This window comes from Arachis hypogaea, chromosome 3, assembly GCF_003086295.3.
Source record: "Arachis hypogaea cultivar Tifrunner chromosome 3, arahy.Tifrunner.gnm2.J5K5, whole genome shotgun sequence".
NCBI classification, from domain to species: Eukaryota; Viridiplantae; Streptophyta; class Magnoliopsida; order Fabales; family Fabaceae; genus Arachis; species Arachis hypogaea.
Genome location: NC_092038.1, coordinates 11,062,940 through 11,135,028, shown reverse-complemented (window position 1 = coordinate 11,135,028; position 72,089 = coordinate 11,062,940). Strand labels below are relative to the sequence as shown.

General features: G+C 36.8%; 2 protein-coding genes across 5 annotated transcripts; one reads left to right on the top strand and one right to left on the bottom strand.

The window, feature by feature from the left end:
- Window positions 1-25,073: 25,073 nt before the first annotated feature.
- LOC112789473 (protein LPA2) lies at window positions 25,074-26,199 on the bottom strand. Its single transcript, XM_025831388.3, has 2 exons — window positions 25,699-26,199; window positions 25,074-25,546 (listed from the first exon to the last, which is right to left on the bottom strand). The coding sequence occupies exons 1-2, from the start codon at window positions 26,108-26,110 to the stop codon at window positions 25,401-25,403; spliced, it is 558 nt and encodes a 185-aa protein (XP_025687173.1). The 5' UTR covers window positions 26,111-26,199; the 3' UTR covers window positions 25,074-25,400.
- On the top strand, window positions 25,718-69,271 carry LOC112789474 (signal recognition particle 14 kDa protein). Of its 4 annotated transcripts, XR_011879534.1 has the most exons (6): window positions 25,718-26,374; window positions 26,640-26,733; window positions 26,855-26,964; window positions 28,607-28,763; window positions 29,211-29,275; window positions 68,844-69,271. XR_011879534.1 is itself a non-coding variant. In XM_072232365.1 (5 exons), the coding sequence occupies exons 1-4, from the start codon at window positions 26,372-26,374 to the stop codon at window positions 28,760-28,762; spliced, it is 363 nt and encodes a 120-aa protein (XP_072088466.1). In that variant the 5' UTR covers window positions 25,718-26,371; the 3' UTR covers window position 28,763; window positions 29,211-29,649. The 4 variants fall into 4 exon arrangements, 3 of the variants coding, with proteins under 3 accessions (XP_072088466.1, XP_025687175.1, XP_025687174.1); XM_072232365.1 differs by lacking the exon at window positions 68,844-69,271 and having other exon boundaries at window positions 29,211-29,649; XM_025831390.3 differs by lacking the exons at window positions 29,211-29,275; window positions 68,844-69,271 and adding an exon at window positions 28,877-29,116.
- Window positions 69,272-72,089: the final 2,818 nt, after the last annotated feature.

Sequence of the window (72,089 nt, the reverse complement as noted above, 5' to 3'; positions counted from 1 at the left end):
AAAGGATGCAAAAAATTTTTGCAGGTTCTTGAGGTGTATTGATCAGTGACTCCAAATACGAAAACGCCACCTGTCATCACCCTAATAATACGCAAGATGCGTGTTGACTAGCCTAACCACGTGTCTTTACCGCAGTAGCACACAGAATGCATGTTAACTAATGTCTCTATATAGGAGACAAGCTTTGCTCCGAAAAAATGCATCACTAATATTAACGGTTTGCTTCATAATTTTCTACCGAGTGTATACAAAAAGAGGGGTGAGGCTTCAAGGTTTTCATTTCAGTTCATGCGTAGTTCGTGGGTGAGAAACAATTCATTTTCATTGCATTTCATTCATTGTGTGGAGAATGGATATGTAAGTTTTGTGATGTAGTTAAGAGTGAGTAAGAGAGTTTTAGTTGAGAGTAAGATTAAAACATCTAAAAAATAGTATGTGATTATACGCCTGTAGAAGATCATATTATCAATGGAACATCCTAACTATATAAATTTATTATTTTCAGTTAATTTATTAGTCTTTGTTTGGTTATTAGTTTAATAGTTTATTATTGTTTATTTGGTTAATATTAATCTAATTATACTGTTATTTCTGTTAATATACTTTGGGTGTTACACTTGAGTTTGTTGGTAAATATGAAACATCCGTTGAATACTTGTTTCGTCAACGATCGGCATAACCTCAAACTGTATGAGACCGCTAAATACGACAATCGAACTTCTTAGAGAATGTTGCTCACTCTCTTTAAAATATCACTCTTTATGCTCTCACAGAGCCCGTGCTGTAGTTTCGTGAACGTTATAGTACACGGAACTACAAACAAAAATGTATTCTCACACGCAAAACTCACCTCTAAAATGTATTTCATATAACCTTACTGTTGTGGTAAACCACTATATTTGCAGTGTCTTCTATCACACCAACCATGCAGGAAAACACCTCTTTCGCAATGAAATAAAATGGTAACGAGTTTCGATTTTTATAAACAGAGGACTCACCTCACAGGATACGTGTTGCAAAGATATCCAACTTGCACTTGACATGTGTACAACACGCAGGGTGCGTGTTGTATGGATATCTGACACGTGTGCAACACGAATGGTGGTGTTGTTTTTGCTTTGGACACGCGTCAATCACATTGCATCCGTGCTGAGTCAGCACGTGATCTGCGTGTTGCACCTGTCATATCTGCAACGTCCATCCACCTATATATACACAAAAAAAACTACATTTTTAGCGAAAACTCACATGTTTTTTCTATATTAAAATTTTTTAGCCTCAATTTTAAATACTACAATATTAAAAATTCACACACATTTTATATTAGGAGAATACTCATCCCGACTTCTAATAATTTTTTTAAAAGTTTGTGAGACTAAAAAAAATTTATTTTAGCCTCTGATAATTAATTTCGTGAGACTAATTAGCCCCTCTGTCAATTATCTCTCTCTAGAATATGTTTATGTGACTCGTTGGTCACCAATATATTCTCTATTTAATATCTATAAGTAAAAATAATTTGAAATCACTAATTTTTCGTAATTTTGTATAATAAATTTAGTCAATGTATTTAAAAAAAGTCACCAAAAAATAAAAAAAACTAACAATTACATGCTAAAAACAACGAAACTCCTAATAAAAAAGAATTTGTCAATCCTAATAAGCTCTTAACGAATAATTCAATAGTTTAACATGCTATATAGACTTATTCTATTAATACAAAGAGAAAATATTGACAAAAGAGCTAACCAGTCTCACATAAATAAAGTTTAAAAATAAAAAAGAATATTTTTTTATTGAAAATCTCGTTGCCTTTTGAAATAATTGTAAAGTGCCGTTTAAAATTTTTTTATATTTAATCATTTATACACAATATTATTAAAAATTTTATTTATTACTTAATTTCAACTAAATTTTAAATTCAAATATAATAATTTCTCACGAAATAAATAAATTATCACTACTAAGAACTTCGACCACATAATAATCGTCTTGAAAAATGATATATTTTTTCTTCTTAAAAGTGGGGCAGGTTTTGTTGACTGTACTAGACAAAAAAAAAAAAAAAAAAAACACCGTTTGCTCCTTAGCAACCCAACCACAAAGGTGCTAACCGAAAAGAGCACCCATTGCTCCACGTTTGTGTACACTCTTAATTGCATTCAGAAATTCATGAGTCATATTTCCTTTTCTTTCTTTAACATAAAGATTAGAGAGGAAAACCTAGCTACATCGGTGAGACTTCATGTGAATTGTGATCATTCATAAAAGCGATATAATCCCTTATTCCCTCTCCAAATGAGTTTTATAAAGTAGTCTAGATCGAAATCGGTAGTCACAAATATTAATTACCACATAAAGTTTTTTAATCTTGTTACTTTTTTATTAGAAATTAACAAATTTAACCAAATTAGTCTCATCGTTATTAAAAACAATCTCTAACATTTTTTACAATCCTATGTTTGTGCCCCTCCGGAATTTAACGTGAAAATTATTTGTCTAAAAGGATAAAATTTGAAAATCAGTTTAACCAAAAATGTTAGGAGATCTAACATGTTTTCCTTGCATATATAAGATTCAACAATAAACAACTCTATCTATTTTTTTTTTTTTTACTAAAAAGATTAATCTAACATTTTTAAAAAACTTATTAAAAGCTAAAATAAGAGACTTAATTTTTTTTAAAGAAAGACTTCAAATGTTGCTCTATTTTCTTACAAATAATTCTTAACTTTAGTTTGCCATACCTTCATGTTGAGAGCATAAGGTTTAAAACATTTAAATATGACCTAGCTAGGTCTTAGGCTCTTATAGCTTGGTTTACTTTTGATGGCACATTTATATATAACCGTTAAGAAGTATTTGTGTCATATTGCTATGCACCTTCATATCTTGATGAAATTAGCTAATATAGTCTAACACTGGCATTGTAAACCAAGATAATTAATTAATATAATATAAAAAATTAATAGAATTGTTTTACATTAATTAACTATATATGATCATCACCTAGGACATAATTAAAGTAAGTGCTGAAGAAGCTTTTAGGCTAATTTATCAGTTGATTGATTGACTCCAACAAGTAATATGTAGTACTGAATAGGTGATGAGTGCATTAAATATGAAGATTGACCCAAAAGCAAGGAAAGTTTTATGAAACCATTGGTCATGATTTCACGCATTTTCCGGAAACCCAGCTGGATTTCACTTTGCATAATTTGACCTCAAATTCTTTGTTGTGAAGAGAGTACAATAGAGTAGGAAGATTGGTGCTCTAATATGACAATCCTAAACCCTAATAACAAATAACAAGAATACAAGACTAAAGTCTTATGTGGGACACTTCACATTTCTACACAATGCAAAATAGCACAAATATATTTTATTGTGGAAAAAACTCACATACGGATTATCTTAAGATAGAATTGATATTTAAAAATTATTAGATAATTTAATAAATTTAATTAAATAATTATTTAACGATTCTTAACTATTAATTTAGTACCAAACAATCATAACAATTATGTAAGCCATACCGATTATTCATCTTTAATTTATGAAAGATTATATTGTCCGCTTTTCATTTTCTTTAATTAAAAATCAATATGTTTTTGAAATATTTTAACAAATAATCATCATTGACCTTTAATTGAAGGCAGCAGTAGCAATTGGAAAAGTGGTGGTAGCGGCGCCTGATTCTTCATCTTTTGACATTCAAGTCATTTCATTTAATATAATAATCAGCAACTAGCTCCATACTCTTGTCTTGTGATTGATATTAAAATTAATAATTACTAATATAGTATTCATTGTTGCATTACACCCCTAGCTAGGCATTGATTTAATTTGAACCTTTGGGACCCTCACACACTAGCCACTAGCCAGCCATATATGGATAACTCAACCAATGCATCTTCAGAATTCTAATCCTCTAGACTAGACATAGCTATAGGTGCTACATATGTAACTTCTTTTAATTCGTATACAGTAAATATACCGGTATTTTAGTAAATTTTAATTATTGGTATTAATTATATATATTTTATATAGTTTTTATAATTAAAATTATTAAAATACTAATATATCACTATACTTAAAAAAATTTTCAATTTAATAAATATCATACAAACAATTATCATATTGCATTGGATATCATTTTACATAAAAAATAATTATTAAATTAATTATTATATATTTATAAATATAATTATATGATATATTCATAAAAAATAATGATTTATTATACAAAATATATACTATAATAAAAAACATATAATTAATATGTATAAATATATGTGATTAATTTAATACTTTTTATATACATATAATATATTTGTTAGACATATAAATATATAATCAAATTTAATTATTATACTATTAGAATAATCAAACATTTTTACCAATACATTATTTTCGATTTGTTTTGGATTAAAATTTCTAATAAAAAATATAGTTTTACGAGAAAAAGTTTTTGTCATAATAAATCCTGCGATATATTGATAATGTAGTATTGAGAAGTAATTTATATAGAACTCAAGATACGTCTATTTGTATCAAGGGTTTTGGATATGTAACTGCTCAAGATATTATTTTACTATTTTTTGTGAAAATTGTTGATAATACGCAATATATAACTAACTTAATAGAACCTATTAATTTGTGCATTAGATTACAAATCGAGAGGAATCGCAGATATAGTATAAAAAGACTAAAACTTTTAAGATGGAAATTTTCCTATAAATGCAATATTCATGCTTGTCCGAAACACAAATTTAATATTAGATGTATATTAGAATCAGTTATTAAAATTAATTATCATATACATTAAAATATAAAATAAATAAGATGAAAATACATATATATTTAGTGTGCATATAGTATTTTAAAAAAAAACAATTAGGTAATCAATCTAATGCAATTTCAAAAATTAATTTAAAAGGTAAAAATGGTCTCATTTCGATTATTTGTAAAGATTTCACATACAATATATTTGATGATATGAAATCTTTTCTTCTTTGTAAAATGATAAATTGATAATACAAGACTTGTAATATTCTCTTTTTCACGTTTAAAAACGTTCTCACATTAAATAACAAGCATTTAGTGCATAAAATTTGTAAGATTATATAATTACACTGACTCGGCATAAGTCAGTGTAAAAAAATAAATCTTCACCTCTTAATAGGCAATGTTTATGGAACTATTAAAATTTTGTTTTGCAATGATTAGAAACCGCCGCTATTTAGCGTGTCTTTTGTAGTATTAAGTATTATAAAAATTAAAATTACCTTACATTATAAAATTCATAAAAATTGTTTGATATCCTTAATCGAGGTGAAACTTATAAAACAAGGAGTAACAACTAATGGTGAAAAAAGTTGACTTTCTAGTTGAATTTTCTAAAATAATATTAGAAATAACTTAGATGTACCAAAATTTGATTCAATTATGATTTACCAAAATAATTTTCATGATATAAATTTTTGTAAAAATAATTTAAACTATAAAATATTATCTTGTGTTTTAAGAATATATTTTATCAGTATAATAATAGAAATATTTTAAATTTTTTATATGTTTGATGTATTAAAAATATAAAAAAATTCAATAATGTTTAGTAAAATATTTTTTGTAATATTTTTAAAATATACCCTTAAAGTATATGTCACTAAGAACCTAAAACATATTATATTATGCCTTATATATGACTAATTATGCCAAATTGCAATTAACACTACCTCATTTTGGTTGTTAGTTCTGGTTCCTCTCTCCTTATTAGGGCTTGTAATAACATTAAATTATTGAGTTGCATGGGTTCAAACCATTTTTGTGCAAACCAATATATTCATAATTCATGCATGCTTTTTGGACGTATAACATAATGTTAAAAAAATATTAAATGTAAGAAAAAAAAGGTATTAATCACATGCATGTGTATGTTGTGTCTTATTATGCTCCCATTTTGCTTCTCTTGAACCTTAGCAAATACAATTTGGTCTTTCAAGGTTCCTTGAATTAGGAGTAGCCAATCAACACCAACGTTGTCGAAGCCAGCAAAAGAACATCCATACCATCCAACTTCACCACAAAGTTGTTTAATGTTTATGGGTCACATTTAATTTAATTGATGTGGACACCACCCCACTAGCTACTACTTATTGCATTGCCTCATATATATACAATATACCACTACAACTACCAAATGTTAGAAATCCAAGAGATTTTTATCTTTTCAAAAATTATTTAACACTAGTATTATTATATAGCGCTAGTAGTAGTGGCAAAAGTGTAACATGCCCCAAAAAAGTTTTTTTTTTTAAAAAAAGTTTTAAGTTTTTACATTTTTTTATAAGTAATTTGAAAGTATTTTAGCAAATGCTTAGGTAAATTTGAAAATATCTTTGTATTTAATATACTAATGATTAGTATCAAATTCATCTAAATTTCTAATGAATTAGTGTGAAAATTAATAAATATATTAAATACGTACGAAAATTCAATCATCAAATAATTTATTTCTATAGAATATACGATGAAATATAAAATATATATAAAAATGAGTTAAATAATATATATTTATACATAAATATATGATGATTAATTTGGTGATTAATTTTTTATTTGTATATAATATTTTTAGAAAAATAAAAAAACTCAATTTAAATTTAGAAATTCTGTAATTCGTGAGCATAAAGCTAACCAAAAATAGGTAAATATGTAACTAAAATAAATAAAATGATTTGGCAAATTGTGATAGACAATGCCATTCAACATGTGCAATAGGTTTTGATGGGGAATATAAGATAGGGGTCAGAATCAACATGATCATATATATGTGATTCATAAAAGAACATGTGATGAGGAGTATACCAAGTTATATATACATATACGCAAACTATGGAATTAGATAAATTAAATTCGTAGGATTATTGAATACTAACAGCATAAAGAGAAAGGCAAGATATATTCATTCTATTCAGTTAATTGATTTGGTTTGCTATGTATTAATTATGAAGTTGCACATATATACAGATTACCCGTGAGGTTAAAAATTAAAGAATGTGGGACATGGAAAAACCGTGTGACTGTAATTAACGTCACCAAACCTAATAAGTACTACTAACTTAATAGCCTAAAAAGGATAATGCCTTGGAGATCGAAACTTTATTTAAGAGTTTATTATTATTTAATAAATTGTTATATGTATAAGACAAAAATCAAACTTTTAACATTTTATTTAATAAGCAAACGAATGAATTAACTACTTCGTCAATTAGAGATATGGGATCTAAGAGAAAGAGAGTTAGTTATTGCCAATTTCTTGGCGTGAGAAGGGGGTTAGAGTAAGGAGAGAAGGAATTGAAGATATGGCAATAATGAGAAGATGGAAGATGGAAGATGGGTTGAATTCATATCTAAAACTTATTCACAGCTATGTATTGTGTTCACATTTATTGAATTTTGGCAATTTCAGACATCTTAGCCAGCTGCTATTAAAACTAACTTAAGATTGAGTGGTCCTAAGTTCAATAACAAAGTCATATGGTCCTTACTCCTTTCACTGCTCTTTTGTCTTTTAATAGTACTATATTATTGTTGAGTTGGTGAACACTACAAACCACCGAAAATTATTAATTAGTCTGATGGAAAGAGGAATATTGTTCTAAATGTCTTCAATCATCATTATATAATGAGGTTTATCCTAAAATACTCTACTAAATAAATAATATTGTATTTTTTGTTAATTATATAAATTTTAAATTTTTATTTATTATATTTGATATCGATAGTTTACATTTTAAATTTAAGATATATAACTTATAATTTAAATTTTAAAATTTAATATGCAAAAGTTACTATATTTTTTACTTTCTCACTAATTCAATATCGTTTGTCATAAAAAAAATGGTGCTGAATGATGATAACACTTTCATGCATTTATTTATTTATGAATAATATTATATATTCAAATCTTTTTATTAGTTAAATTTAATTAAATTATTTTAATATAAACAAAATTAATTATAATTAATTTTATTCTAAATCTTACTATTTAACTTGATTGAATTTAATTCATAAAAAAATTTAATAGATAAATAACATTACTCTTTATTTATTGAAATAGAATAATGTGTATTTTCTTAAAGAGACAATCTTATTATTTAATTTGAACATATGAGATTCTAAAAAAGAAAAAATGTATGTGTTCAAAAAATGAACAACCTCAAGTTATAAGAATTATCAACTACACCGATTTCTAAAGATTTTTTTAACAGTATTATCTAACTAACGGTCTTATTTACGGATTTTTTTATTATAAATTAAAAAATATTATTTCTCTAAAAAATTTAATAAGGCTTTAACTTCTGAATGTTTTTTCTTTTCTTTGGCGCTAAGGATGATTTTGTTGGACTCTCGACAAATCTTGTTATTTTGATAAAGTTCGCTGCATTTTCGATAAACTTCTATAATTTTATAAAATTTGTCGTAGGGATGTCAATGGGGTAGAGCATGGGCAGGAAATGCCTCCCTACTTCCCATTCTCGTCCCCAGATTTACTCCCCGTCCCCATCTTTGTTTTTCACTGTGAAAGAATATTGCTTCCCATCCTCATTCTCCTCAAGGTCCTATTCTTTGCAGGGACCTCATTCCCTATCTATCTGATAATTCTAATTAATTATTAATTTCCATATAAATAGAGATGTAACTATCCATTCTGTACAAAAACAATAAAATTTTATACAAAAAATCTAAACGACAAGATGGTAACTTCTTTCGACATGACGCAGTGGAGAGACGTAACAGCGAGTCAGAGGACAGAGCAGTGGACGAGGTGGGAGACGCGGCAACAGAGGGGAGAATGAACACGACGGCAGAGTTACGAAAAGGAATATCGCAAATAGAGAGCACGACGCGGTAAGGGTAATGGCACGGTGAGGTGTGACGATGCGATGAGAAGGGGGAGTGGCGAGAAGGTGGCTGCAGAGAGGTTTGATGGAGTATGAAGTATGAATAGCGTTAGGGATATCTGAATTGAAGAAGGGTTATGCAAATGAGGATTAGGAGTTTTAGGTTTCTATATATATATATATATATATATATATATATATATATATATATATGTTTTGGGTTTTGGGGATTAGCAGGGACGGGGTGGGGATCCCTACTCGAGTCCCCACGCCTGCCTCAGGAGAATTTTGTCTCCCATCCCCATCCCCACGGAAAAAATTCTCTGCAGTTGGATCCTCATTCGGAATAGTCCCCACAGGAATTTTCGCGTTTCGGGGAGTTTTGCATCACTAGCTCGTCGTACCATATCCCTACAATCCATCTGATGCCACTCGAAGATGGCAAAACACAGGAGCAGACGTATTACTACAATAGAGGCTTCAGCATACGACGTCCAATCAACCTGGTTGCACACACCAACAACCATCATAAACAAATTTGAGAGTTATTTACTTTATAAATATCATACCATCAATGTTTATCACTTGCGTTAAGAATGCTGATTCGATTGAGGAGACGCTTGTAATGTTGAAGCATGTTGTCACCTCTAGTATTATCTGAATGCAACTTCACCCACCTATAAAATTACGAATATTTTAGACGCCACAATTATTTTAGTAAATAAGAAAAAACAAGCAAAAAATAACTATGATACCTCTTAACCAGGGGAAATCGACGCGTGATAAATTCTTCCAGATGCAACAGTGATATATGATGATATGCCCACGAGAGAAGCAAATTGCTACATCCACTCATGTTCCGCTAACAATAGTCCGTTGCCCGACATATCTGGCGGTAAGGCCATGCCAACACGGTTGAATTCCAAGATAACCTCCCACATCCGTCAAGGTCCTCTAATAGAGACAATCACCAAAAATAAACCCGAGAGTCAAAGGCCTTCGAAAACAGAATGTTCCTAATGATCTGCATAATATATTTCCTGGTGTAACGGAGCAGGCGCTCCTCCGTCGGGTGCTCTTCCAACTCCCTGCAAACCATATTCTTAAACCAACTAAATTTGACAGTCTACTTAGTCTGTGACTATCAATCATCACACCTGATAGCTGTTGACACAAGTCCTCAATGGACCTCCTTGATAGAACTGCTCCCACCCACCTATGTAGCCATTTACTGGATCCCCATCAATGTTAAGTCCTAACTGGTACGCCACGTCATATATGGTGGTAGTCATTTCTCCACATAGCAAATGAAACGTATGAGACTCAGGTCGCCATCTCTCAATTAGAGCCGAGATCAATGGCCAGTCATACTCCCACTCGATTATGTAAGCAACATGTTAAAATTCTGCTCATTTAAGATGTGACCTAATCTGCTCGGACGGACGTCCCAATAAATTTCTCCTAATACGCAAGATCCGAGGTAGCTAAGAAACAAAATAAATCATGAAAAAAAGACCTTAAACAAGTAATAACACAAGTTTATATTTTAAACATATAAAAGATAAGAGTTATAAAATGTACCACTAGGCCAAGTCTATCTGCTATATGGTCAACCTAATTCAGTCTATAAAAAATATTCTCGTATCCCAACAACTCTTGCTCCATGAAACTCTAATCTAATTGAATAAATTATAATAAAATATTTTCAAATTAACTAAATAGTTATCAGGTATATTTAAACTAAATCTAAATAACATAATCAGTTAGACTTAAATAATAATCTAAATAAAGCGACTTAAATTAAAATTAACTAAATTATCACCAACAACATTTAGCAATAATAAAATAAAAAAGAAAAATAAAAAACGAAATTACCAAAATTAACCATAATTAATTAGTGAACAATGATCATAGTAGAGTTTTTTCTCAACTAATATCTATTTTTAGCCACATAATCGTTTCACGTATTCTAAACTAACAATACCTAAATGGTCATATAAACTAAATGTATCATCTAATTATTAAACTAATTAAAATTTACCTAATAACTTAATCAAACTAACTAAAAAACATGTTATGTTAACATAATAAACAATAACAAACCAAACAATAAAAAAAATAGAAAAATAAAATTACTTGAAACTGATGAATTGAAAAGATTAAATGTTTTAACAATGCCCCACAAAATAAGAGAGAATGAGAGTGAAAGTGAATTAGAAAAGTGACAAATGAAGTGGTCCTCTTCTGTTTTTATTTTGTGCAAACTTGAAGAAAAATTTGTTAAGAGTGCGCCGAACTCTATAAAATTATTGAAGTTTGTTGACAACAAACCATAAAAAATTAATAAGATTTGCTAGGGATAGACAAACTCACCCTAAATGTAAAAGAAAAAATATATTCTAAAAATTAAAATCTAATTAATTTTTTTAGAGAAGTAATAATTTTTTTAATTTATAATAAAAAAATCCTTTTATTCATCAACACCAAATTAAAAAAAAAAAGTAATAATATAAACATGTTCCTTTTTACAATAGTCTCTTTAAAATTTGTGTTAGGTGAGAGAGCCACAAATTTTCAACTTAGATGAGTCACATGCCTTTTTTGGTAATAAACACTGAATAATAATCAAACATAGAAAAAGGTCTTTAGCACATCATGAGAAAGAAAAAAAAGGTCTCTAGCGCATTATGAGAAAGACAATTACAACCTATACAATTCCTTAACTAAATTATTCAAATTTTCGGTAATATGGTCGAAATAATTATCATCAAAGACTTAAAATAAAAGTCTTATTCATAAAATGTCAAAATTTAGAAAGACCCATTCTTTCAATAAAGATTTGAATTATATAATGCACCACATTTTACTAAACTAATCCTTTTATCCTTGGTTCAAACCTCAAAATTTTATGTTTATATTTTTTGTCTTTTAACGTTTACCATTTTTTTTAAAAAAATATTCTTAACGTTTAATTTCATTTAATTTTATTTTTAACGTTTTTGATTCATTCAAATTTATTCTTAGCATTTTCGATTTATAATAAAATTATTTTTAAAAATTTTTAGTTTTGTCCATAACATTTTACATAAATTTAAAGTCTAATGATAATTTTGACACAAGTTAAAAATGATAGAAATAAAATTAAATACAACTAAATATTAAAAATATTTCTAAAACAAAATCACAAATTTTATAGATAAAAAAATATATTTTACCGTTTTTTTTTCGTAACCTATATTGTTTAATATAACTCTTTGCATGCTGACTATTATGGGGCTTCATAAGCTTGTGTGATACTTTAATCATGAAGATTTTCTTTCCTTTATCGGCCTTCAGCCCCACTCTGTTTACAAAATGGGAAATAGAAAAATGAAAGGTGAACTAAATGATTAAATCAACCAATATAATGATATCATACACCATTTTTAAAACACAAATCCAGAACAACCTTAGTACACTATGCATTGTCAATTGTCATAGCAGTGATTAAAGCGAAGGAAAAGGAAGAACGGGGACAAAACTCAGAAGATGAGCACTTTATCATTTCCTATGTTAAAAGGAGGCAAAATAATCATAGCATGTTTTGCCTATTCTTTTTAACTTCTACTAGTAACAAAATTAAATAACACCTTCACACATGGTCTGAAAATTCATTGTAAGCATGGTTATCTCAATACTTAAATAAGAACTAATTCCTATATATGAATATCATTAACTAGTCATTGTATCTTGGGTATAATATGAATATTAACTAGTTAATGAAAACGTTTTGAATAAAAAATTGATTATATATTTCTAACATTTCGATCAATCTTAAACGGTCTAAGATATCAATGAAGGTGAAGATTAAGGAGTATCAATCATTTAAATTATTTACGTACGTCATCGATAATCAAACATAAAAAAAATTTATTGCGACAATTTTTGAGGCTGTATTAAAAAATGATAAATGTACCAATGTTTGATAATAAGATAAAATAAAACTAGATACCCACATTGGAAGTTATACAAATTGCATATTGTTTTTTATTTTTTATTTTTTCCCTCAAATTTCGTGTGAATCTATGTGTATATATTCATATAATATATAAGAACATATAATGATGTAATTAAGGAATGAGAGATATGCAGGCAGCATTATCCATATAACCTTAACAAGGACAAATATATTGGATGTGGACCACATGAATCTTCCATAATCCATAACCTAGTGGCTATAAGAGATTAAAGGGCTTCCATAGGACTATAGAAGTGTTATGGTAAAGCAACAATATCTCCTATGTCCTACCTCGTGCTAGATGCATTTTACAAAACCGATTTGTTTTTTTCTTCTTGTTTGTTCTTCCTATTCTGTTGGCCACACCAAGACTCTAGCCTCAGGTACCTTTAATCATCTTTAAAAAAGGGGAGAAACTGTGCATTGCATGTGAAGAACTGTAAACATTTGTAGACATATTCTGAGGTTTCTAACGAACCTTCAGCTGTGTTACTAACATGCGCAACAGATTAGTCACTCATTAACTACGTCTTGGTTCACTTTCTTTCATAGGTTTAATTGGGTTAGTCAATTCCTGTTGACCATTTATTGTTCTTATTAACGAATCAATTGAATCTTGAAATGCGAATGTAGAAAGGCATGAGATCATGCAAAGTATAATGTAAATGTAGTAAACGGAGCGAAGTTTAGAACAAATTACACTACTTTATCTGCAATAGTAAGAATTGAAATATTTCACAATTCAAAATATTTTTGGTCTTCAATTCAATTTTACTTTCATATCAATATTTTATGAATTCTTAATACCGTACTTTTTTTGGTAGTTTTTTTGGCTGGGGGGGGGGGGGGTTATAATTTTTTTTTGGTGTTGGGGGTTATATTTTTTTTTGGTATTGGGGGGTTATAACTTCTTAAACATAAGAAGTGCACTTTGACTTTTTGTGTTTGGTTAAACCCGTGTTTGTTTGGGCTTCTAGAGGAAAAGCCCAATAAGCATAAACAAGCCCATCAATGTAGATAAATATGCACGTCTACTATCAAATATTCAAATGGCAATAGATTTTACCTGATGGCTAATCTCTAGTTCTTTAGGCTCTGTTTTGAAATATTGTTCTAAGACATAAATATGGAGACAGAGAGAAATATTAGAGACAGAAACATAAAAAAATTGTCTTGTATCTTTTTTGATAAAAATTAAATATCAAAGGGAAAAAAAATAAAAAAGTCATTTTTGTTTCCATCTTTTTATCATCTACATCAAACCATCATTTACATTCTTCCAACACCATTCTTGACTAATAAAACTTTTCATCTCTTTATTTATGTTGTATTCTCGATCTCTCTCCAAACATTTTTTTTGTCTTTGTGTTTCTATTTATGTTTCAACATTTCTGTATTGGAATAGAAATTAAACGAAGCCTTTAAGGTTGGAAGTTCAAATCCCATCTTGGGCATCAGAAACACTCCATGGCTTAGTCGATCTGCCGTGGATATTTTGATTAACCCGAAAAAAGGGCTAAGAGATTTTGAAGAGAGTGGAGAAAAACCGAAAAGCATGGCTACTCTAGCAGTTAGCACAATTTCAAATATTGAAGTTTAGGAACCATGGTGAACCCATGTGATTCAACGTATTAGGGAACCATAAATCAGAACTGAAAGATCATTTAAGCAAAAATGGATGCCAAAAGTTCATATTTAAGTGAGGAAAAGCTATGCCAACTACGCCAACTACACCGTGTGTGTTTGGATTACAGTTTGCAAACCAGTTTGCATAAAATTGATTTTGTAAAATTGATTTTGATGATAAGTTAGTTTGGATTAACGTGATTTATGTTTGGTAATCTTTATATCAAAATTGATTATAGTAAAATAAATATTATTTGGATTAAACTACTCAAAATCACTTTTAGATGAAAAATTACTAAAATAGACATCAATTTTATATACCTGCAAAATCAGAATACTATAAAAAATAATATAAAAAATATTTATCATATAAATAAAATAAATACAATAAAAAATAAAAATATAAAAGAGAGTACTATAAATTTTATAACGTCACACAAAAAAAATATTCTATAATTTTTTTTAGTATCGTCAGTACTCTTTAATTTAGTATTATTTTAAACTATAAATTTTTATTATTTATGACTCTTGTTACTTATAATTAATTTTTTATTTATTTTGTCCTTTTTTTATAGGATCATAATTTATATTATTCAAAATTTTGATAATAAACGTAGTATATAATAATTACAATTACAATTACAAATTTTACAAATTCAGAATAAAAAATAAAAAAAATTAATACAAAACAAAAATAAAGTACATCAAAGAATAGAAAAAGAATTATACAGATAAAAAATAATAAAAATTTCATAAAACCAACAACATATATCATATGAACAAAAAAATACCATAAAACGTAAATAAAATTTAGATGAATTGTACGATTGTCGGTTACCGGACAATTCGGGTGGATGTTTGAGGGGGTGAGAACGCTTCAATCGTGATCGTGCTGGGTTCGGATCTGCCGGGTAGTCGAGCTCTCATTGTGGGAGGAAAGAGGGGGTGCCACCTGCAAAGACACTCCGACGCTCTAGTCAGCTAGTGTGCAGGCGGGAAAATGGTTAGGTGGAAAAGTGTGACATACCTCAAGGGAAGGGCAAGTCCTTCCCTATTTATACCGTGTCAGAGGTGGGCCCTGAGGGGACAGGCCCATTTTCCCCGAAGCTTCCTCGACTGTGTTGATGGAATGGCGAGGACGCGTGTCCTGGCATCGTGGCGAGTGCTGAGGACTCGGCCGCTCGGGTCGGGTTCTCGACGGGTCGGGCCGACCCGTTCGTGGTCTGGGCCGGACCGTAACAGTGCCCCCACGCGCCGACAATCAGCCGTATAGGCTGTTGGCGGCGAGTTCCTTCCGTCTTTGTTGTCGCTAGGTCGGTCGTTTGTGTGGGAGACGCGCTACCCGCATGCGTGCCCGTTCGCGATTCGGGGCGTTCATTCGTCGCCTCATTTCTCGCGCGGGACATTAAATGCTCATAAAGGATTGAAAAACCCCGTGTGTAAAGACTATTTTGCCCCCAGGCCTTTCGCGCTTCCTCTAAAGCAGTTTTAAACAGTTTCACATTTTTCTCTTCCCTACTTGCTTCTTCTGATCATTTTGCTCTTCCTTCTTCTTGCATTCCCCATCGTTCAGAAGTTCTTTCCGTCGCTCCAGCGTGTTTCGTTCCTGCCCGAATTTTCCTGATAATCATAATCCAGGTAACCACCATTTTCCTTCTGCCTCAATGGTTCTTTACATGTTCATTATAGGCATTTTTTGTGCTTGTTTTTACTTTTGTGCATAGACGCACTTTCTTTTCATCGACTATGGTGTGCCATGGGGGGTTATTGTTATTGTTCTGGCCTTGGTTTTGTTTGGTCTCCCTTTTAGCTATGGCGTTTGGGTTTTTTGGGTTTTTCCTGGCTTCCGATCTCATGGACTAACCGAGCGGTGCCCCTACTGTAGGTATGCCTCGTGTCGTTAGCCGGGCTTCTAGTTCCACCATGGGTTACGACCCATATGCCTGGGTTGTTTCCGACCTCAGGCACTCCCCCAATCAGATGGGTGATGAGGAGCTCACGGAATTTCGTCAGGCTGAGTACCTTTGTGGGGGTACCGACGAGGAGGCTAATTACGACGTTTATGTCCCTGCCCCTCACGAGCGGCTGTATGAGATTAATTTCAACGCCCTCCGGGTTGCCGATTGGATCTGGTTTTACAAATCCATGTTCACCCAGGTTGGGGTTCGCATCCCTTTTTCTCCCTTTCAGATGAGCCTCCTTAATCAGATCTCGGTGGCGCCATCTCAGTTGCATCCGAACAGTTGGGCTTCCATCCGCTGCTTCGAGATGGTATGCGAGTACTTAGAGCTGCCGGTCTCCGTCGACGTCTTCCTCTATTTCTTTAATCTAACGAACCCTTCGAAGGAGGGGAAACATAAAAAAGGGTTCATGTCCTTCCGGTCTACCCAAGGCCGGAGGATTTTCGGCTTGTTCGAGGACTCCTACCACGGGTTCAAGGACAAGTATTTTAAGGTCCGTCCAGTTAAGGGTCGTCACCCTTTTTGGTTGTCCTTAGAAAAAGAGCGCCTTATCCCGACATACTGGAGCTTCGGGGCGGGGTCTAATCCTTTTATCAAGGTTTCTTATAAAGGGATGTCGGCTATGGATCGGCGGATAGCCGACATACTGTGGGCAGTTCTTGGGAGAAATAATGTGAATCCTCATCTCCTAATGGGTAACCGGGAGGCCGCCCGAGATTATATTCGTGAGTTTTTCTTGTCATGTAGTCGTTCGCCTGACTGTTTACTCTCGCTTTCACTAACTTGTTCATTTTTCATTTTTTGTTTGTAGTGGGACTTTCTGCCGAAGTAACCGGCATGGAGAACTTGTTCCAAACCTTCCTTCAGGAGGATGATGGTGGGGAGACTGGAGGACAATCAGCGGCGGTCCTTGCTGGCGGAGCGGTCCAGACGGCACCCCCTCCTCCCGACGTTGTCATGACCACGAATGTTGCCACTCCGACGTCTGCGTCCCCAATCCCTCCAGAAGTACCTATTCCTGGGCATTCGTCTTCTTCACGTCGGGAGGAGGATGAAGAGCTGTCTGTCATCCCTACTCCCAACAGACAGAGGTCGCAGTCTAGTCCCGAGGGGGTCCTGACTGTCATGGAAAGGAACTTTGATGCCGGGGCGTTCATAGATGCCCAGCTGCTTCCGGGCACAGAGGAACATTTCCATGGCACTGACCTCTCGGGGCAGGCTCGGTGGATGTACCGCACCCTCCTTCGCGGCGCAGCCATAGCCCGGAAGGCTGAGTTTGAGCTTTCGGGTATGGCCTCGCTTCGTCGGAAGCTTGAGTCTGCAGTCGCTGCCAACAATAAGTACAAGACTCAAGTTGAAACGCTTCAAGGGCGGTTGGTTGAGGTGGAGAATAAACTCGAGGCCGCCAAGAAAAAGACTGCTTCGGCAGAGGAGAAGTTAAAAACTGCCGACGCATCTGTATCTCGTCTGATGGAGCAAGAGATGACCTTGAAGAGCCAGCTGAGTGCCGCGCAAGGTCGGGTGTCCGCTTTGGAGAAAGAACGGGATGAGGCGGTTGCAACTGCTAAGGCTGCTCGGGACGAGGCTGAGATGTTCAAGCAGAGGCATAAGGAGGTTAAGGAGCAGCGCAAGAATGCGATTTTCATGACTGAAGATGCCCTCAAAGCTCAAGTGAAGATTGTTGCTCCTGACTTTGATGTGTTGGCAATTGGCGTTTTCAAGACCATCAAGGATGGGAAGATTGTCGACATGCCGAAGAAATGATATTTGTAATACCGAATTCTTTTTTTTGTTGAACCGTTGTATCGAAACTTTTTGTGCCCGTTAGTGGGTTTGTTGGATCGTTTGCACGCATGTTTGATTGCTTGTTTTATTTGTCTGTTGGTTTACTCGCATTTGCCGTTATGGCGTTTTTTCTTGTTATGGCCGTTTATTATGCTTTTGGCTTGAAGGGCTCTCGGGGTGATCAGTCCCGGGGCCGCGTATCCTTGTTTGCATAGTGGTCGCTCAAAAAAGTTAAACACAATAAGAAAACATAGGCAAACATAGCATGTGGCAATTGAACAGATCTAATCACTGTAACAAGGACATCGATGTGCTATTACAAAGTAAGTGGCTTAGGAATAAAACCTTCTTAAGTTATCTGCGTTCCATGTCCTCGGGATCTCCTTGCCGTTGAGTCTTTCTAGCTTGTATGCGCCCTTACCGATCACCTCTTTGACTCTGTATGGTCCTTCCCAGTTTGATGTTAGTTTGCCTTCTCCCGGGGTCGTCGGGCCGACGTCATTACGCCTTAGGACGAGGTCGTTTTCTTCGAATTTTCTTTTGAGTGCTTTGGCGTTGTAGCGCAAGGCCATTCTTTGCTTTAGCGCTGTTTCAGCCAGGTGGGCCATTTTCCTGGCTTCATCTATCAGGTCCTTCTCAACAGCTTCCTCTACTCCCTTCAAGAGTAGTCGTGGGCTCGGCTCCCCGATTTCTACGGGTATCACCGCATCTAGCCCATACGTTAGTCGAAAGGGGGTCTCTTTAGTGGAGGATTGCTCGGTTGTACGGTAGGACCAGAGGACCGAGTCGAGCTCGTCGACCCAAGCGCCCTTCTTGTTGTCCAGCCGCTTCTTGAGTCCTAGCAGGATGATCTTGTTTGCGGACTCGACCTGCCCGTTTGTTTGTGGATGTTCCACCGAGGAGAACCTCTGCTTTATGCCCAGGCCGGTGAGGAATTCTATGAATTTCTTGTCGGTGAACTGTGTCCCGTTGTCCGAGATGACGGTTTTCGGGATACCGAATCGCGTTATGACCTGCCTCCACATGAATTTCCTGCAATTGGACGAGGATATGCTGGCCAGTGGCTCGGCCTCTATCCATTTTGTGTAGTAGTCAATAGCGACTATAAGGTACTTGACTTGCCCGGAGCCAACGGGGAGAGGTCCTAAGAGGTCGACTCCCCATTGTGAGAATGGCCGGGAGGACGTTAGCAAGCTGAGCTCAGAGGCTGGTGCTCTGTGGAAGTTGGCATTTTCTTGGCACTTGACACACTTCCTGACAAATTCTTTGGAGTCAGCCATCATCGATGGCCAATAGTATCCGGCTCGGATTAATTTTCTTGCTAGGGCTTTGCCTCCTATGTGGTGGCCGCAGCACCCTTCATGGATTTCCCTGAGGACGTAATCCGTCTGGTCGGGGTGCAAACATTTCAGCAGGGGATGGTTGAATCCTTTCCTGAACAACTGACCTTGGATGATCGCGTATCTGGCTGCTTCCCTTCTCAGTTTCTTAGCATCCTTTCCGTTGCCGGGAAGTTTGCCGTTTTCTAAGAAGTCGGTGATGGGGTCCAACCACGAGGGGTTTAGCTTGGAGAGGTGTAGGGTGATTGCCGGTTCCTTCATCATTCCTTGGATTAGAGATCGGTTGCCTTCTCCCGGTTTTGTGCTAGCTAATTTCGACAAGAGGTCTGCTAGTGTATTCCTTTCTCTCGGAACATGGTGGATCGTGACTTCCTCAAACTTTCGGCTCAAATCCTTGACTTTTTCCAAGTATTTTTGTAACAGCGAGTCCCTGGCTTGGTAGCTCCCGTTCACTTGGGAGGTGACGACTTGTGAATCGCTGCATATCTCCAACCTTGTTGCCCCGACTTCTGCCGCTAGGGTTAGGCCTCCTATAAGGGCTTCATATTCCGCTTGGTTGTTTGAAACGGGGAATTCGAACTTAATCGACTGTTCGTACACGACCCCGACCGGGCTCTCTAGGATGATCCCGGCGCCCCCGAACGTCTGGTTAGAGGCCCCGTCCACATGGAGCCTCCACCGTGTGCCCGTTTCTTCGGTTGGTTCTCCCGTCACCTCTACTAGGAAGTCCGCCATCGCTTGCGCCTTGATTGCTTGTCGAGGCTCGTACCGTATGTCGTATTGGGAGAGTTCAATGGACCACGTCATCATCCTTCCGGCCAAATCCGGTTTCTGGAGTACTTGCCGGATTCCTTGGTCCGTCCTTACGACGATCTGGTGACTTTGGAAGTACTGTTTTAGCCTCCTCGAAGTGGTCAAGAGTGCCAGAGCTAGCTTTTCTAGCTTGCTGTACCTTAGTTCTGCCCCTTGTAGCGCCCTGCTCACGAAATAGATCGGCTGTTGAGCCCTTCCTTCCTCTCGTACTAGAATCGCGGCCAGGGCTTCCCCTGTTATGGCGAGGTATAAGTATAGTGGCTCCCCGTCCTTTGACTTTCCGAGCACAGGGGGTGCGGCCAGAATTTCTTTGAAGTGTTTAAAGGCTTCCTCACATGCGAGCGTCCATTCGAACGCTATTCCTTTCTTCATGAGGTTAAAGAAGGGCAGGGCCTTTGTTGCCGATGCTCCGAGAAATCGGGATAACAAGGTCAGCCGTCCTGCCAACCTCTGGACGTCCTTGATACAACCTGGGCTTTTCATCTGGAGTATCGCTTGGCATTTCTCCGGGTTGGTTTTTACCCCCCCTCTGGGTTATCATGAATCCAAGGAATTTTCCAGCTTCCATGGCGAAGGCACACTTCATGGGATTGAGCCTCATGCCGTATTGTCGGAGAGATCCGAACACACTTCTTAAGTCATTCAGAAGGTCCTCGGGTTGCGCAGTTTTCGCGAGTATGTCATCTACATAAACCTCCACTGTCTTGCCTATGAGGTCGCCAAATATTTTGCTCATCAGCCTTTGGTATGTTGTTCCTGCATTTTTTAGGCCGAATGGCATTACCCTGTAGCAGAAGGTTCCTCCTGGTGTTATAAACGCTGTTTTAGCCTCGTCGGGCCGGTGCATCGGTATCTGGTTGTAGCCGGAGTAGGCATCCATGAAGCTCAGATACCGGTAGCCCGCTGCCGCGTCAACGAGCGCATCTATGTTTGGAAGGGGAAGCAGTCTTTAGGGCATGCCTTGTTGAGGTCGGAGTAGTCTACGCACATTCTCCATTTACCGTTGTGCTTCTTTACTAGCACCACGTTCGAGAGCCAGGTCGAATAGTCTAGTTCCCGTATGAAGCCGGCTTCAAGGAGGCTGGCCGTCTGCCTGGCCACCTCCTCCGCCCTTTCGCACGACATCTTTCTCCTCCTCTGAGCCACCGGATGGGCTTTTGCTTTGACGGCCAGGTGATGTGACATGACTTCGGGGTCTATGCCCGGCATGTCGGCCGGTGTCCAGGCGAACAAGTCGGCATTGGCCTTGATCATTTCTACCAAGGGTTCCTTCAGTTCTTGCGGAAGATTTCTATTGACAAAGGTGAACTTGTCCTCCGTGTCACCGATCCTAAACTTCTCCAAGTCCCCCTCCGGTTCTGGTCTGGGTTTGTCATCCACCCTGGCGTCCAAGTCAGCCAGGAACACCCCTGATGCTTCTTTGGATTTCTTCCTTAGGGAGAGGCTGGCGTTGTCGCAAGCGACCGCCGTCTCCAGGTCTCCCCTCATGGACCCTACAGATCCGTCGTCGTTAACAAACTTCATGATTAGTAGCTTTGTGTTGATTATTGCCTCAATATCGTTAATCGTCTTTCTCCCCAAAATGATGTTGTAGGCCGTAGAATCTCGGAGAACCACGAATTCAGCCATTGCCGATCTTCGACCTTGGACCTGTCCCACGGAGATCGGCATGGATATTATTCCATCTAGCTTGATGAAGTGGTCGCCCAATCCGATGACCCCGTGCTGATGAGTCGATAGGTCGGCATCCTTTAACCCCAGGGCGTCGAACACGTTGCGGAACATGATGTTGGAGTCTGCCCCCGTGTCAACAAGGATCCGCTTTACGAGCCCTGTCCCTACCCCGGCCGTAATGACCATTGGTGGGTTTTCGGGGGCTTCATCGAACCACTGATCTTCCGGGCCGAATGAGATAGACGGGGGCTTCTTGGAGCTTCGCATTGGCACGAGGGAGACCGCCAGGATCTTGGCGTCTTTCTTGTGTGCCGATCTTGACCTTGGTGCCGCGTTTTTTGCGGTCACTACGTTTATCATGGTGAGACCGTGGTCTTTGTCTTCTGGCTCTTGTCGTCGCTTTGTCGACCGGGTCTTCCCTTCTTCGTCCTGGTCCCGATGCCGCCTCCTCGGCTCCTTTATAAGATGGGAGAATTCTGAAAGTTTACCGTCCCTGATGGCTTGCTCTAATGCATCCCTCAGGTCAAAACAATCCTGTGTTTGGTGTCCATAGCCCTTGTGGGAGTCACAGTAGAGGCTCTTGTTTCCACCCGTACGGTCCTTGAGTGGTCGAGGCTTCAACAAGATCCCTCTCTCAGCTATTTGTTGGTAAACTTCCACGATGGGGAGGGTGAGCGGGGTGTAGTTTGTGAACTTCCCGATTCGGGGAAATGATCTGGGTGCTTTGCCCGGCCCTCCCTCTTTGGCCTGTTCTTTCTGCCTCTCCCCGCTACCCTGTTGCCTTGGTTGATTGTAGCCGTAGTGCCGTTTGTTGGCGGCTACGACCTGACTGACTTCCTCGTCATTTATATATTCCTTAGCCACCGTTTGGATTTCGTGCATCGTCCAAACCGGTTTCGTGGTTAGGTGTTTTCGGAAATCTTCGTTGAGGAGGCCGTTCGTCAGACAGAGGCTGGCCACAGAGTTGGTTAGGCCGTCAATTTCCAAGCATTCGTCGTTGAACCGGTCCAAGTATTTTCTGGTCGGCTCTCCTTGTCTCTGGGTTATCCCCAGAAGGTTGATTGGGTGCTTTGCCTTTGCTATTCGTGTTGTAAATTGGGCTAGGAAGGCACGCTGATGTCCGAAAACCCATGGATGGACTCCTGCGGGAGGCCGTTAAACCATCTGATCGCGGGTCCTGCCAGAGTCACCGGGAAGGCTCGGCATCTCACCTCGTCCCCTACTCCCTCCAGATTCATCCTAGCTTCGAAGGCCGTGAGATGTTCCAGAGGGTCTTGAGTTCCATCGTACCTCATGTCCGTTGGTTTGTCGAAGTGCTTCGGTAACTGGACTTCGAGGATGGATCGGTGGAACCGGGTGGCGCCCATTATCACGGGTTGCCGTGTCCTCTCGGACCTCTCTTCCCCGTCTTCGCGACCTCGTCCCGTGCGGCGCGTTTCCTTGCCTCGGGAGTAGATGATTGTGTCATTTCGTCTTCTCGGAATGGGTGACTCTTCACGAGTACTCTCCGCTTCCGTTCGGGATGCGGAGGCACGTCGTAGACGGCTTCGATGAGAATCTCTCTCTTGGCTTTCAGGGGATGGGGAGTAACTGGGATCGGTGGTCCGTCGGTCGTGCTCCTGGTCGGCCAGTTGCCGTTCCAGGTTCTGGACCCTGTGGCGTAGCTCCTGCATTATGATGACGCTGTCGGCGCCCGTTCCCCCGAAAGGTCGTGTCCTTGCGTGTGGTTCAGTGCGTTGTCGGGGGGACCTTCGCCGTCCCCTTAGTGAGGCGACGGAGGCTGCCCCCTCTACTCCGGCTCCTCGGTCTTGGTCTCTGGGACCCGGCACGACGTCCATTTAAGCAGTCCCCACAGACGGCGCCAATGTACGGTTGTCGGTTACCGGACAACTCGGGTGGATGTTTGAGGAGGTGAGAACGCTTCAATCGTGATCGTGCTGGGTTCGGATCTGCCGGGTAGTCGAGCTCTCGTTGTGGGAGGAAAGAGGGGGTGCCACCTGCAAAGACACTCTGACGCTCTAGTCAGCTAGTGTGCAGGCGGGGAAATGGTTAGGTGGAAAAGTGTGACATACCTCGAGGGAAAGGCAAGTCCTTCCCTATTTATACCGTGTCAGAGGTGGGCCCTGAGGGGACAGGCCATTTTTCCCGAAGCTTCCTCGACTGTGTTGATGGAATGGCGAGGACGCATGTCTTGGCATCGTGGCGAGTGCTGAGGACTCGGCCGCTCGGGTCGGGTTCTCGACGGGTCGGGCCGACCCGTTCGTGGTCTGGGCCGGACCGTAACATGAATAAAATCAAATAAAAATAAAAAAATTTCAATTTGTTAGTGATTGAAATAAATCTGAACGATTTTGATAAAAAAAAATGGAACTAAAAAATTATGAAGAAGTAGGAAGAACTACAAAGAATGACTGTGAAAATAATAGTTACTAGTATTTATAGAAGAAAATGAAGGGTAGGGTTGGTAAAAAAGAAATATTTTAGCTTCTCCTAAACATGAAACGTGAAACGTAAAACGCAGAAGCTACAAATTTGAGCTTCTCCTAAACGTGGGTTCAGAGGCAGAATCAATTCTGCGTTCACAAAGATAAAAATTGCCAAACATCAAAGTGTAACTTTCAAGAAGCTCAAACGGGCTTCTCTCCTCCCCAACGTGTTTGTCAAACACACCCACCATCGTCTAGTTAACTTGCAGCACACTCTTAACTCCTTACATCACCAACCAAGCACCTAACAGATTAACTAACTAACTGTAACCGCTTTAATTAATTCCTAACAGCCGACTGAGTCAGTTATAGATTGCAGCTCTCAGCTCAATTAACATTAAATCCCACGAATAATTTATTATCATCACTAATAGACTAGCTCATTACCCTAAGAACCAAATATATTATTATCATGACATAGACTAGCTCATTATAAGCAGGGAAAAAAGAGAGAAGGAAATTTACTGCAGAGAATAAAACGATGGCTCAAAATTCAACACTGCAGCAAAGATGAATTTAATCTAGGCCATGGTGGAAGTCATGGTCTAGTTGTTGCTTTATACAGAATAAGGAGCAAAACAAACCAGAATTCTAATAAATGAAGAGATCTAAGTTAAGAATATTCAACATCCATACAGCACCAAGTTAAAAAAGGGAACCAATTGCGGCTAAAAAGGGTGATGAAATTAATTACAACATAGTATGAGTGGCTTTCAAAAACCTCATTAAAACTTGGTGAGGATGGAAGCTTGGATTGTTGCATAGGGATCAAAGATGAGTGGCTCTTACTGTAATTTCCTTCTTGTCATTTATTTCTGTTGTGTGATATTCTCATTCTGCAGATATTTAAACACTCCATATGCAACTGCTCCCGCAACAAACAAGAAAACCGTAGGCGTGAAGGACGGATAAAGATACTTCACAAACAACTTGTCCCACTCTTCTGGCAGGAACCCTGTACATCAAAATTGAGAGCAGGATATTATATTACATAATTATTAGACATACTAAGTTTCAATTTTCTAACAATATTGAGTCGATTATAGATTCTGATTCCATATTAGAGTTAGAATTGACAAAGAAAAAAAAAAGAAAAAAGAAAGGTACCGGAAGCTGCAAGAGAGATGCCCTCAACAAGAATGACAAGACCAAAACCAAGCCAGGCTAGAATGAAAGCGCTTTCGTTCTTGCTCTGCTCCTTCGCTTCAGCTTTATCCTCTTGAGACACAAACGCGGGCTTTTCCAGTGGAGTCCTTCGAATTATGGAGGCTCTTTCTCTTCGACCCTTCTTCTGCTTCTTCTTACTGCTGCTTGTTGATACTGCTGCAGCACTCTCATTGGAATTCGATGACCCGAATCCTTTCTTGCTGGACGGAGCCGGATCCTCATCAGAATCAGAAGCTTTCTGCGATCTGATTCTGAAAGTGTACTGGCTGGGACCGGGAAACAATGGAACACTGTGTGCGTCTCCAACTTTGCCGCTGAAGAAGGAACATAAAAACTGGGATTGTAGCGCCATTTTCCCCTTTTTTGTTCGTTGGACGCTGTTTGAGTGTGATGCTCAGATCAAGTAACCATATCCACATGCTTTCTCTTCAACCTTCCTTTACGCTTTTTTTTTTGTTTGCTTGAACTAGTGGGCCTTAGGCCCAATAGAAATCCTAACGTAAATAAAAAAAATAAAAAAGGACGACTTGCTTTGATTCTGAAGGCAGCGACCGCGTTTTCATCTCCCACATCAGAAGCTCTCAGCTGCACTGCAACTTTGCAACCATCTGCCATGGTAATTCAATTCGATTCTTCGGATTTTAACGCATTCCTTGTGATCCGTTAACCATTCCCATTTCTGTTCCTATTCCACAATTGTGCACTTTTACTACTACCGTAATTGAAATTGTTACTATTATGATTATTATTATTTATTTAATTTTTAACCTTCTCTTCCAAAGTATGAAGTAGGATTCTGATTGCAAAATCGGCATGGTATTATTGTGTTGTGTTGTTGTTTCATTCTAAGCCCTGCTATTTTGCATATTTTTTTTTTCTAGGTTCTTCTACAGCTAGATCCGTTTCTCAATGAACTCACCAGCATGTTCGAGCGAAGCACTGAGACGGGCTCTGTTTGGGTTACACTTAAACGATGTGTGTATGTGTGTATTAGTGTTGACTTTATGGCCTGATCAAATGCTTTAGGTTTTATTTTTTGGCAAAGTGAGTTCTAACTCCTAATTCTTCTTGTTCATGTTCTTGGTGCGCCTTTTAGCATCCTTGAAGTCTAAAGCCGTTAGGAATAAAATGGCAACTGCTGGTGAAGCAATTGAGTATAGATGCCTTATCCGTGCCACCAATGGGAAAAAGACAATCTCTACTTCGGTACGTGTGTATCTTATATATTATGAGCTTATCATTCTCATTTCTCAGTGTGCTTTTAGGAGATTCATGTTAATTGGCAATTTTTGGGTAGTGCAAACTTATATCATAGATAATCTTGTGAGTAGTTGTGGCATGATATTCGTCTCCCCCACTTGTAATGATTAAGGGCTCTCAGTTAGATCATACTGATTCTGAAATGGGGAAAGTGAAAGGAAGATAGTTGAAGCATCACTACTAGTGTTTTTTCATGATCTCTTGATGGGCATGGTTTACAGTCTCGTGTGTTTAGGAATTACTCAAATTTTAAAACCCAATTCTTGTTTGATCATATTTACAGTCACAGAGATCTCAAATTTCATCTACCGTAATTGATTTTAAACCTGAAAATTTATAGAAATAACAAGTCTCTCAAGAGATACTAAACAATATTTGATACCAAACTAACTCCCAAGAACAAAATAGTATTCAGCATGAATTGATCTAAACCAACTCAGTTGTATATGGACTTATGAAAATTATCCGATACATTTGTTATAAATATGCCAATGTTTCCTGCATCAGTTCTTTTAACTAAATAACTTTTTTTTTAATTGGAAAAATGAGTCGGAGGTGCTGTTGTGCCGGAAATTTCTTAGTTCTGAAACTTGTTTTATTCATTGCATTACTGCTTGCTTGTTTTTTTTAACTAGAAATAAGTTGCTCTGCAAAATTCCAGGGACCAAGTTTAATGCATTCAGGTCAGGAATATCATATAGTAGTTGAAATATTGAGATCAAAGCATGGACAATAAATACACCTTGAAAATGAGTTAAACAATACATGTATTTATATATAAATACATAGTGACTGATTTTTGGCATACATATGACATTTTTGTAGCATTATAAGTTATATTCCTTTATGTTGAAATGGCTGTAGAATCAAGTTAGGAACATATTTATAAGTGATGCTGTGTTATAGTTAGTAGGCTAATCACACTAGGCCTCCTCACTTACACACTAACATTATAGGATTTAATGACGTCGTTTGATCCATGTAACTGACTCAACTTAGTGGGATAAGACTTTGTTGTTGTTGTTAACCAACCAATTCAACAATGCTAAACACAAGATACTTCATTCAAGTTACAGGACAAGCACACACACTCTTCACATTGCCTAGAACCCAATCCCATGTAATTAGTTAAAATTAAACACTGATGGAGCATCTATAGGGTGTCCAGGAACAGTTGCCTGTGGGGGCATTACGAGTGACTCTGCTGGAAAGTGGGTAATGAGATTGCAAAGGTGAGGATTTGTGAGGCTATTACAGAAGAATTTTGGCAAATTTTCTACGGTATTCAACTGGCCTGGAACAGAGGAACTGAGCATCTAATACTAGACAGAGGATTTTGGGGGGATTTTATATGGTATTCATCTTGGTGTTTTGTCTTCCTTTGGACTTTTAAGCCCTATTCTCTAACCCCGAAAAGGGCTAAATTTTTGGAGAACTTTTAGTTGGATATCACTTAAACAGCATGTGCCACCCAAACACCCAGAGAAAAAGAACGGTTTTTGCTAATTATTATGTCAACTTATTTTCATGTGCACAGATGTTGTTTCCTTTACTCAATATTCAAAATTTCCCACCATTCATTAAATAGGTTGGAGCAAAGGATCACCAGCGCTTTCAAGCTTCTTATGCAACTATATTGAAGGCTCACATGACTTCCCTGAAGAAGAGAGAAAGGAAGGAAAAGAAGAAATCCGCAGAGGCTGATAAGAGAGAAGGCACTTCAAAGAGGCCTAAGAAATCTTAAAGTAATCAACTTTGGATGCCTGAGCTTCTGCACAGACTTCATTTTTTGCTGACTTTATTTTCATCTGCAGGATGCTAGGCCCCCAGTTTTATTTTACTTCTTTTTTGTTCGTAGGCAAAGTGAGAAGTGAAGAGAAATAGGAAGAGGAACAGGGAAAATGGGGTTGGGGATGACTTTTTACATTCTAGAGCAAATTCGGGTTTTAAGGCATGTGATTGATCACATATATGCTTTCCTTAAATAGATGTTCATTGGTTAGCAATATCTCAGAATTTTGCATCAATCCCCTTGGAGTCTATAAATTGAATCTGTAGATTATATTTATTTTCCCCAATATATTGCATGTTTTGATCTTGTTCTGAGTTAATATTTGTTGACACGGACTCATTGATCATTATTGGATTGGAAAATTGGAATTGAAGGTTGAGGTAAGGTTGCTTGATTACAGGTATAATAGGTACTGTTTACCCGCTACATGGCGTGGAGGGGCAATCCAAATAAGATAACTAAATGGTATGTGTCTTATTCATCATATATTCAATTTTGATCTAATATCTGCGTGGATTAGCTTTATCTCCCATAAAAGAATGCAAGTTCTATGAATGAAATCTTTTATAGACATCAAGATAACAAAAGAGAAGGAAAAGAGAAACTAGATGTTTAGTCACCTAAATCCTATTGCATAATCTTAAGCAGCATTTCATTAGGCAAAGCTAGCTGTTTTGGTTTCCCATGGGTATTCTCGAGTTCGGCAGGTTAAAAATTAATCTGTCGTGGATCAAAAGTCTATTTAAGGATTTGCCGCTGGCCAATGAGTTGTTGCATGAACAAGATGGAATTCAAATTGTAATACCCTACTATACAAAGCCTTACGCTATAATCGTAAATCAGATGTGGTGGGACATTATGACACATAAAAGCAAGAATACATACATAATATTTAAAAGATAATAATATAACTAGAAGCATGTGAAAAAAAATAAACAAAATGACGACTGTTATCACATTCGAAGCGTTAAAGGTAAGAAAACGTCGTCATATGTATGTATGTATGTATGTATATATATATGGTGGTGTTTCTGGTAGCCACATGGTTTCGGTGGCTAAGGTGGCCAAATTTCATAAACGAATCAAATTGGGACACGTGATCACATGTGGAGTTATAAAATCATACTTTGACCATGGTAAAGATTGTAATTGCACAAATAAAGCATGGTGAAATTTTTCAATCAATAAACAAGAATAGTCAACAATTTATTTGAAGTTATTAATCATCGAGACAAATTTATAAATTTTCAACATCCAAACTGAGAAAAATTGGACATCATCAATATAGTAATGGATCGAAAAAATAAAAATTTTTTGACACGTAAAGAGTCGTATTATATGAAGACATAGACCATGGTGGTTGCATGATTGGAAAGGCTTAAGGAGAGAAGATTAATCCTCTTCCATTGTTGATGCTACCACCGACATAGATATTAGTGCCATATGGATTGTGATGCTGCTGTTGGAGGAATAATTGTTCTTGGTAGCTTTGGATGGTGTTATGGATTGCTTGCGGAGAACACTGCCCTTGAGGCCTTGATGTTCTTCCTTTTTTTTATCATCCCAATTGGAACTTCAAGCCTTGGTGATAAATATGTATATGAAATTTGAGATGCTGAGAGAGAGGAAGTGATGGGGTTGAAATTTCAGAGGTTTAAAGATGGTTTTCTTTTCTTTTTTTTTTTATAATGTCTTTTTTCTTATACGAAGAAGAGGGGAAAAAAAGCATCTGCAACCAGCTTGTCAAGTGTCGTTTATTTACTGGTTAGTCAACCTTTAGCCACACTTAGGCACAGTAAGCTTGGCCACCAGAGTAACAAATACATTCTGTTTCTCTAAAATGAAATTTCTAAGAGGAATATATAATACAGCATTCAAACGTAGAGAAATGTACTACATAAAACAAAATAAATTCCAAAAGCTTAGTCTTCTTCGCTTTGCTGAAAAGGAATCTTGCACATTCAACAAGATGCGTCACGTCGTGTATTTGTAAAACAGAAATTTTTACAACAGGTGAGAATTCGAAGGTTTCCAATAGAGTAATAGTTTCAAATAGAGACTATATAAAATTATATAAACTCACTAGACAATCCTAGTCTCCAAACTCACAAAGTTCAAACCTAGGGTTGTTTCTAATCCAAATAGGGTGTATTCACTAAGTCTCAGCTTTTTCCAACACTTCTCAGCATCTTTAATATCCAATATCACAATTGATCAACTCAATAATTTAGTATCCAATTCAGTAGTATCAAAGACATTTAGTAATCAATGCAAGTTAAACACATTTAGAAAGCAAGTAATACAGATAATAGTTAATCAGGATAAGCAAATAGGAAAATCAAAGACAATTGAGCACACTCAAACAACGGCAATTAAATGCAGTATGATGCATGCCTATTCTATTGGCCGTGAGCTCACATGTCGGTTAAATTGTCAGAATTCGACACATCTATTAGCTAATCTGGATATCATCTTCTTGTGTTATCTGATATAGTGCCTGATACACTCTTGGGATATAGTGTCCGGTACACTCTTGGGATATAGTGTCATTCACACTTTAGGGATATAGTACCCGACACACTCTTGACAATGCAAGTTAAACACATTTAGAAAGCAAGTAATACAGATAATAGTTAATCAGGATAAGCAAATAGGAAAATCAAAGACAATTGAGCACACTCAAACAACGGCAATTAAATGCAGTATGATGCATGCCTATTCTATTGGCCGTGAGCTCACATGTCGGTTAAATTGTCAGAATTCGACACATCTATTAGCTAATCTGGATATCATCTTCTTGTGTTATCTGATATAGTGCCTGATACACTCTTGGGATATAGTGTCCGGTACACTCTTGGGATATAGTGTCATTCACACTTTAGGGATATAGTACCCGACACACTCTTGAGATATAGTGCCCGCCACACTTCACACACCAAGAAAATGTGGGCGGGATGAAACCACCGTCCCCACGTAACACCGTAACCATGAAACAAGCGAGATGAAACCACTGTCCTTACCCGGTGCAAATGCCAGATCAATACGCAAGCGGGATAAGACCAACATCTTTGCCAAATCAGTCATTCAAACCACAATTAGTTATAATAATTGACTTTAATAAATTTCATAAGTTATTAAATTTATTAATCCTAATTACTTATCAAGTACTCAAATTCGTCTTCTTGTGAGTGGGATAACACCGAGGGCGGTATAAGACCTCCATCACCACAACAATTTTCTTCGGTTAACTAAGTGCTTATCCGGTAATAAATTAATTTAATTCGTCATATCATTCCCTAGTGTATTCAAAGCATAATTATCAGTTATTTAATTCCGTACGGAGATTAAAGAGGATTACAGCCACGCCGGAAAGGCGGAACAATCACAAAAACAGGGTTATTTAACAAAACAGAGTGTGTGCGCACGACACTCCTGTGCACACGCACAGATCAGACTGCAATTCTCGTCAGGTGCGTACGCACCACCCTATGCGTACGCACAATGTAAAATTTTCTCTTCTTGGTGTGCGTACGCACGAGCTGAACACTCATTCTGTGTAGTACGCACGCACGCCTCTGCGCGCGCGTGCACAGGCCAAATTTTTTGAGTTTTTTGCAAACTGCCATTTTAGTTTTTTACACCAGTTTTTAAATGCGCATGACTTGCTAAAAAATTTGGTTTCCTTCATTCTTAGACGGTTTTAAAGCTCTTATTGTCATCTTTAATTTAAGATAATTTTTACTTGACTTCAAACTCCGAACACCAAGTTATAGCCCGTTGAAGTTTGTCAAAAATATATTTTTACACAATTTTTCACTTAAGTGTAATTTTACCAATTCCCAATTTATTTCATCCCAAAACTCAACATAAACCAATCTTTGACACTCTCTATAGTCAATTTTCAACTCTCAATCGTATCCTAGCAATCTAAGACCCAATTCACCAATTCCAAATCAATTAACCATCTCAACAACAACATTAATTCATAAAATCAACACACATCACCCAACATCAAGCATGCCAATGCATAATTCATCTAATTATGGCTTTCGGCTACAATCTCACTCAATAAATTATCAATCAATTTACCGAAATGCCTCCAATCACGACCTTTGGCCAATTTTCATATCAATCACCATAATAAGCAATCAAACTACAAATTTGCATCCAAACTCATATATATATATATATATATATATATATATATATATATATATATATATATATATATATATATATATATATATATATATATATCAGATGGCCCGAAGCGGATCAAGGAGGGAAAAGGGGAAGAAGAATCAAAAGTAAACGTTAATATGAATGCAGTATGATAAATGCAAGAGCAAGAAAGTAAATATGAAGTTAGATGCGGCGGTAGTCCGCACGCATATGCAGGTTAGTTATGTAGTTAGATGTGGCGGTAATCCGCACGCATATGCAGTTGCAGAAATGTAAATATGGAAACACGAAAATGAAGAACTGAATAAGAGATTTTTATTAAATGATCTGAAAAGGGAGAAGAGGGAAGAAGAGCTGGAGAGCTTACAAGGGGAACTCTCAGAGCGTCTCTCACTAACTTCTCTCTATGTTTTTGTAAAATGAAAATGGTGCCTTACAATGAGAATGTGGCCTCCTTTTATAGTTGAGAAAATCACTGTTTCTATAGTGTATGTTATATTAACCGGTACTATTGGTACAGTACAAGTTGATACAAATTTGATTTTTGCAAATTTGGCTTAAGATCTATTCTTCTCCTAGATTGATTCCAAAGCAATCGTCTTTATTTTGATTGTAATCACTTGATGATTCTTCTGAGGGAGTAGGATCATTTTTGTGTTTTTTGTCTTCTTCGATCATCTGCATGATTTGTTGAAGGTGTCTTGCTAAGGTTTCTTTTGATTGGGCTCCTGCAAGGGCTGCTGCAATTTGGGCTTTCTGGTTGAGGAATACTGATTCTTCATGGTCGAATGGTTTGGTGAACTTGGGGTGCTCTTTAAACCAATTTCGAACTTTATCTGGATGGGCCATCGCGGCATCAAACTGAGACCACCATTTTACATAGGCATTCCTTTGAAGCATAGGTGGTGCCTTTGGATGTTCTTGTTTACCATACCTGTACTGCCATGAGAATACCCAGGTCAGGGAGAAAACAGAGAAAAATTGAAGATCTGCAGGAATGCTTGTTTCCTGTTGGTCAAATTTTTTGGTGAAAATTTTGAACCCCTCGTCGGCAGGTGGGGGCAAGATTTCTGGTAGAGGACCAAAGTAATCCCACCATTGGGAGAACCAATTTGGAAATTGATAATTGGTATTTTTCTTGAAATAAATGAGCCAAGAATGTCTGTTCTGATTATTTTGTAACCAAAATACTCTTGTCCAGGCATCCACATAATCCCAATAAGAATATCCTATCGGGTCATAAGGATTAGAGAATTTTTTAGTATTGTTTGGATTTTTACCAAATTGATTAGGGGTGAGTACATTTAGAATTTGAATGGTTGAATAAGTTATGTTGGTGGCATCTTTAGGATCTTTGTAATGTTTTATTGAGACTGAATCTGAATCCACTAATATGAATTCATAAAACTGTCTGGTTTTGTTCAAGGCTGTTGGTCTAAAATGGAATCCTGGTGGAAAAACTTTAGGAATAACTTTAAAATGTGATTTTTCCCAAAACTCGGGTTCCATTAGAAGGACAGATGAGAACTTGTTTTTTGAAATGTATGTGGATGGTTGTTTTAGTTGAGTGTTGACAGGCTGGGTTTGGTTTGATTGAGGTGGCATTGTTTGGGCAATTATTTTTCCTTTTGGGTCATTGCAAATGGTATTTTGAGTTGCCATTTGTGAGATAAGTTTGGTAAGGTCTATTTCATCTTCATCTGAGCTGTCACATATGTCAGCCCAGGATTTTTTATGGAGCTTCGTAAGGCCTGCATCTTGTAAGGCCAACAAGGTTTGGATTGGGAAGGCATAATCTGCCTTTGTTTGTTTGGCTGTTTGACTACTTGGGGGTTGAGTAGATGACTCAACTACATTTTTTGTGATCTGAGTAGATGACCCAGTCGGCTCTTGGGTTATAGGGGAAGGTTGTTGGGTAGATGACCTAGTTGGGATAGTTGACCCAGATTTCTTAGTCGGCCCAGGAAGGGCTAGGCGAATGCCTCTGCCTCTTACCGAGGCTAATGTTACATTTTTAGGCATCTTTTCCTTGATTATCTCCCTGCAAATATTCACGTGTGAGAAAGTCAGGGAGAGAGTTTGAGTTACCCTTGATATGCTCAATGTCGAAATCAAAGACACTTAAAATTGTTTGCCATCTAGCAAAATTTTGTTTTGATGCAAGATTTTTTACATCATTTTGTAACACATCTTTAGCTGATTTGCAATCAACTCGGACTAAAAATTTTTGATTGAGTAAGTCGGATTGAAACTTTGTGATGCATAAAACAATGGGTAAAATTTCTTTTTTGATTGTGGAATATTTTTGTTGAGTAATATTCCAGTGTTTGGATGTAAATGCAATGATACATTCTTTATCATGCAGTTTTTGTTTTAGAATACCACCATATCCTAAATCTGATGCATCAGTTTCTACTATTTTGAATGCATGAGGAATGGGCAGGTAAAGACATGGAAGATTGTGGACTTTGGTTTTAAGAAATCTGATAATATCCGAATGTTTATCTGTCCAAGGTGGAGGATTTTTCTTAAGCCTATCATGGAGGGGTTTAAGGAGATTGTTAAGATTCGGGATGAAATCTGAAACATAGTTGAGACATCCTAGGAACCTCTGGAGCTGAGGTTTATCGAGGATATAATCTGGAAATTTTTCTGCAAACAAAATTGATCTTTCAATAGGAGTTATTGTTCCCTGGAAAATTATGTGACCTAGAAATCGGATTTTTGTTTGAAAAAGAACAATTTTTGGTTTAGAAACAGCAAGTCCATTTTTTTGGATGATGTACATAAAAGTTTTAACATGTTTGAAATGTTCATCCAGAGTCTGGGAAAAAATTAAGACATCATCAATATAAACGATTGCAAAGTTTGAGTATGGGTTGAAAATATCATTCATGATTTTCTGAAATTCGGAAGGGGCATTTTTCAGACCAAAAGGCATTACATTCCATTCATATTGCCCGAATGGAACTGTAAAAACTGTTTTATATCGGTCTGATTCAGTGATTTGAATTTGCCAAAAACCCGACTTCATATCAAATTTTGAAAAAATATTTGCTGAGTTTAACCTATTAAGCAAATCCTTTTTGTTTGGGATGGGGTAACGAATCCACTGTAAAGCTTGATTCAAAGGTTTGTAATTGATGACAAGCCTGGGAGTTCCTCTTTCTATCTCAACTTGTTTATTAACATAAAAAGCAGAGCAAGACCAAGGACTTTTGCTAAGACGGATTAACTTTTTATCCAAAATATCTTTAATTTCTTGTTGACAATGCTGCAAAAGCTGCTCATTCATTTGAATGGGGCAGGCTTTTGTAGGGATTTTTGATTCTTTGAAATCCTTTTCATATGGAAGATCAACAATGTGTTCTTTCCTATCTCAGAAGGCATGAGGCAAATCAGAACAAATAGATTTTTCAATTTGATTTAAAAGATTTTTTATTTTTTCTTGAATCTTTGGTTGAGAAAGCTGTGATTCAAGGGTTTTGAAAGAGATTTCTTCTTTTAGAAAACAAATCTGTTTGGTTTTGGATTCAATTAGGTTTAGAGATCTTTGCTTTGGTGAGTCTAGGAACTCAAAGAAAGTTACTTGTCCTCCTACAAAAGAGGTAAGTCCAGGAAAATCTGCCAGATATGGAAACAATAGATTTATGAAAGGTGTCCCCAAAACTACATCATTTTTTATATCTTTTGCTATGATGAAATCGGTGGGAATTCTGATATTTCCCTTTTCAATAAAGACATTGGTTATTTTAAAATTGATACTTAGCCTTTCACCCGTTATTGAGCTAAGGCGTTCAGTAGTTTTTTCGAAATATTTTGTGGGGACCAGACCTTCCTTAATACAGTTTGAATCTGCACCTGAATCAAAGAGTGCAATGGTGTCAAAAATAAAATCTTTAACGACAATTTGGACATTAACACGATGTTTCATGAAGGAGAATACATTTATTATTCTCAAAATTTCTTTTACCTCGTTGTCGTTAGAAATTTTATTTTCTTGTTCCTTAGAGCACTCAGTTTGGTTTAAAAGAGAACCAAGATCTTCATCACCAGATTCTTCTTCTTGTACTAATTGCGAGAGAATGAGGTGATGATCGTTTTGGTTTCTTTTGATTTCCTGGATTTCTCTCTTAAGATTGTTAACCTCAGTTTGGAGGTCCTGAATGGTTATGGGACGAATAACTTGTTTTTCTAATCTTTTGAAAATAGATTTGACATCATATTTATTGTTAAGGACCAAATTTTTGGGTTTTTTCTCCTTTTGTAAAGATCTTTTTAGTTTCAAAAGAAAGTCTTTCTTTTGTTCTGGATTGTCAATAGCCTCGATAGCATCAAATAAGAGATCTTGATCTTTGGATAAAACATTAATTTGCTTGATATCTGAATCTGAGGATGACTCAACATCATCAACTTGGATATTGTTGATATTATCATCAGAAGATTCTGAACTCTCAATCATAAGATTATTAATCTGTTCCTCAATCTGAGGATCAAGGTTCAGATTATTAATCTTTCCTTTTAACCGACAATATTTGCTAACATGTCCTGGTTTTTTACATGTGTAACAAATAATGGGGTTTTTTTGGGGATACTTTTGGAAATTCTTTTGGAAACCTGTTTCATTTTTAGGTTTTTGAAAACCCTTTTTGAATCTTCTAAAATTCTTTTCAGGGTTAGGTTTAAAAATTTTTCAGTTGGAAGGTCTTTTAGATTTCCTTGGATGACAAGCAGGAAGACCAAATTGTTCACAGAAAGTTCCCAAATCGATACGATTTTGAGTTTTCTCACGAGCAAGTTGCCTTTGGATTTTATCATCTTGACAAATCTTTAGGGCAACCTTTTGGATAAAAGAAATGAGTTGGCCATAACTTAACTCATCATAGGGTATTATTCCGTCTGGGGTTAAGCTACGAATTTTGTCCCTTACTTTATCTCCAAGGGATTTGGGGAGTCCAGCAAGGAATTTTTCTTTCCAGAAAGGTTGTTGACTGTCTTCTCTGGTATAAACCCTAGTAAGAAAGGTGTCTTTATACCATCAAAAGTCAGACAAAGTTTTGCATCTGAGATTGGAAAGCAGCTCAGCAGAACGGTCTTTCCAAAGAGATGGATCACCAATGAAGTGGCTTGCTATGGTAAAAATTAAGGTATTGACAGCATTGGGGATAGGTTTCCCGTCGTCACCAATGATGGGTTCGTTCTGGTCATTGACTTTTATGGCAGAAAAGATTGAGTGTTTTTGGTTATCGGAAATGTAGTTATCCCACCATCCCTTCAGTTGGCCACTAAACCCAGAAACAATAACATTGGCTATAGCTTCTTCAGAGGTGTCATGGGCTGCTTGATAGGCTGTGCCTACCATTGTCATATGCTGAAGCATACTCATGATGTTATATTCCGTTTTGCCATCTATATTCCATTCATAGACATTATTGGCATTGAAGCTAACAAAACCTAGTTCTCTTTCTTCGAGAGCTAGATCTGGAGCGGATACACGATTATAACCATACGTAGAGGGTTTAGTTAAACCCTTCCACTTGGTTAGGGAGTTGGTCAAAATGGGGCTGATCTTGAGGGATGATTTGCCAGAATCATCACTTTGCTCAGAGCAAGATTCATTGGACTCAAGGCCAAGGGCATTAATAGCTTTAGATGAGCGTGTTTGAATACGAGAAGTAGATTCACCCGAGTTTGTAGGAGTTTCAGGGATAGTAGTAAAAGGATTCAAAAGTTGGTCAATCTTTTGAATAACTTCCGAATCACTAGATTGTTGTTTTAAAATGGAGGTTTTAAGACTTTGCTTAGCCTTGCTACTTATTTTGAAAGGTTTAAAAAGAGGTTTCTCAATACTTTTAGAAGTAGATGCTTCAGAAACATTTTTCAAGGAGAAAGTAGATCCTGAAGATGAAAGGTTGTCACCCAAGCATTGTAAAAATCTGTTGGTATAATTTGATTGTTCAATGAGATTTTTAATATCTTTAGGGGCGACAGCTTCATCCACATTCTTTGTTTTAAAGGGAGAGGCCATAACAGGATTATGTCCTTCCGTATTTGAAATAATAAAAGCTCCTTTTGGAGGAAACTCAGATCTAACTAAGTTCCCATTTTGACTTTCCAAGTTGAAATAACATTTGCTGAAAATGAAGTTTGTTTAGTTTTAAAAGGATAGTCAATGTTGTTTTTTATGGAATAAGCATGAAACCATTCAAAAAAAGGAATATGCATTCTAACATCATTTTAAAATTTGTAATATTTTTCTTTGAATGATGAGATTTGAGAAGCTGTATAAGTACGTAAATACCATTCTCTTTGGAGGTCATACTCTTCAGAGTTAAGGTTTTTACGTAAGGCTTCTCTGTTTATAACAAATTCTGTGTTATTCATTTACCATTCAAAGAAGAATATGTTGGAGAATGATGGGATTGATGAGAAGATTCAACTTCAAATTCTACATCACCATCATCTTCTTGGTAAACTCCTTGAGAAATGCTTGAATTGTTTTGTAATCCCAAAATATGTATTTCAGAATTGGCTGGTCTCGACATTTTTGAAAACTGAGATTGGGAAGTTACTGAAAAAGATCTTCTTGCTGAAGCAAAATCATTAGATGGTCCTGCTTCAGATCTAGAAGAAAAAGAGTTTCGTCTATCAAAGAAAATCTCTACTTTCCCTGATTCATCTTGTTTTACTTCTCGTAAAAGAGGTGCTTGTCTAGGTTGCGTTGGAATGGCTCGGTCAATTGACCATGATTGAGGGAGGTCGATTTCATCCCATCTTATGAGCCTTGGGATCATGACGTTGGCCTTTGTCATGTCTGTGACAAACAAAGTGGTTTCACGATCTTGGGACTTAAGAAGGACTCTAGAGTTACAAGTGTTCATGACCTTGTATTGAATCCTATATATTAAAGCGGCTGGAATGGAACCTTCTTTCATGTTAAGACCATGAATTCGAATGTTTAGGAAAAGAGAGTCAAGAATGTTAAGGTCTAACAGGCTGACCGTCTTGTTTGGGAAACAGTTGAAGTAAACTGGACCATGTCCTAGACTTGTTTCAACTGTTCCGATTAAGGAGTCTTGGAAGTCATTGTGTCTAATGTCTCTAAGACACATGAGAATAGAGGCATTCAAACCTTCTCGGATGAGTGGTTTGACTGCAACTTGGACACACCCTATGTGAAGATATCTGTAATGACGGGCATGTTCTCTAACAGATTGTTTAGTCAGAGATGGAATTTCTCACCGGAATCGGGTCCTATAGGAATATTATTTTCAGCGGTTTTGATGATATAATCGGATTTTCTCTTGTTATCATCAGGGACATATAACTCATCTTGTGGGATTTTGGGTATTTCCCAATTGTCAATGGCTTGATTGATATCTTCGAAGTAAACTTCTTCAAAGATATTGTATTTGGGGGAAAGTTCCTCAGGACGAGTCACTTTCTCAGTAAGGGGATTGGAAGAGGAATGGATCGAAGAGGAGGAAGAAGAGGACGGTGAAGAAAAGGAAAGGCGTCTAGAGAGAGAGCGAAAGAGTTTAGACATGATTACATAAAATCTGATATCATGGCCCTCCTTTGGTTCAGAGAGAACATATATATTATCACTAAACTATCACTCAAATTTTTGAATCTGGATTTTTAACTCTTTTTTTTAACTAATAATCCTTTAAATCTATAGCCACCAGGAGTTCTTACGTTTGGACCATTATCACTTTTAGGGACATCATCAAGTTAGCCTTACTGCCCGAATTCCAGGGTCTTACTGCTACAGCCCCTTTGAGTGATAAGATTAAACGGCCTGTACTTCCAGATTTAAAGTGTTGTTTCTTATGTACAAAATGAACAGTAAATAAGAACATGAAAAGTAAAATCCCAGATCCATGAATTTCAGAGATAGTTTAATGATAATATGTATATTCCTACTTCCCCATCAGGCTCTGATACCAGATGGCCCGAAGCGGATCAAGGAGGGAAAAGGGGAAGAAGGATCAAAAGTAAACGTTAATATGAATGCAGTATGATAAATGCAAGAGCAAGAAAGTAAATATGAAGTTAGATGCGGCGGTAGTCCGCACGCATATGCAGGTTAGTTATGTAGTTAGATGTGGCGGTAGTCCGCACGCATATGCAGTTGCAGAAATGTAAATATGGAAACACGAAAATGAAGAACTGAATAAGAGATTTTTATTAAATGATCTGAAAAGGGAGAAGAGGGAAGAAGAGCTGGAGAGCTTACAAGGGGAACTCTCAGAGCGTCTCTCACTAACTTCTCTCTATGTTTTTGTAAAATGAAAAGGGTGATGGTGCACGAAATTGCAATCACACTTATGCAACTCCGCACAACTAACCAGCAAGTGCACTGGGTCGTCCAAGTAATACCTTGCGTGAGCAAGGGTCGATCCCACGGAGATTGTCGGCTTGAAGCAAGCTATGGTTATCTTGTAAATCTTAGTCAGGATATCAGAAATTATCAGGATTGATTGTGAAAAAAGAACAAAAGAACATGAAATGATTACTTGTTTCGCAGTAATGGAGAATAGGTTGAGGTTTTGGAGATGCTCCATCTTCTGAATCTCTGCTTTTCTACTGTCTTCTTCTTCAAACACGCAAGACTCCTTCCATGGAAAGCTGTATGTAGGGTTTCACCGTTGTCAATGGCTACCTCCCATCCTCTCAGTGAAAACGATTGCATATGCTCTGTCACAGCACGCGGAATTCATCTGTCGGTTCTCGGTCAGGCCGGAATAGAATCCAGTGATTCTTTTGCGTCTGTCACTAACGCCCCGCCTGCTAGGAGTTTGAAGCTCGTCACAGTCACTCAATCATTGAATCCTACTCAGAATACCACAGACAAGGTTTAGACCTTCCGGATTCTCTTGAATGCCGCCATCAGTTCTAGCTTATACCACGAAGATTCCGATTAAAGAATCCAAGAGATAACTACTTAATCTAAGGTAGAACGGAGGTGGTTGTCAGGCACACGTTCGTAGTTGAGAATGATGATGATTGTCACGGATCATCACATTCATCCGGGTTGAGAACAAGTATTATCTTAGAATGGAAGCAAGCATGATTGAATGAGAAACAGTAGCAATTGCATTAATCCATCAAGACACAGACGAGCTCCTCACCCCCAACCATGGGGTTTAGAGACTCATGCCATGGAAAGTACACAAAGAAAGGTGTAAAGTGTCATGAGGTACAGATACAATGTCAAAAGATCCTATTAATAGTAAACTAGTAACCTAGGGTGTACAGAGATGAGTAAATGACTTAAAAATCCACTTCCGGGCCCACTTGGTGTGTGCTGGGGTTGAGCAATGAAACAATTTCGTGTAGAGACCTTTTCTGGAGTTAAACGCCAGCTTTCATGCCAGTTTGGGCGTTTAACTCCAAGTTTCATGCCAGTTCCAGCGTTAAACGCTGGAATTTCTGAGGCCGAATTGCTACGCCGGTTTGGGCCATCAAATCTTGGGCAAAGTATGAACTATCATATATTGCTGGAAAGCCCAGGATGTTTACTTTCCAACGCCGTTGAGAGCGCGCCAATTGGGCTTCTGTAGCTCCAGAAAATCCATTTCGAGTGCAGGGAGGTCAGAATCCAACAGCATCTGCAGTCCTTTTTGGTCTCGGAATCAGATTTTTGCTCAGGACCCTCAATTTCAGCAAGAAAATACCTGAAATCACAGAAAAACACACAAACTCATAGTAAAGTCCAGAAAAGTGAATTTTAGCTAAAAACTAATAAAAATATACTAAAAACTAACTAGATTACACTAAAAACATACTAAAAACAATGCCAAAAAGCATACAAATTATCCGCTCATCACAACACCAAACTTAAATTGTTGCTTGTCCCCAAGCAACTGAAAATCAAATAGGATAAAAAGAAGAGAATATACTATAGACTCCAAAATATCAAGGAAACATAGCTCCAATTAGATGAGCGGGACTAGTAGCTTTTTGCCTCCGAACAGTTTTGGCATCTCACTCTATCCCTTGAAGTTCAAAATGATTGGCATCTATAAGAACTCAGAACTCAGATAGTGTTATTGATTCTCTTAGTTGAGTATAATGATTCTTGAACATAGCTAGTGTATGAGTCTTGGCTGTGGCCCAAAGCACTCTGTCTTCCAGTATTACCACCGGATACATACATGCCACAGACACATAATTGGGTGAACCCTTTCAGATTGTGACTTAGCTTTGCTAAAGTCCCCAATTAGAGGTGTCCAGGGTTCTTAAGCACACTCTTGTTGCCTTGGATCACAACTTTATTTTTTTTCTTTTTTTTTTCACTGGTTTTTCTTGCTTCAAGAATCAATCTGATGATTTTTTCAGATCCTCAATAACAGTTCTCTTTTTCCTCATTCTTTCAAGAGCCAACAATTTTAACATTCTCAAAACAACAAATTCAAGAGACATATGCACTGTTCAAGCATTCATTCAGAAAACAAAAAGTATTGTCACCACATCAAGCTAATTCAACTAGTTTCAAGGATAAATTTCGAAATCCTGTACTTCTTGTTCTTTTGTGATTAAAGCATTTTTTCATTTAAGAGAGGTGATGGATTCATAGGACATTTATAGCTTTAAGGCACAAAATTTCAATTTTATTAATTATGAATTAAGAACAAGACTCAAAGATAAATATAAGATGAGACTAGAAAAAAAATAAAAATAGAAAACAAAACAAAAGAAAGAAAACACAAAAACATAGGCTCCTAATGATAGAGGTTTTCACAGAGTTAGGACTCAACAACCTTGATTTTGAGAAGTGGATGCTCCCTCAGCTTGAGAGGAGAGCTTTTGGCGTTTCAACTCTTGGAGTTCACGCCCTTGCTTCTCTTGTTCCTTCAGCAATTTGCAGAGCATGCAGTTCTGATTCTGCTGTTCTTCCTTCAGTTGCTCCATAGTCTCTTGCAACTTGGTGATAGATGCTTCTAGGCTGGTCCAGTAGTCAATTCTTGGAAATTCAGGGAGGAATTCCTGCGCCCTCCTCTTGATAGAGTTGTCTTGCACTTGTCCTTCCATTGACTTCTTGGTGATTGGGTGTTCAATGGGTATGAACTCATCTACTCCCATCTTTACCCCAGCCTCTTTACAGAGCAAGGAGATCAGGCTTGGATAAGCCAATTTGGCTTCAGTGGAATTCTTATTTGCAATTGTGTAGATCTCACAAGCAATCACATGATGGACCTCCACGTCTTTTCCAAGCATAATGCAATGAATCATCACTACTCTCTTGATGGTGACCTCAGAACGGTTGCTAGTGGGCAATATGGAACGCCCAATAAAGTCTAGCCAACCTCTTGCAATTGGTTTGAGGTCTCCCCTCTTGAGTTGGTTTGGGACACCCTTTGAATTGGTTATCCACTTAGTCCCAGGGAGGCATATGTCCTCTAGAACTTGATCCAACCCTTTATCTACTCTCACCATCCTCCTATTGAAGGAATCAGGATCATCTTGCAGTTGAGGTAGTTTGAAGATTTCTCTTATTTTGTCCAGATGGAAGTACATAACTTTCCCTCTGACCATGGTTCTGTAGGTATGGTAAGCAGTTCCAGTCATTCTTTGCTTATCTGTTAGCCACAGATTAGAGTAGAATTCCTGAACCATGTTCCTTCCAACCTTTATTTCAGGATTGGTCAGAACTTCCCATCCTCTGTTTCAAATTTGCTCTTGGATCCCCGGATATTCATCTTCTTTCAGATCAAATTTGACTTCCGGGATCACTGACCTCAGACCCATTATTTTGTGATAATGGTCTTCATGTTCTTTGGTTAAGAACTTCTCTTGATTCCAAAGATTCTTTGGATTAGTCTCTTTCTTTCCTCTTAAATTGGTTTGTTTTCCTTTAGGAGCCATGATCTTGATGAATCTTGGCTTAGTGATCACGGAAAAGCACACCAAACTTAGAGGTTTGCTTGTCCTCAAGCAAAAAGAAAAGAAAGAAGAGAAGAGAGAGAGAGGAAGAGGAAATTCAAATGGTGTGGGGAATGAGGGGTGGCAAACGTTTATTTATAGAGTGGGGGGAGAGATTTTCGAAAAAAAAGAAAAATTTGAAAGGAGATTTGAGGAGATATGGAAAGAAATTGAAAGAAGTGTGAGTTTTTGAACAAAATTTGGGAATGATTTGAAGAATGATTTTAAATTTTTGAAAATTTGAAAGTGAATAATGAGAGATTGAAATGTATTTTTGTAGAAAAATATGGGTGAGAAAAGGAAAGTTTGAAAAAATCTGATTTGAAAACAAAATTGTGGTCCCCCCACCTTTCTGGCGTTAAACGCCCAGAATGGCACTCATTCAGGCGTTTAACGCCCAATTGGCACCCCTTTTGGGCGTTTAACGCCCAGCCAGGTGCCCTGGCTGGCGTTAAACGCCAGAAATCCTTTAGCACTGGGCGTTTTTCTGAACGCCCAGGATGCTGCACACCTGGCGTTAAACGCCCAGAATGGTGCCCATTCTGGCGTTTAACGCCCAAAATGGCACCATTCCTGGCGTTAAACGCCCAGAATGGTACCCATTCTGGCATTTAACGCCCAAAATGCCCCTTACTGGCGTTTTTTCGCCAGTAAGCTCTTTTTCTCTGCTTTTTGAGCTGAATCCTTCTGTAACTCTGTGAATTCCTTCATTTTTGATACTTGCCTCTATAAGAACAATTCATACAACTTCCTAATGACTGGGTTGCCTCCCAGCAAGCGCTTCTTTACTGTCTTTAGCTGGACTTTCACTGAGAATCACTCAAGTCTCAGTTTTGAGCATTCCTGCTCAAAATTGCCTTCAAGATAATGTTTGATTCTCTGTCCATTGACAATGAACTTTTTGTCAGAATCAATATCCTGAAGCTCAACATATCCATATGGTGACACTCCTGTAATCACATACGGACCCCTCCACCGGGATTTGAGTTTTCCTGGAAACAGTCTGAGCCTAGAGTTGAAGAGCAGGACTTTTTGTCCTGGCTCAAAGACTCTGGTTGACAACTTCTTGTCATGCCATTTCTTTGCCTTTTCCTTATAAATTTTTGCATTTTCAAAGGCATTGAGTCTGAACTCCTCTAGCTCATTTAGCTGGAGCAGTCTTTTTTCACCAGCTAACTGTGCATCATTGTTTAGGAATCTGGTTGCCCAGTAGGCTTTATGTTCCAGTTCCACAGGCAAATGACAGGCCTTCCCATATACCAGTTGGTATGGAGAGGTCCCTATAGGAGTCTTGAATGCTGTTCTGTATGCCCACAGAGCATCATCCAAGCTCTTTGCCCAATCCTTTCTTCGGGCCATCACAGTCCGTTCCAGGATTCTTTTTAGTTCTCTGTTAGAGACCTCAGCTTGCCCATTTGTCTGTGGATGATACGGAGTTGCCACTTTGTGGCTAATTCCATATCTAACCATAGCAGAGTATAGCTGTTTGTTACAGAAATGAGTGCCTCCGTCACTGATTAATACTCTGGGAACACCAAATCTGCTGAAGATGTTTTTCTGGAGGAATTTCAGTACGGTCTTGGTATCATTAGTGGGTGTAGCAATTGCTTCTACCCATTTAGATACATAGTCCACTGCCACCAGAATGTAAGTGTTTGAGTATGATGGTGGAAATGGTCCCATGAAGTCAATTCCCCATACATCAAACAATTCTATCTCTAATATCCCTTGTTGAGGCATGGCATATCCATGAGGCAAGTTGCCAGTTCTTTGGCAACTGTCACAGTTACGCACAAACTCTCGGGAATCTTTATAGAGAGTAGGCCAGTAGAAGCCACATTGGAGGACTTTAGTGGTTGTTCGCTCACTTCCAAAATGTCCTCCATACTGTGATCCATGGCAATGCCATAGGATCCTCTGTGCTTCTTCTCTGGGTACACATCTGCGGATCACTCCGTCAGCACATCTCTTAAAGAGATATGGTTCATCCCAGAGGTAGTACTTAGCATCTGAAATTAATTTCTTTCTCTGCACGTAGCTGTACTCTTTGGGTATGAACCTCACAGCTTTATAATTTGCAATATCTGCAAACCATGGAGCTTCCTGAATGGCAAAGAGTTGCTCATCTGGGAAAGTCTCAGAGATCTCAGTAGAAGGGAGGGACGCCCCAGCTACTGGTTCTATTCGGGACAGATGATCAGCTACTTGGTTCTCCGTCCCTTTTCTGTCTCTTATTTCTATATCAAACTCTTGCAGAAGCAACACCCATCTTATAAGCCTGGGTTTTGAATCCTGCTTTGTGAGTAAGTATTTAAGAGCAGCATGGTCAGTGTACACAACCACTTTGGATCCTACTAGATAGGATCTAAACTTGTCAATGGCATAGACCACTGCAAGTAACTCTTTTTCTGTGGTTGTGTAGTTCTTCTGTGCGTCATTTAGAACACGGCTGGCATAGTAAATGACGTGCAGAAGCTTGTTATGCCTTTGTCCCAACACTGCACCAATGACATGGTCACTGGCATCACACATTAATTCAAATGGCAATGTCCAATCTGGTGCAGAGATGACTGGTGCTGTGACCAGCTTAGCTTTCAGGGTCTCAAATGCCTGCAGACATTGTGTGTCAAACACAAATGGTGTGTCAGCAGCTAGCAGATTACTCAGAGGTTTTGCAATTTTTGAAAAATCCTTTATAAACCTTTTGTAGAATCCTGCATGCCCCAGAAAGCTTCTGATTGCCTTAACATTGGCAGGTGGTGGTAATTTTTCAATTACCTCTACCTTTGCCTTATCCACCTCTATTCCCTTGCTTGAAATTTTATGCCCAAGGACAATCCCTTCAGTCACCATAAAGTGACATTTCTCCCAGTTTAAAACCAGGTTAGTCTCTTGGCACCTTTTCAGGACAAGGGCTAGGTGATTAAGACAGGAGCTGAATGAGTCTCCATATACTGAGAAGTCATCCATGAAGACTTCCAGAAATTTCTCTACCATATCTGAGAAGATAGAGAGCATGCACCTCTGAAAGGTTGCAGGTGCATTGCACAGACCAAAAGGCATCCTCCTGTAGGCAAACACGCCAGAAGGGCAAGTGAATGCTGTTTTCTCTTGGTCCTGAGGATCTACTGCAATTTGGTTGTAGCCTGAATAGCCATCCAAAAAGCAGTAATAATCATGGCCAGCTAGTCTTTCTAGCATTTGGTCTATGAATGGTAAAGGAAAATGATCCTTTCTGGTGGCTGTATTGAGCCTTCTGTAGTCAATACACATGCGCCACCCTGTGACTGTCCTTGTAGGAACCAGTTCATTTTTTTCATTATGAACCACTGTCATGCCTCCCTTTTTAGGAACAACTTGGACAGGGCTCACCCAGGGGCTATCAGAAATAGGATAAATAATCCCAGCCTCTAGTAATTTAGTGACCTCTTTCTGCACCACCTCCTTCATGGCAGGATTTAGCCTCCTCTGTGGTTGGACCACTGGTTTGGCATTATCCTCCAATAGGATCTTGTGCATGCATCTAGCTGGGCTAATGCCCTTAAGGTCACTTATGGACCACCCAAGAGCTGTCTTGTGTGTCCTTAGCACTTGAATCAGTGCTTCCTCTTCCTGTGGATTTAAAGCAGAGCTTATAATCACTGGAAAAGTTTCACCCCCTCCCAGAAATGCATATTTCAGGGATGGTGGTATTGGCTTGAGTTCAGGTTTGGGAGGCTTATCCTCCTCCTGAGGAATTTTCGAAAATTCCTTTGCTTCCTCTAGTTCTTCTTGATCAGGTTGAGCATCTTTGAAGATGTCCTCAAGCTCTGATTCTAGGCTTTCAGTCATATTGATCTCTTCTACCAGAGAGTCAATAATGTCAGCGCCCATGCAGTCATTTGGTGTGTCTGGATGCTGCATAGCTTTTACAGCATTCAACTTGAACTCATCCTCATTGACTCTCAAGGTTACTTCCCCTTTTTGTACATCAATGAGAGTTCGTCCAGTTGCTAGGAAAGGTCTTCCTAGAATGAGAGTTGCACTCTTGTGCTCCTCCATTTCCAGCACTACAAAGTCAGTGGGAAAGGCGAATGGCCCAACCTTGACAATCATGTCCTCAATTATGCCTGATGGGTATTTAATGGAGCCATCAGCAAGTTGGAGGCATATCCGGGTTGGTTTGACTTCTCCAGTCAACCCAAGCTTTCTGATAGTGGATGCAGGTATTAGATTGATGCTTGCTCCAAGATCACATAGGACTGTCTTGGTGCAGGCACCTTCTAATGTGCATGGTATCATAAAGCTTCCTGGATCTTGAAGCTTTTTTGGTAAGCTCTTTAAAATGACTGCACTGCATTCTTCGGTGAGAAACACTTTTTCAGTTTCTCTCCAATCCTTCTTATGACTTAAGATCTCTTTCATGAACTTAGCATAAGAAGGTATTTGCTCAAGTGCCTCTGCAAACGGAATCTTTATTTCAAGAGTCCTTAGATAGTCTGCAAAGCGGGCAAATTGCTTATCCTGTTCCGCTTGGCGGAGTTTTTGAGGATAAGGCATTTTGGCTTTATATTCTTCAACCTTAGATGCTGCAGGTTTATTCCTTATAGAAGTGGTTGAAGAAGCCTTGTTAGAGGGATTACTGTCAGCACTTTCAGGTGTCTGATCCCCCTTAGGCGTCTGAACGCCAGGATTGGGTGGAAAATGGGCGTTTAACGCCAACTTTTCCCCCTTTTCTGGCGTTTGAACGCCAGAACTGGGCAAGGAATGGGCGTTTAACGCCAGGTTTCCTTCCCTTTCTGGCGTTTGAACGCCAATAATATTCCTCTCTGAGCTCTTACTGTCCTCAGAGGGATTTTGCACAGTGGTTTGGTTGTCCTCTGTCAATTGTTCCTTGTTTGGCTTTTTGCTCTTCTGAGCAGTGTTATTCAGTGTCTTCCCACTCCTCAGTTGAACTGCTTGACATTCCTCTGTTATCTGTTTGGATATTTGCTGTTTTGCTTGCTTCAACTGCAGTTCTATGCTCTTGTTAGCAACTTTAGTTTCATGGAGCATTTCTTTAAAGTCTGCTAACTGTTCTGTTATCAGGAGCAATTGTTGATTAAGCTCAATTATCTGTTCTTGAGGACTAGGGTCAGTGACTACTGCCATGACTTCCTCTTTTGGAGAGAACTCATTGCTAGAGTACAAATGTTGGTTTCTAGCAACAGTGTCTATAAGCTCTTGAGCTTCTTCAATTGTCTTCCTCATGTGTATAGATCCACCAGCTGAGTGGTCTAAAGACATCTGAGCTTTTTCTGTAAGCCTATAGTAGAAAATGTCTAACTGTACCCACTCTGAAAACATTTCAGAGGGACATTTCCTTAGCATACCTCTATACCTCTCCCAGGCATTGTAAAGGGATTCATTATCCTCTTGTTTAAAGCCTTGGATGTCCAGCCTTAGCTGTGTCATCCTCTTAGGAGGGTAAAAATGATTCAGGAATTTGTCTGACAACTGTTTCCATGTCTTTATGCTTGCTGTAGGTTGGTTATTCAACCACCTTTTTGCTTGATCTTTTACAGCAAATGGAAACAGTAATAGTCTGTAGACATCCTGATCTACCTCTTTATCATGTACTGTGTCAGCAATTTGTAAAAACTGTGACAGAAACTCAGTAGGTTCTTCCTGTGGAAGACCGGAATACTGGCAATTTTGCTGCACTATGATAATGAGTTGAGGATTTAGTTCAAAGCTGCTTGCTTTGATGGGAGGTGTACAGATGCTACTCCCATATGCAGCTGTAATGGGGTTAGCATATGACCCCAGAGTCCTTTTGGACTGATTGATCCCACTTAAGTCCATAATGGACAAAAGGGAAATGATAATGATTGCAAGGGGATAAATTTTGTTTTTTTTTTTTGAATTAACGAAAAAAATAGAATAAAACAATAAAATAAAAATAAAAATTCGAAAATGAAAAAGAAAACAAGATCAAAGCAAATTGAAAACTGAATCAATGAGTTAATTAAAAAGATTTTGAAAATAGCAATTAGAAAGATATGATTGAAAAATTTTATGAAAAAAATTTGATTTTGAAAAGAGGAAAGAGAAAAACACAAAAAGACACCAAACTTAAAATTTTTAGAAAATCAAACACAAATTTTCGAAAAATTTTAAGGGAAAAACAAAAAGAGGACACCAAACTTAGAATTTTTATGGATCAAAAAGGGACTAAGAACATGCAAAATCGAAAATTAAAAGAAAAACAAAAGTATGCAATTGACACCAAACTTAAAATATGAAACTAGACTCAACTAAAAGACTCTAAACCACAAAAATAAAAAATAAAAAAAAAAGTCCTAATCTAAGCAACAAGATAAGCCGTCAGTTGTCCAAACTCAACAATCCCCGGCAACGGCGCCAAAAACTTGGTGCACGAAATTGCAATCACACTTTTGCAACTCCGCACAACTAACCAGCAAGTGCACTGGGTCGTCCAAGTAATACCTTGCGTGAGCAAGGGTCGATCCCACGGAGATTGTCGGCTTGAAACAAGCTATGGTTATCTTGTAAATCTTAGTCAGGATATCAGAAATTATCAGGATTGATTGTGAAAAAAGAACAAAAGAACATGAAATGATTACTTGTTTCGCAGTAAGGAGAATAGGTTGAGGTTTTGGAGATGCTCCATCTTCTGAATCTCTGCTTTTCTACTGTCTTCTTCTTCAAACACGCAAGACTCCTTCCATGGCAAGCTGTATGTAGGGTTTCACTGTTGTCAATGGCTACCTCCCATCCTCTCAGTGAAAACGATTGCATATGCTCTGTCACAGCACGCGGAATTCATCTGTCGGTTCTCGGTCAGGCCGGAATAGAATCCAGTGATTCTTTTGCGTCTGTCACTAACGCCCCGCCTGCTAGGAGTTTGAAGCTCGTCACAGTCACTCAATCATTGAATCCTACTCAAAATACCACAGACAAGGTTTAGACCTTCCGGATTCTCTTGAATGCCGCCATCAGTTCTAGCTTATACCACGAAGATTCCGATTAAAGAATCCAAGAGATAACTACTTAATCTAAGGTAGAACGGAGGTGGTTGTCAGGCACACGTTCGTAGTTGAGAATGATGATGATTGTCACGGATCATCACATTCATCCGGGTTGAGAACAAGTATTATCTTAGAATGGAAGCAAGCATGATTGAATGAGAAACAGTAGCAATTGCATTAATCCATCAAGACACAGACGAGCTCCTCACCCCCAACCATGGGGTTTAGAGACTCATGCCATGGAAAGTACACAAAGAAAGGTGTAAAGTGTCATGAGGTACAGATACAATGTCAAAAGATCCTATTAATAGTAAACTAGTAACCTAGGGTGTACAGAGATGAGTAAATGACTTAAAAATCCACTTCCGGGCCCACTTGGTGTGTGCTGGGGTTGAGCAATGAAACAATTTCGTGTAGAGACCTTTTCTGGAGTTAAACGCCAGCTTTCATGCCAGTTTGGGCGTTTAACTCCAAGTTTCATGCCAGTTCCAGCGTTAAACGCTGGAATTTCTGAGGCCGAATTGCTACGCCGGTTTGGGCCATCAAATCTTGGGCAAAGTATGGACTATCATATATTGCTGGAAAGCCCAGGATGTCTACTTTCCAACGCCGTTGAGAGCGCGCCAATTGGGCTTCTGTAGCTCCAGAAAATCCATTTCGAGTGCAGGGAGGTCAGAATCCAACAGCATCTGCAGTCCTTTTTGGTCTCGGAATCAGATTTTTGCTCAGGACCCTCAATTTCAGCCAGAAAATACCTGAAATCACAGAAAAACACACAAACTCATAGTAAAGTCCAGAAAAGTGAATTTTAGCTAAAAACTAATAAAAATATACTAAAAACTAACTAGATTACACTAAAAACATACTAAAAACAATGCCAAAAAGCATACAAATTATCCGCTCATCAGGTGCCTTACAATGAGAATGTGGCCTCCTTTTATAGTTGAGAAAATTACCGTTTCTATAGTGCAGGTTATATTAACCGGTACTATTGGTACAGTACAAGTTGATACAATTTTGATTTTTGCAAATTTGGCTTAGATCTATTCTTCTCCTAGATTGATTCCAAAGCAATCGTCTTTATTTTGATTGTAATCACTTGATGATTCTTCTGAGGGAGTAGGATCATTTTTGTGTTTTTTGTCTTCTTCGATCATCTGCATGATTTGTTGAAGGTGTCTTGCTAAGGTTTCTTTTGATTGGGCTCCTGCAAGGGCTGCTGTAATTTGGGCTTTCTGGTTGAGGAATACTGATTCTTCATGGTCGAATGGTTTGGTGAACTTGGGGTGCTCTTTAAACCAATTTCGAACTTTATCTGGATGGGCCATCGCGGCATCAAACTGAGACCACCATTTTACATAGGCATTCCTTTGAAGCATATGTGGTGCCTTTGGATGTTCTTGTTTACCATACCTGTACTGCCATGAGAATACCCAGGTCAGGGAGAAAACAGAGAAAAATTTGAAGATCTGCAGGAATGCTTGTTTCCTGTTGGTCAAATTTTTTGGTGAAAATTTTGAACCCCTCGTCGGCAGGTGGGGGCAAGATTTCTGGTAGAGGACCAAAGTAATCCCACCATTGGGAGAACCAATTTGGGAATTGATAATTGGTATTTTTCTTGAAATAAATGAGCCAAGAATGTCTGTTCTGATTATTTTGTAACCAAAATACTCTTGTCCAGGCATCCACATAATCCCAATAAGAATATCCTATTGGGTCATAAGGATTAGAGAATTTTTTAGTATTGTTTGGATTTTTACCAAATTGATTAGGGGTGAGTACATTTAGAATTTGAATGGTTGAATGAGTTATGTTGGTGGCATCTTTAGGATCTTTGTAATGTTTTATTGAGACTGAATCTGAATCCACTAATATGAATTCATAAAACTGTCTGGTTTTGTTCAAGGCTGTTAGTCTAAAATGGAATCCTGGTGGAAAAACTTTAGGAATAACTTTAAAAGGTGATTTTTCCCAAAACTCGGGTTCCATTAGAAGGACAGATGAGAACTTGTTTTTTGAAATGTATGTGGATGGTTGTTTTAGTTGAGTGTTGACAGGCTGGGTTTGGTTTGATTGAGGTGGCATTGTTTGGGCAATTGTTTTTCCTTTTGGGTCATTGCAAATGGTTTTTTGAGTTGCCATTTGTGAGATAAGTTTGGTAAGGTCTATTTCATCTTCATCTGAGCTGTCACATATGTCAGCCCAGGATTTTTTATGGAGCTTCGTAAGGCCTGCATCTTGTAAGGCCAACAAGGTTTGGATTGGGAAGGCATAATCTGCCTTTGTTTGTTTGGCTGTTTGACTACTTGGGGGTTGAGTAAATGACTCAACTACATTTTTTGTGATCTGAGTAGATGACCCAGTCGGCTCTTGGGTTATAGGGGAAGGTTGTTGGGTAGATGACCCAGTTGGGGTAGTTGACCCAGATTTCTTAGTCGGCCCAGGAAGGGCTAGGCGAATGCCTCTGCCTCTTACCGAGGCTAATGTTGCCTTTTTAGGCATCTTTTCCTTGATTATCTCCCTGCAAATATTCATGTGTGAGAAAGTCAGGGAGAGAGTTTGAGTTACCCTTGATATGCTCAATGTCGAAATCAAAGACACTTAAAATTGCTTGCCATCTAGCAAAAATTTGTTTTGATGCAAGATTTTTTACATCATTTTGTAACACATCTTTAGCTGATTTGCAATCAACTCGGACTAAAAATTTTTGATTGAGTAAGTCGGATTGAAATTTTGTGATGCATAAAACAATGACTAAAATTTTTTTTTTGATTGTGGAATATTTTTGTTGAGTAATATTCTAGTGCTTGGATGTAAATGCAATGATACATTCTTTATCATGCAGTTTTTGTTTTAGAATACCACCATATCCTAAATCTGATGCATCAGTTTCTACTATTTTGAATGCATGAGGAATGGGCAGGTAAAGACATGGAAGATTGTGGACTTTGGTTTTAAGAAATCTGATAATATCCGAATGTTTATCTGTCCAAGGTGGAGGATTTTTCTTAAGCCTATCATGGAGGGGCTTAAGGAGATTGTTAAGATTCGGAATGAAATTTGAAACATAGTTGAGACATCCTAGGAACCTCTGGAGCTGAGGTTTATCGAGGATATAATCTGGAAACTTTTCTGCAAACAAAATTGATCTTTCAATAGGAGTTATTGTTCCCTGGAAAATTATGTGACCCAGAAATCGGATTTTTGTTTGAAAAAGAACAATTTTTGGTTTAGAAACAGCAAGTCCATTTTTTTATGATGTACATAAAAGTTTTAACATGTTTGAAATGTTCATCCAGAGTCTGGGAAAAAATTAAGACATCATCAATATAAACGATTGCAAAGTTTGAGTATGGGTTGAAAATATCATTCATGATTTTCTGAAATTCGGAAGGGGCATTTTTCAGACCAAAAGGCATTACATTCCATTCATATTGCCCGAATGGAACTGTAAAAGCTGTTTTATATCGGTCTGATTCAGTGATTTGAATTTGCCAAAAACCCGACTTCATATCAAATTTTGAAAAAATATTTGCTGAGTTTAACCTATTAAGCAAATCCTTTTTGTTTGGGATGGGGTAACGAATCCACTGTAAAGCTTGATTCAAAGGTTTGTAATTGATGAGAAGCCTGGGAGTTCCTCTTTCTATCTCAGCTTGTTTATTAACATAAAAAGCAGAGCAAGACCAAGGACTTTTGCTAGGACGGATTAACTTTTTATCCAAAAGATCTTTAGTTTCTTGTTGACAATGCTGCAAAAGCTGCTCATTCATTTGATGAATGGGGCGGGCTTTTGTAGGGATTTTTGATTCTTTGAAATCCTTTTTCATCTGGAAGATCAACAATGTGTTCTTTCCTATCCCAGAAGGCATGAGGCAAATCAGAACAAATAGATTTTTCAATTTGATTTAAAAGATTTTTTATTTTTTCTTGAATCTTTGGTTGAGAAAGCTGTGATTCAAGGGTTTTGAAAGAGATTTCTTCTTTTAGAAAACAAATCTGTTTGGTTTTGGATTCAATTAGGTTTAGAGATCTTTGCTTTGGTGAGTCTAGGAACTCAAAGAAAGTTACTTGTCCTCCTACAAAAGAGGTAAGTCCAGGAAAATCTGCCAGATATGGAAACAATAGATTTATGAAAGGTGTCCCCAAAACTACATCATTTTTTATATCTTTTGCTATGATGAAATCGGTGGGAATTCTGATATTTCCCTTTTCAATAAAGACATTGGTTATTTTAAAATTGATACTTAGCCTTTCACCCGTTATTGAGCTAAGGCGTTCAGTAGTTTTTTCGAAATATTTTGTGGGGACCAGACCTTCCTTAATACAGTTTGAATCTGCACCTGAATCAAAGAGTGCAATGGTGTCAAAAATAAAATCTTTAACGACAATTCGGACATTAACACGATGTTTCATGAAGGAGAATACATTTATTATTCTCAAAATTTCTTTTACCTCGTTGTCGTTAGAAATTTTATTTTCTTGTTCCTTAGAGCACTCAGTTTGGTTTAAAAGAGAACCAAGATCCTCATCACTAGATTCTTCTTCTTGTACTAATTGCGAGAGAATGAGGTGATGATCGTTTTGGTTTCTTTCTCTCTTAAGATTGCTAACCTCAGTTTAGAGGTCCTGAATGGTTATGGGACGAATAACTTGTTTTTCTAATCTTTTGAAAATAGGTTTGACATCATATTTATTGTTAAGGACTAAATTTTTGGGTTTTTTCTCCTTTTGTAAAGATCTTTTTAGTTTCAAAAGAAAGTCTTTCTTTTGTTCTGGATTGTCAATAGCCGCGATAGCATCAAATAAGAGATCTTGATCTTTGGATAAAACATTAATTTGCTTGATATCTGAATCTGAGGATGACTCAACATTATCAACTTAGATATTGTTGATATTATCATCAGAAGATTCTGGTCCAGAGTTATCATCTGAACTCTCAATCATAAGATTATTAATCTGTTCCTCAATCTGAGGATCAAGGTTCAGATTATTAATCTTTCCTTTTAACCGACAATATTTGCAAATCAGCTAAAGATGTGTTACAAAATGATGTAAAAAATCTTGCATCAAAACAAATTTTTGCTAGATGGCAAGCAATTTTAAGTGTCTTTGATTTCGACATTGAGCATATCAAGGGTAACTCAAACTCTCTCCCTGATTTTCTCACGAGCAAGTTGCCTTTGGATTTTATCATCTTGACAAATCTTTAGGGCAACCTTTTGGATAAAAGAAATGAGTTGGCCATAACTTAACTCATCATATGGTATTATTCCGTCTGGGGTTAAGCTACGAATTTTGTCCCTTACGTTATCTCCAAGGGATTTGGGGAGTCCAGCAAGGAATTATTCTTTCCAGAAAGGTTGTTGACTGTCTTCTCTGGTATAAACCCTAGTAAGAAAGGTGTCTTTATACCATCGAAAGTCAGACAAAGTTTTGCATCTGGGATTGGAAAGCAGCTCAGCAGAACGGTCTTTCCAAAGAGATGGATCACCAATGAAGTGGCTTGCTATGGTAAAAATTAAGGTATTGACAGCATCGGGGATAGGTTCCCTGTCGTCACCAATGATGGGTTCGTTCTGGTCGTTGACTTTTATGGCAGAAAAGATTGAGTGTTTTTGGTTATCAAAAAGGTAGTTATCCCACCATCCCTTCAGTTGGCCACTAAACCCAGAAACAATAACATTGGCTATAGCTTCTTCAGAGGTGTCATGGGCTGCTTGATAGGCTGTGACTACCATTGTCATATGCTGAAGCATACTCATGATGTTATATTCCGTTTTGCCATCTATATTCCATTCATAGACATTATTGGCATTGAAGCTAACAAAACCTAGTTCTCTTTCTTCGAGAGCTAGATCTGGAGCGGATACACGATTATAACCATACGTAGAGGGTTTAGTTAAACCCTTCCACTTGGTTAGGGAGTTGGTCAAAATGGGGCTGATCTTGAGGGATGATTTGCCAGAATCATCACTTTGCTCAGAGCAAGATTCATTGGACTCAAGGCCGAGGGCATTAATAGCTTTAGATGAGCGTGTTTGAATACGAGAAGTAGATTCACCCGAGTTTGTAAGAGTTTCAGGGATAGTAGTAAAACGATTCAAAAGTTGGTCAATCTTTTGAATAACTTCCGAATCACTAGATTGTTGTTTTAAAATGGAGGTTTTAAGACTTTGCTTAGCCTTGCTACTTATTTTGAAAGGTTTAAAAAGAGGTTTCTCAATACTTTTAGAATTAGATGCTTCAGAAACATTTTTCAAGGAGAAAGTAGATCCTGAAGATGAAAGGTTGTCACCCAAGCATTGTAAAAATCTGTTGGTATAATTTGATTGTTCAATGAGATTTTTAATATCTTTAGGGGCGACAGCTTCATCCACATTCTTTGTTTTAAAGGGAGAGGCCATAACAGGATTATGTCCTTCCGTATTTGAAATAATAAAAGCTCCTTTTGGAGGAAACTCATATCTAACTAAGTTCCCATCTTTGACTTTCCAAGTTGAAATAACATTTGCTGAAAATGAAGTTTGTTTAGTTTTAAAAGGATAGTCAATGTTGTTTTTTATGGAATAAGCATGAAACCATTCAAAAGAAGGAATATGCATTCTAACATCATTTAAAAATTTGTAATATTTTTCTTTGAATGATGAGATTTGAGAAGCTGTATAAGTACGTAAATACCATTCTCTTTGGAGGTCATACTCTTTAGAGTTAAGGTTTTTACGTAAGGCTTCTCTGTTTATAACAAATTCTGTGTTATTCATTTACCATTCAAAGAAGAATATGTTGGAGAATCATGGGATTGATGAGAAGATTCAACTTCAAATTCTACATCACCATCATCTTCTTGGTAAACTCCTTGAGAAATGCTTGAATTGTTTTGTAATCCCGAAATATGTATTTCAGAATTGGCTGGTCTCGACATTTTTGAAAACTGAGATTGGGAAGTTACTGAAAAAGATCTTCTTGCTGAAGCAAAATCATTAGATGTTCCTGCTTCAGATCTAGAAGAAAAAGAGTTTCGTCTATCAAAGAAAATCTCTACTTTCCCTGATTCATCTTGTTTTACTTCTCGTAAAAGAGGTGCTTGTTTTACTTCTCGTAAAAGAGGTCCTAGAGGAATATTATTTTACGAGAAGTAAAACAAGATGAATCAGGGAAAGTAGATTCACCCAAAGGCAACTTGCTCGTGAGAAAACTCAAAATCGTATCGATTTGGGAACTTTCTGTGAACAATTTGGTCTTCCTGCTTGTCATCCAAGGAAATCTAAAAGACCTTCCAACCGAAAAGTTTTTAAACCTAACCCTGAAAAGAATTTTAGAAGATTCAAAAAGGGTTTTCAAAAACCTAAAAATGAAACAGGTTTCCAAAAGAATTTCCAAAAGTATCCCCAGAAAAACCCCATTATTTGTTACACATGTAAAAAACCAGGACATGTTAGCAAATATTGTCGGTTAAAAGGAAAGATTAATAATATGAACCTTGATCCTCAGATTGAGGAACAGATTAATAATCTTATGATTGAGAGTTCAGATGATAACTCTGGACCAGAATCTTCTGATGATAATATCAACAATATCCAAGTTGATGATGTTGAGTCATCCTCAGATTTAGATATCAAGCAGATTAATGTTTTATCCAAAGATCAAGATCTCTTATTTGATGCTATCGAGGCTATTGACAATCCAGAACAAAAGAAAGACTTTCTTTTGAAACTATAAAGATCTTTACAAAAGGAGAAAAAACCCAAAAATTTGGTCCTTAACAATAAATATGATTTCAAACCTATTTTCAAAAGATTAGAAAAACAAGTTATTCGTCCCATAACCATTCAGGACCTCCAAACTGAGGTTAACAATCTTAAGAGAGAAATCCAGGAAATCAAAAGAAACCAAAACGATCATCACCTCATTCTCTCGCAATTAGTACAAGAAGAAGAATCTGGTGATGAGGATCTTGGTTCTCTTTTAAACCAAACTGAGGTAAAAGAAATTTTGAGAATAATAAATGTATTCTCCTTCATGAAACATCGTGTTAATGTCCGAATTGTTGTTAAAGATTTTATTTTTGACACCATTGCACTCTTTGATTCAGGTGCAGATTCAAACTGTATTAAGGAAGGTCTGGTCCCCACAAAATATTTCGAAAAAACTACTGAATGCCTTAGCTCAATAACGGGTGAAAGGCTAAGTATCAGTTTTAAAATAACCAATGTCTTTATTGAAAAGGGAAATATCAGAATTCCCACCGATTTCATCATAGCAAAAGATATAAAAAATGATGTAGTTTTGGGGACACCTTTCATAAATCTATTGTTTTCATATCTGGCAGATTCTCCTGGACTTACCTCTTTTGTAGGAGGACAAGTAACTTTCTTTGAATTCCTAGACTCACCAAAGCAAAGATCTCTAAACCTAATTGAATCCAAAACCAAACAGATTTGTTTTCTAAAAGAAGAAATCTCTTTCAAAACCCTTGAATCACAGCTTTCTCAACCAAAGATTCAAGAAAAAATAAAAAATCTTTTAAATCAAATTGAAAAATCTATTTGTTCTGATTTGCCTCATGCCTTCTGGGATAGGAAAGAACACATTGTTGATCTTCCAGATGAAAAGGATTTCAAAGAATAAAAAATCCCTACAAAAGCCCGCCCCATTCAAATGAATGAGCAGCTTTTGCAGCATTGTCAACAAGAAACTAAAGATCTTTTGGATAAAAAGTTAATCCGTCCTAGCAAAAGTCCTTGGTCTTGCTCTGCTTTTTATGTTAATAAACAAGCTGAGATAGAAAGAGGAACTCCCAGGCTTCTCATCAATTACAAACCTTTGAATCAAGCTTTACAGTGGATTCGTTACCCCATCCCAAACAAAAAGGATTTGCTTAATAGGTTAAACTCAGCAAATATTTTTTCAAAATTTGATATGAAGTCGGGTTTTTGGCAAATTCAAATCACTGAATCAGACCGATATAAAACAGCTTTTACAGTTCCATTCGGGCAATATGAATGGAATGTAATGCCTTTTGGTCTGAAAAATGCCCCTTCCGAATTTCAGAAAATCATGAATGATATTTTCAACCCATACTCAAACTTTGCAATCGTTTATATTGATGATGTCTTAATTTTTTCCCAGACTCTGGATGAACATTTCAAACATGTTAAAACTTTTATGTACATCATAAAAAAATGGACTTGCTGTTTCTAAACCAAAAATTGTTCTTTTTCAAACAAACATCCGATTTCTGGGTCACATAATTTTCCAGGGAACAATAACTCCTATTGAAAGATCAATTTTGTTTGCAGAAAAGTTCCAGATTATATCCTCGATAAACCTCAGCTCCAGAGGTTCCTAGGATGTCTCAACTATGTTTCAGATTTCATCCCGAATCTTAACAATCTCCTTAAGCCCCTCCATGATAGGCTTAAGAAAAATCCTCCACCTTGGACAGATAAACATTCGGATATTATCAGATTTCTTAAAACCAAAGTCCGCAATCTTCCATGTCTTTACCTGCCCATTCCTCATACATTCAAAATAGTAGAAACCGATGCATCAGATTTAGGATATGGTGGTATTCTAAAACAAAAACTGCATGATAAAGAATGTATCATTGCATTTACATCCAAACACTGGAATATTACTCAACAAAAATATTCCACAATCAAAAAAGAAATTTTAGCCATTGTTTTATGCATCACAAAATTTCAATCCGACTTACTCAATCAAAAATTTTTAGTCCGAGTTGATTGCAAATCAGCTAAAGATGTGTTACAAAATGATGTAAAAAATCTTGCATCAAAACAAATTTTTGCTAGATGGCAAGCAATTTTAAGTGTTTTTTATTTCGACATTGAGCATATCAAGGGTAACTCAAACTCTCTCCCTGACTTTCTCACACGTGAATATTTGCAGGGAGATAATCAAGGGAAAGATGCCTAAAAAGGCAACATTAGCATCGGTAAGAGGCAGAGGCATTCGCCTAGCCCTTCTTGGGCCGACTAAGAAATCTGGGTCAACTACCCCAACTAGGTCATCTACCCAACAACCTTCCCCTATAACCCAAGAGCCGACTGGGTCATCTACTCAGATCACAAAAAATGTAGTTGAGTCATTTACTCAACCCCCAAGTAGTCAAACAGCCAAACAAACAAAGGCAGATTATGCCTTCCCAATCCAAACCTTGTTGGCCTTACAAGATGCAGGCCTTACGAAGCTCCATAAAAAATCCTGGGCTGACATATGTGACAGCTCAGATGAAGATGAAATAGACCTTACCAAACTTATCTCACAAATGGCAACTCAAAAAACCATTTGCAATGACCCAAAAGGAAAAACAATTGCCCAAACAATGCCACCTCAATCAAACCAAACCCAGCCTGTCAACACTCAACTAAAACAACCATCCACATACATTTCAAAAAACAAGTTCTCATCTGTCCTTCTAATGGAACCCGAGTTTTGGGAAAAATCACCTTTTAAAGTTATTCCTGAAGTTTTTCCACCAGGATTCCATTTTAGACCAACAGCCTTGAACAAAACCAGACAGTTTTATGAATTCATATTAGTGGATTCAGATTCAGTCTCAATAAAACATTACAAAGATCCTAAAGATGCCACCAACATAACTCATTCAACCATTCAAATTCTAAATGTACTCACCCCTAATCAATTTGGTAAAAATCCAAACAATACTAAAAAATTCTCTAATCCTTATGACCCGATAGGATATTCTTATTGGGATTATGTGGATGCCTGGACAAGAGTATTTTGGTTACAAAATAATCAGAACAGACATTCTTGGCTCATTTATTTCAAGAAAAATACCAATTATCAATTCCCAAATTGGTTCTCCCAATGGTGGGATTACTTTGGTCCTCTACCAGAAATCTTGCCCCCACCTGCCGACGAGGGGTTCAAAATTTTCACCAAAAAATTTGACCAACAGGAAACAAGCATTCCTGCAGATCTTCAATTTTTCTCTGTTTTCTCCCTGGCCTGGGTATTCTCATGGCAGTACAGGTATGGTAAACAAGAACATCCAAAGGCACCACCTATGCTTCAAAGGAATGCTTATGTAAAATGGTGGTCTCAGTTTGATGCCGCGATGGCCCATCCAGATAAAGTTCGAGATTGGTTTAAAGAGCACCCCAAGTTCACCAAACCATTCGACCATGAAGAATCAGTATTCCTCAACCAGAAAGCCCAAATTGCAGCAGCCCTTGCAGGAGCCCAATCAAAAGAAACCTTAGCAAGACACCTTCAACAAATCATGCAGATGATCGAAGAAGACAAAAAACACAAAAATGATCCTACTCCCTCAGAAGAATCATCAAGTGATTACAATCAAAATGAAGACGATTGCTTTGGAATCAATCTAGGAGAAGAATAGATCTTAAGCCAAATTTGCAAAAATCAAAATTGTATCAACTTGTATTGTACCAATAGTACCGGTTAATATAACCTGCACTATAGAAACAGTAATTTTCTCAACTATAAAAGGAGGCCACATTCTCATTGTAAGGCACCCTTTTCATTTTACAAAAACATAGAGAGAAGTTAGTGAGAGATGCTCTGAGAGTTCCCCTTGTAAGCTCTCCAGCTCTTCTTCCCTCTTCTCCCTTTTCAGATCATTTAATAAAAATCTCTTATTCAGTTCTTCATTTTCGTGTTTCCATATTTACATTTCTGCAACTGCATATGCGTGCGGACTACCGCCACATCTAACTATTAATAATTCACGACAACAATTATTTTCATTCAATCCTATTTTAAGATATTTAACTTAAGTTTTCACATAATTTTACATAATGCTTACCTGAAACAAAAATCTGCACTTTATTGACGGCGGTTTTCAATCTTTAAATTTTTTTTCTGAAATAGATCCAAACCTCAACCAAGAGCTCCACAAGCAAGTCAAGCTCCAATTCTCCAATAATCAACTCAACCCAAACGTCCAACTCGCACTAAAACAAGTCTTTGAATATTTTTTCTCTGTCAATCCAAACCAAGTATTTAAGCAACTCTATTAAATCCAAATTCACTAAATTCCTAACTTAGAATTCATATAAAATGAAAGTTAAAAAAAAAAAGTCACCTTATCTTATCTATACTATTGTGTGTGAATGTAAATTATATGTGAGTTTTTAATATTGTATTCTTAAAAATTATAACCGTTTAATTCATTTGCAAATAAAAATATTATTATATTATTAATTATTTTAAAAAATTAAATAAATAAGAGAAAAGAAAAGAAAAGTGGATTGAGTACATCATAACCCCACCTCAGTCCTCACAAATCCCCCACAAAGTTATTTATTAAGTTGAGAAATTTTGAGAAAGGGGGCACTGGCAGAGTAGTATAAGGAGGGTCCTCCATGGGTCCTTGGGGTCCTCTGCCACATTCATACCTTTTTTTTATTACTGTAAATATAGAGGCTCAAATTTGTAATATCTGAGTATGAAAAAATTATGTCATTTGAGTTATTATTTATTAACATGTCATATTCACATTTGTTGGTTTATGTGACTTTTTAATAGCCCATACACATCAATATTATGTACATGCAATCATATACATATATGGCAATGTAATGTATGATGTTCATTCAGACCCTTTTTACATAATAAAATATCTTCCGAGGTACCTTCCACCGTTTTGGATTTTTATTTTTTAGTGGTACCCTCAACATTATTGTATGAGTCGCTCTACTGTAAAGATTAAAATTGAAAAAGATATAAAGATATTATTTTTTCTTCCTAGAGATGAGACACGTGTGCTGTTAAGTTGCATAACGGAAGAAGCTGTGAGAGTAGATATTCGGTGTAGGCTTAGATGGAATGAGCCTAGCCGTTTTCATAAAAATAGCTTGAACTGTTGATTCAGGGATGGTTGGGTGTGTGGATTTCTGTTGGGTGTGGGCCTTGGAGAAAGCAGATTTTTGGGCAGCCCCCAACCTCCCAAAATATTGTGTGTTAGTGAGTGGGGAGAGATGTATTGTTTTCACTATCCAGCATGATCCTGAAAAATGGAGGAGCCCAAAAATATTAATCTAGTAGTGCCATACTCAGGTATTTAATATTCGTTATCTTTATTCATTATTTTTTAAGTTATACAAAATTAACTTATAACGAGTACAGCACTAAAACAACTACTTCCTGCTAAATAAACTAAGAGTGTGTTCAACAGATCCGTTCGAAAACAAAAAGTACGTTTAATTTTTTTGAAAGTTTAATTTTTTATTTGGTTAATTTTTTATTAGGCAAACATAGAAGTAATTTTGTATTCAAAACTTGTTTACTAACCGACTCAATAATTTTTAACTTCTGCGTTTCACTAACAGACTTTTAGCCATTTTAATTAAACATCTATTTTTTTTTACCAATTTTATTCTTTAGATATGTTATTATATTATTTATAAAATTCTTATTATTTCTCTTTATATATATGAGCTCTATTTTTCTATTATTTATTATGTTTATTTTTTTGTTAAATTTTTATTTGACATTATACACTTTTATAATTATGATTTTTGTATATTATATTTTAAAAAAACTCCACTTTCCTCCCTTGTAAGATGTCAAAATGACACTCCCCTCCCATTTATTTTATAAATATACATTCTCCTCCCTTCTAACTTTTAAAAAACCTTTTTTTTAATCTATTTTAAACTTTTTATGTTAACTAATGTTAACTTTATCTATTTTTTAAAAAATACCCATTAACAAAAATTTTATTTTTTATTATTAAATTTTGCTTATTAAAATACCCTTTAATAAATTATTTTTTTATTGATTAAATTGTATTTTTTTAAAAATTAATAATTATATTATTGTTTTTAAAATACCCTTCAATAATTTTTTAATTATTAAATTATAATTTTACCAAAATTTTTATTAACAACTTTTTTATATTTTACTATTAATTTTTCGATATCTATATATATTATTTTAACATTAAATAAAAAATTTTAGTAAAATTATTTTTCAATATCAATATATATTAATTGTTATACATATTAATAGTGGTAAAAATTTTTTATTTAATGTTAAAATAATAAATATTGATATGAAAAAATTAATAGTAAAATATAAAAATAATTATTAACAAAAATTTTGATAAAAATCATAATTTAATAATGAAAAAATGATTGAAGGTTAGGTATCTTAGAAAAAACAATTTTGTTCCGGGGCTTACCTAGAACCAGACGTTGGTTAGGCTTGTTTGTGAGGCCTAAGCGCTGGAAGAGGGTAGTCTCCGACTTGGTTTACGTCTGGGAGCCGCCTCCGAGTTGTGTATGTGAAAGAATGGTGGGTGGTACCTGCAAAGACACTCCGATGCCTAAGTCAGTAAGGGTCTAAGCAAGTTTAGAGAGTATTGGAACTTAGTGATACCCGAGCGGTGTCAGTGTATTTATAGTGGTGAACCAATAACCACCGTTGGAGTAGTGCCACCTTTTTAGGTGGATAATCGTCCCTTTATCTAGGGATTGTTGGGATATGGCTTCTAGAAGTGGGTTGAGAGATTTTAGGGGCAGTTACTTATTTGAATAAGTGTTATCTGCCAGCTATCTCTTGAGCCCGACTTCCTTGGAAAGAAGTCTGTGTTGAGTCCGACCTCTTCTGAAGAGGTCGGTGAATAACGAAGGCCAATATTTGGATTGGGCCTTTTGGTGTATTTGGACCTAGGTCTTAGTGTTGGGCCAGGGTATGAACAAATTTAATTATTAATTTTTAAAAAAATATTTTGGTAAAAATACAATTTAATTAATAAAAAAATAATTTATTAAAAGGTGTTTTGGTAAGCAAAATTTAATGATAAAAAATAAAATATTTGTTAATGGGTATATTTTTTCAAAAAATTAATTATTTTTTTTTAAAATGGATAAAGTTAATACTAGTTAATACAAAAAATTTAAAATGGATTAAAGAGGATGTTTTTTAAAAATTGGAAAGGAGAAAAATGTACATTTATAAAGTAGAGAGAAGAAAAGTGTCATTTTAGCATCTCAGAGGGGAGGGGAGTGGAATTTTCTCTTATATTTATTATTAGCTTTTTATAATATAATATATTGATTCTATTAGTTAAAGTAAATTAAACAAAAATTAACCATAAATAATAATAATAGTAAAAATGTAACACCCAACTACAAAGAGCTTTACGTCTAAGTCGTAAATCAATGGTAGTGAGGTATCACGACTTCTAAAAACAAAATACATACATATATAATGGAAGGAATATGATATACTAGGAGCCCGTGAAAAAAAGACATAAGCAAAATTGCATCATACATATAGCCATTCACTATCCCCGACAACAACCAATTTCAATCCACACTTATCCTAGGGTCAACTAACCTAGACATTCACATAACTTTACATAATGCCTACTTGAAACTCAAACCCCTACCTGAAATGTCGGTGGTTCCAACCCTTGAAATCTTGCCTAGCTCAATCTCCAAGTCCACCACCATTACAATAATTCACGCCGATTACCTTCACTTACCTCATAGGGGGGTTTTCTCATCCTATTACGGCCTCCGGCCCAATATTCAAATCAATTAACAATAAAATCAATAAACGACATTCACTTTATAATGTCACAACAATTTTTAATCTTATTTACTTATAATTAATTTACTCACTTGCAGCGCCAGACAGACTTAAGTCGGTACTGCCGGTTGAATTACCAGTTGCAAGTTGGGAAAGTCGTACAGAAAATTTTTTTTTTTGTGCCTCGAGAGAGGACACGTGTGACGTTGGGTTTATAATGAAAAAGACTTCGATGGTACAGGATTCGATGTTGGCTTAGAAGGCTTACAAGGGGTGAGCCTAGCCGATACTATTCAATAACGAGGGATATGGAATCAGGACTGCATTGATGGGTAGTTCATTGTGGTTGTGGGCTTTGGAAAAAAAATATTTTTGGGGCAACTTCGAAAGAAAAAAAATTATGAGTTAGTGTGGAAAAAGGGTAACAGTTTGCAGCACTAGTTTTCTAACCAAAGCTCCACCCACTTTCTTCTCTATATGCCAACATGATTTTACATCCTAAAAGCTCGTTTACTAGAAGCAAGAAATTATAACTTCTGCATTTATTCACCGTACGTTTAGGTTAGTTGCTAATTATTATTGGTTTTTCCATAATTTTCTCTAAATAAATACTGAGAATATTAAAACAATTATTCTAATTTTTTTTGTACTGTTTGCTATTTTAATTTTTTATAATATGTGTTCCTATTAAAAATAATAAATTAAATAAAACATTAATTATAAATAATAATAATAATAATAAAAATATAACTTGTAAAAAATTATAACTTAAAATAATAATAAAAATAAAATTATTAAAAGTACTTAAAACGAGTACTAAAATATGTTATTTTATATATTATTTTTTATTTAATAAATAAATATTAATTTTACTATAAAAAAATACTTAAGAAAATTGTCAATTTTTATATTTTTTTTAAATTTTATAAATAAATATTAATTTTTATTATAATAATAAATAATTATAATATACTAAAATAGAGTGCTATAAAAAAATACTATATAAAAAATACAAAAAATATAAAAAAATTAAATATACTTAAAAAAATAATATTATAATTTAATATTATATTTTTTGTAATTAATTAATTATTTATTTAGAAGTAATTTTAACTAATATTATCCAACTAATATTTATTTTATCAAAATTTATTTTAATAAAAATGACCAAACATAAATCATGTTGGCACAAATTTCTTTCTACCTAAAATCAATTTTATAAAATCACTTTCATTCAAACTTCAGTTTGCCAACGTAAATCCAAACACACACTAAATCTTCAATGTTCAGCAAAAATTTAGTCCGGACGCATTTATTTTTTCACTTCCTTAATTTTATTCGAGTTTAATTGATTTATGTTCCAGTATGCTTGTAACGCATGTCACCCTTTCAAACATGATGCCCCCACGGCCCACCCATATCCAAGGTCACACATGGAGCCCATCTAATCACGGCCTAATCCTCCACATCCTGCCGCAGCTACCTCTGTCCAAACGGAGCCAATTCCCTTCCCGCGCATCAGCTACTCAGTTACTCGGCTATATGATGGCTTCACATTACACCTTTCAGCAATCAATCACAAGTGGCTCTCCGTGGACACCTGTCAGCACCAAATAGCCCTAGAAAAAATATCTGTATCCTCACATTTATATACTATAAATCCCCTTATTATTGTATTGGGTCTCACTTTTAACAGGTTATGATTGAATGCTAAAGTGAAAGCATCTAACTCTCTTAGAGTTTGAATGGGAATCGGAATATGGAATAAAACGGTGGTGTTACTATTTTACATGCATATATACAGGAAAGAGAAAATTCACATTCACATTTGTACAATTTCAACTTAAGTCTTAAGTAAACTCTGAAATTGATAGCTTGTATCTGAAAAAATTTCCGAGATTTTAATTACACTATAAACATTATTGAAATTAAAAAATTGTCCATTAGTCTTTCACTCATGTTTGGTCGAATTACTCCATAAGCTATGAGTAACTTGATGTATTTATTTCATGATGACTAGACGAAACAATATCATCTTAGTTTTAAGATTAAATATTTGATGGAATAATATTATTTAACTTTAATGGTCATAACGGTTATTTCGTCTAGTCCAGCTTAAAAAAAGTATGAGTCATGTCATTCATTGTGAATAACTCAATAAAAAAGGAATGAAGATCAACGTGATACAGTTTTTTCCATATTTTTCGGTCTCTAACTATTTGCTTGATGTATTTCCTATCTATTAAGAAATTTAAAAACTTAAATCGATCCCTATCTACTTTGATATATGTGCGTTCTAGTTCATATCTACTTTGAGTAAATGCTTTTTCGGTCCCTGGTAATATCCTTTCCGATCCTTAGCCAGAAACTGGAACGTATATATCAAAGTAGATAGGAATCGATTTGAGTTTTTAGATTTTTTAAGAGGTGAAAAGTCTATCAGACAAGTAATTAGAGACCGAAAAAAGACATTTACTCTTAAATTAATGAAGGTTTTTTTAGTGCAAGCGACTAATCTCACGAACTACCTTAAGATTTAATTTAACTAGTATAATTTCACACATATTCAACCACCAATTAATTTTTTTTATACTGTATCGCAATTTTCTTTTTTATGAGGGGATTATGTTCCTATGCATATTATTATTGTTATTGTTATTATTCTTAAACCATCTATTATTATTTTTCCAATAGTTATTGAACTGAATTAAAATAAAAAGTTGCTCTATAGAGCTCTTATTTTCATTTTATATATGTTGGCACCGTTTTAAAGAAAATTTAAAAAAGGAAAATACGTGAACATATATTAATTCTCATCACCGTTATGAATTAAATACCTGATCCCATTCGAGTGATATTATTGGAGCCTGCATTAAAACGAGTAAAAATTATTTGAACAAAAATAAAGTTTTAAATTTAGGTCTCGCACGCCGCGCTCTTCCCCTGTGTAGCTCCGTCACGCCGCCTTCCTTCTCCACGCTGCTTTTCCGTCAGACCGCCTTCCTCCTCCACGCCGCTCTTTCCGCACCGGAAACACTCATCGGCTAATTTCAAACATGCGCACAAATTGAAGAAAGAAAAGAAGATCGAGCAAGGGAGGTTGTGAGTCACGCACCTATTACACCGAAGAAGAAATATGCAGCATTCACCATGATGATAAAGTTCAATTCCTTCTCTTGAATTGAATTAAATTGAAGTGTGTTTTTCGTATTTCATAATCTATTTATGTCTAATGCAAGATAGGATAAAGTTAAACAGCCTCGTATTGGGAAATATTCACGGGTTTGGAACTAAGAAACATATTTTTCATTGTAGAATGAATCATTCATAATTTTTGGGGATAATTTACTAGCTTTGTTTTGAAAAATGAATTGTTTCATATGTTCAAGTAGATAGGAAGGATAAATGATATCTATTTGGCACGTAAGAAGAAGTATGACCGGATCTCCTTGTATGCTTTCATCAGGTATACTACAAAAGGAGGGACATTAAAGTCCATCAAGGAGATGAATGGAATGCGATTAAGTATAGGAGGAAGATTGATGTCCGGAAAAAAACTACTATGCACAATGAAGATTTTAAGAAGTCTCCTTATGGAAAACATAAAAAAATTAAAGAAAAAGATATTAAGGTGAACAAGAAAGGAAGAGTTGTCTTGAAACACCATGGAAGTGAAGAACTAAAATCTCAGAGAGAATCGTTGGAGTTGGGATGGGATGCGGTGGTAATGATGCCACAGGGGCTACGGGAGGCCGACAATGATAGAAAGGTAATTGCCGTTGAGGAATTGGATGAGTGGCATGAGGGTTTTTTTAAAACGCGAACGGATAATCCTTAGGTGGATCCGTCAGTTATGGGGAGTGTGGAATCTATGGGATCTCAAACAATCAGTAACGAAGCAATCTCTGAAAGAACAGAGACTTGGAAATATGGGGATAAACGGAAAGAAGGGGTTGATTTGGTGTTGAACAAAAGTTCAGTTGGGGCTGGGTTGAAGCATATAAGGCCTAATATGTTAGTGGGATGGGCAGCCAAGTGGCTGTGTGGTACGACGAAGAGTATGTCATTGTGCGTTTTAAAAGGGCCTTCTTAGCTTGCTGGCTGCTGCGAACGATGGTGAAGAGAGGGGGTGGCTGGTCATGGAGTTCGCGAAGGGGTTCATGCCATGGTGAACAGCGCTGATGAGACAGATCTGGGAGCAGCGGGGAAGTCAGTTGCTGGTGGCGGAGGTGATAATGTCCGCGCTGAGTTTGATGGCGTGGAAGGCAGGGAAGAGCGTGAAGCCCCTGATACACCCGACGAGAAGAATCAAGCCGGAAAAGAGATTGGCAGAGGTACAGAGAATTGTTTGAACAGCACAGCGGAGGGAAACATTCCACCAAGTGTAGTTAATGAGTTCTACGCTAGTTTGGAAGGGAGTGGTAAAGAGTATGTTGGCATATGTCTATGAAGGGTGATGCAGTGCAGGATTCAGATTTAGAGGATGAGAATACAGTGGTGGAGAAAACTGGGTTGGAGGATGAAGAGGTTGTAAGAAACTTGGAAGGATCGGGGGACTCAGAGCAGGATGTAGACGGTGAAACTAATCAAGATGAGCATAGAGAAAGTTT

Coding starts and splice junctions, on each gene's coding strand:
- LOC112789473 (XM_025831388.3), bottom strand. CDS start 26,110: ATGGCGCTACAATCCCAGTTTTTATGTTCCTTCTTCAGCGGCAAAGTT. Junction 25,547..25,698: donor CATCTCTCTTGCAGCTTCCG/GTACCTTTCTTT, acceptor TTTGATGTACAG/GGTTCCTGCCAGAAGAGTGG.
- LOC112789474 (XM_072232365.1), top strand. Junction 26,734..26,854: donor TTGGGTTACACTTAAACGAT/GTGTGTATGTGT, acceptor TGCGCCTTTTAG/CATCCTTGAAGTCTAAAGCC. Junction 26,965..28,606: donor AAAAGACAATCTCTACTTCG/GTACGTGTGTAT, acceptor TTCATTAAATAG/GTTGGAGCAAAGGATCACCA.